The sequence below is a fragment of the Rhipicephalus microplus genome, chromosome 6, assembly GCF_043290135.1.
Source record: "Rhipicephalus microplus isolate Deutch F79 chromosome 6, USDA_Rmic, whole genome shotgun sequence".
Taxonomy (NCBI): Eukaryota; Metazoa; Arthropoda; class Arachnida; order Ixodida; family Ixodidae; genus Rhipicephalus; species Rhipicephalus microplus.
The window spans coordinates 107,263,607-107,335,695 of NC_134705.1; the positions used below are offsets into that span (position 1 = coordinate 107,263,607).

A 72,089-nucleotide genomic window follows, 5' to 3' on the forward strand; every position below is an offset into this window, starting at 1 on the left:
AACCTCGCCGGTGAATTACATCATCGATCCCCTAACACAATCGTGCCGTCGAGGACGTGAGACCGTACACGTCGACCGTCTCAAGCCTTAGTACGACCCCCTCATTGTGCCTACTCCCTGAGTCGCCAGGATGACTACTCTTCAACCCGGGGGGTATTGTAGTAGAGCATACGCACTAACGTGTATGCGCCTTCCAAAGAGAAGGCAAAACCCCGTGCTCTGATTGCACGAGAACCTCGGCCGCCTTTGCGAGACTTGTCGTACGGCCATTTTTTGTTGCGACATTGTTGCGACTTCTCCGGTTCAATAAACGTCATCACATTCTGAATATTGATTGAGCACCAGTGTAATGCGTTCTCGCCTTAGCGTACGGTATTTCTTGTATAAAACCTATTAGTATGCTTGAGCTTCAAGCCTTCTGATTTGAGCCGTAGAACAAATCAGAACAATCCACAATTGACAGACAGCAACCACGTTTTCGTCCCGCCAAGGCTGCCTACCTACTAAAGAATAAATGATAATTTCACAAGTGCTTCGATGTTAAAACTTTTTCACGTTTCTAGCATGCTATCAATCATTTTTTTTGAAGGTGGGGGTTTTCGTTTCCCCAGTGGCAGCCAACGTTAATTTCGCCCTCTACTTTCGCCCCCTACTTTCTTTCTCCAATCCTCACGTTGTCATTTGCGTCGTCCTTTAATGTCCTATTTTTCAAGAACGCCAACCGCGTCAGTAATTCAATGAAAAACAAATATCACATCCACGAATGACGAAGTGCCTTCAGTAAGTATGTCTTACGAATCATACTACGCCCAGTCTGTCTGAAACATTTATTGATGCTCATATAGTTTATTTAGTTCATTTTGTTTCTTTGTATGCAACGGCTCCTTTTCTTAAAAAAAACATCGCATAGTAATGCGAAAAGTCCCTGACTGTTTGCTTACAAAATATTGACAAAATGAACAATGAATATGTTAATTTTGTGTTCTATTTTTAAATTATTTTACTGATAATTCACGATGCAATAAGACTTAAACTTCTGATCACTTCCGTTCTTGAGCGTGCTTTGAGATACGTGGGTTAACATGGCCTCAGCATAAAAATTTACCGCAATCCCAAAACCTTTCCAGCGGTATTTAACGGGGCATAAGGTAACTGTCAAAACATTTCTATTTTCAAGACAATATATTCTTCAAACATGTGATTGATGAGAACATATGTGTAGAACCCACGAGAATCAGAACATACGCGCAGCTTTGAGCCACTATTCAATAAAGGGCAAATAACATTTAAGCACTAGTTAGGGATCGCACACTATCAACGTTTACGTCATCACCGATTCATATCGGTAACAAGAATGCTAATGGTTACGTATCACTTAGAGAGAGAGAGAGAGGTAACTTATTGGAAGGCAGAAAGTTAGGCCTGATCTAGTGTGCTCTAGCTAGCTACTGTACAGGCCAAATATTGCCTCAGTGACGCATCCTAGCTGCTGTTTGCTAACTTAATTTAGTGAGTGTCGCAAACAGCTTTTTAATTGGCCGCGCTCAGCGGACCCTTGGTACCCAGTTATGAGCATTCAACTTCAATTTTTCGCACTTTACTCCACCGCTTTATTGCTGACAATGTTAGTGGAAAAGTCTACATGCCCAAATGGAAAAGTAAGTATGCTTATATGAGTTCAGAAATATAAAGCTTTGTAATTTTTTACCTACACATAGGCAACCAATTTGGCAGATAATTCACTTCTTTCCAAACAATTTACGGAAACTGTATCGCCGAAGGCAACTTATATATTCTTTGGAGCTCAGCACCGCTATACCACGTGGAGTGGGATACAAGAGTAGTTCCGATGCGAACTTAGTAAGAACATTTATTTGCGTATGTTTTATACACAGCTGACGCGTGTTAGTTTGGTAAGACTGACTGTTCAGTACACTAAGAGCTTCATTTACCACTCGTGAGAAATTCGGGCATTCACAGCCCGTACTTAGCAGTTTACAGAAGTTTAATCATCATCATCATCATCATCATCATAATCATCATCATCATCATCAGCCTGACTAATTCCACTGCAGGAAAAAGGCCTCTCCCATGTTCCGCCTGTTAACCCGCTCCTGTGCTTGCTGCTGCCAATTTATACCCGCAAACTTCTTAATCTCATCTGCCCACCTAACCTTCTGTCTCCCCCTAACCCGCTTGCCTTCTCTTGAAATCCAGTTAGTTACCCTCAATGTCCAGCAGTTATCCTGTCTACGCGCTACATGCCCGGCCCATGTACATTTCTTCTTCTTGATTTCAGCCATGATATCCTTGACCCCGGTTTGTTCTCTAATCCACTCTTCTCTCTTCTTGTCTCTTAAGGTTACACCTACAATTTTTTTCATTGATTGTTGCGACGTCCTCAATTTAAGCTGAACCTTCTTTGTAAGTCTCCAGGTTTCTGCTTCGTAGCTAAGTACCGGCAAGATACAGCTGTTATATATCTTCCTCTTGAGGGATAGTGGCAATCTACCTGTGATAATATGAGAGTGCTTGCCAAATGTCCTCCAGCCCCTTCTTATTCTTCTAGTTACTTCAATCTCGTGGTTCGGCTCCGCGGTTATTACCTGCCCTAAGTAGACATAGCCTTTTACAACTTCAAGTGCACTATTACCTATCTCGAAGCGCTGCTCTTTTCCGTGGTTTTTGTACATTACTTTCCTTTTCTGCAGATTAATAGTAAGACCCACCTTTCTACTTTCCTTGTCTAACTCCGTAATCATGAGTTGCAATTCGTCCCCTGAGTTACTCAGCAATGCAATGTCATCGGCGAAGCGCAGATTACTAAGGTTCTCTCCACTCTTATCCGTAACTGTTCCCATTCTAGGCTTCTAAAAACCTCCTGTAAGCACGCGGTAAATAACATTGGGGAGATTGTGTCCTCCTGCCTTAAAGCCTTCTTGATTGGTATTCTGTTGCTTTCTTTATGAAGCACTATGGTAGCAGTTGATTCCTTGTAGATTTCTTCCAGGATGTTTATATATACTTCATCGACGTCCTGATTTCGCAGTGTCTGAATGACGGCTGATATTTCTACTCAATCAAACGCCTTCTCGTAATCTATGAAGGCTATGTATAGTGGTTGGTTATATTATGAACATTTCTGTACTACCTGATTGATAGTATGAATGTGGTCGATTGTTGAGTAGCCTGTTCGAAATCCTGCTTGTTCCTTTGGTTGAGTGAATTCTAATGTTTTCTTTACTCTGTTAGCAATTACTTTTGTAAATAGCTTCTATACTACAGAGAGCAAGCTGATCGGCCTGTAATTCTTCAAGTCCTTGTCATCTCCTTTCTTATGTATTAAGATGATGTTAGCGTTTTTGCAAGACTCTGGTACTCTTCTCGTCAGGAGACACCTCGTATACGGGGTGGCTAGTTTTTCTAACACAATCTGTCCTCCATCTTTCAGCAGATCTGATGTTACCTGATCCTCACTAGCAGCTTTGCCTCTTTGCATGCTCTCCAAAGCTTTTCTCACTTTTTCTGTTATTACTGGTTGGGTGTCATCTGGGTTACTACTAGTTCTTATAGTATTAAAGTCGTGGTTGTCCTGGCTACTGTACCGATCTCTGTAAAACTCCTCCGCATTTTTACCTATTCTATCCATATTGGTAGTTATTTTGCCTTCTTTGCCCCTTGGTACATATATCCGATTTTTGCCTATCCCAAGTTTTCTCTTCACTGCTTTGACGCTTCCTCCGTTTTCCAGAGCGTGTTCAATTTTCTCCATGTTATACTTTCTTACATCGAATACCTTACGCCTATTAATTAACTTCGATAGCTCTGCCAGTTCTATTTTGTCTGTTTACATGAGACTTTCATGATTTGACGCTTCCTAATGAGATTCTCTGTTTCTTGGGAAAGCTTGCCAGTGTCATGTCTAACTACCTTGCCTTCAACTTCCACTGCAAACTCCGTAATGATACTCGTCAGATTATCATTCATTGTATCTACGCTAAGGTTGGTTTCCTCACTAAGAGCCGAGTACCTGTTCTGAAGCGAGACTCTGAATTCCTGTACTTTCCCTCTCAGTGCTAGCTCACTGATTGGCTTCTTGCGTATCAGTTTCTGTCGTTCCTTCCTCAAGTCTAGGTGAATTGGAGACCGTACCATTCTATGGTCACTGCTTCGTACCTTGCCAACCACTTCCACATTCTGCACGATGCCTGGGTGTGCACTATTTATAAGGTCTATATCGTTCTTATTTTCATCATTAGGGCTCCTCCGTGTCCACTTGTATTTTCCGCGTTTTCGGTTGAAGGTATTCAAAATTCGTAAATTATTGCGTTCAGCGAATTCTACTAGTACCTCTCCTCTGGCGTTTCTAGTACCGATGCTATAAACTCCTATTGCCTGGTCTCCTGCCTGCTTCTTCCCTACCTTTGCAATAAAGTCTCTCATCAGTATAGTATACTGTGTTTTTACTTTACTCATTGCCGATACAACGTCTTCATAGAAGCTTTCCAACTGAAGGGTCATCATGGCTGGATGTAGGCGCATAAGCGTGTACCACCTTCATCTTGTATCTTTTATTCAGTTTAATTAAGATACCTACTACCCTTTCATTAATGCTATAGTATTCCTCCATGCTACCAGCTATGTTTTTGTGAATTAAGAACCGCCCTCTCAGTTCTCTTCTGTCAGCTAAGCTCCAATAGCAAAGGACGTGCCAATTCTGTAGCACCGTATAGGCCTCATCTGTCCTCCTAACCTCACTGAGCCCTATTATATTCCATTAAACACCCTCTAGCTCATCGAATAGTCCAGCTAGACTTCCCTCACTAGATAAGGTTCTAGCGTTAAACGTTGCCAAGTTCAGGTTCCAATGGCGGCCTGTCCGGATCCAGAGATTCTTAGTACCCTCTGCTGCGTTGCAGATCTGACCGCCGCCGTGGTCAGTTGCTTCGCAGGTGCTAGAGACTGAGGGCCGTGAGTTATTTGACGTATGCATGTGGAAGGTAGTGGCCACACACTCCACCAGGGTGGCCAATCCCTCTCTGGTGAGGGAGTGTGTTTCCGGTGGCGGTTACCGGTGAGGCCGCACCCCAGGCCTCTTAATGCAGTTTCATCACCACGCGGATTTTATTTTTTTATCTGGTTGGGAACTGCGTGGCACCGGGATTTGAACCGTGGACTTTTTGCATGCGAGGCGGATGCTCTAACCACTACGCCATCGCTGATTGCGATGGCGTAGTGGGTACAAGTAAACTCTACAACTCTACAAGTAAAGGACATTAAATATGAGCCCATGATCAAGTTTACAATTTCATTGCCACATGCACTAATGCAAGCACCCTGATAAGGCCAGTTCCCACTGATATTGTTATGTGTTCTCAGGCAATGCACAGAAATTGTAAGAGAAGCATGAAAGTGGGTTTACCCCTGTTCCTTTTATTTTATTTATTTGAAATGAAGCTGAATTTAATAAATTGCATTTATTTGCTTATTTAGAATAGCATCTTCAAGTATAAACATATTGAAGGAACTGATTGCAATATAATTTTAGCAACTACTTCACAGTTACAGGTAATAAAAATTAGCTTTACAGGTTTTTAGGAACCTAGCTCTCCAATATACATGAAATTCACTTCTGCAAGCATAAGTACTACAGCTAAAGAGACACACAGTATTCTAGTGGCTGAATAAATGGTGCAAATGAAAGCTGTTTAGTTTTGATTTTAAAATATTATTTACAGTCATTTATGCACCTGACTTGAACCTTGGAATGTGTGATCAATCAGTCACTTACAAAATCAATATATGCTTTGCAATCAAACAGCAGTCATTTACCAAAAACTATATGAATAATGGCTTTGTATGAATGTTTATCATTTGAAAGACTTCATTAGGTTTTTCAGTCTGTAGGCAAAGAAATTTTTAGCCTATTTGCAGGCTACCATTTAGCAATCTGCTGTGCCTTCACAGCAGATGCCAAGGAATTCATGCCGAAAAGACAAGTTATATAGCAATTATTGTTGTCTAAATAAGTTGAGTCTGTGAGCTTAATGTGAGGCTTATCTATAAGCAGAAGTAAGTTCAGGCAATAATACTATGCCAGTAATAACTGCTTGTCTTTTCCCCCAAGTATTTAATAATAAATAATGTATAAAACAACACACGCTTCATAAAGCAGTTGCTTTATTCTCAGCTATGAATCATTTTGCAAACAATAACCTCTTAGAAAGAAAAGAAGAAAATCATAGAGAAGTTTATTCATTAAAAAAACTAGGATTGCTCCGAGTTGATCGGCCAATTCATTGTGATGGCTTCCGCAGCTAAAAAAGACTACTAGAATTCATGCGCAGAAAACTGAAAGGCCATCGTAGAAGTAAGCAGATCACAATCATGCTCAGCAGGGTGCTGATAGATTTGTGAACGTTCTGGAATGTAGCAAGGAATGGCTGCTTGAACAGTGAGTTGTTAATACAGCCTCAACGTGAGAGCAAGTGAAGTAGTGAGTGCATGACGAGCCGTCGCCACATGAGCGACGACGACGAAGTTGCGCTTCAGCTGCTGCGCACGTTCAAGCCGAATACGAGAGAACAAAGTTGCGCCATTTATAGTCAATTGTTTGCAAACGACTCCAAAGTACTATACGTTGGGTTGCAAACGCATTATGTCGCTCCCCTACTGGCAACCCAGAAATCTTACGTCAATGTTGAACCTTCTCGTACTTCTGTTAATCCGCGGAGTTTTATGACCACCATCAACTATTCGTTGAACGTGGCAGCCGTTAACTCCAGCTGACCGAGAACACCACGCCCAGCAGCAAGGATTGGCAGTATAGAGACACAACGACATCACGACGCCGAGTTAGATGTACTTCTGAGTATTTGTTTTTCTACATCAGAATACATTGGCAAAAAGTATTTATATAACTAGCTAAATATATTACGATGTATCGGCTATACCACAATACAGTGCCATACGCGGGTATCGTTAATGTTTTTTTCGGAAATTAGCTGATTTGTTTCATGGGGTCAACAAGACATTTCCGATCTAAGTAAAGATGTTCTACTGGTCGGAGACACAGTGACCTTAGTGATGGATTCTCCACATACACAAATTGGCGCATCTTGCAAACAATAGTCGCTACTGGTGGCAGAATTGCGGAAATAATATTTCCGTCTTCTGAGAAAGGTATAGCCCTTCAAGGCAAAAGTCACGCCCTTAAAGGTTTTCGGGTGGAAACCCCTTTTCGTGAGCTAATGAATCATGTGTTAACGCTGAACCAAGGCTGGCTGAACTGCAGTCAACTGAGGAGCTCTTCTGGCTTTAGAGAATTTAGCGCTACGATCTTTTATAAGGTCGGACTTAGCTTCTATAAGCTACAAATTTAGCGCTGCGGCCTTCACATGAGCGAGGCCATCCAAGCCTACCACTAAGGGCGTCACCACAGACATGCCTGTGTAGGGAAGATGGACATCAGACTGTCTCATTCTCTCGTGGCGAAACAGTCTGCCCTGTCCAATCGGAAAGAGCAGCGCCTCAATTGCAGGCTGTGCAAAAGTCTTACCGATGTCAACAAAAGTGCGGAGAAATGCTCCATGCTCCTCTCTAACTAGCGATGGGACAAGATTTGCATTTGGTCCGACAAACAGATGTGGAGGGCAGGTCCTTAAAAGCGCCTAAAGCCCATGTTGCGTGACACCGCTAAATCAAACAAAATGCGTAGACTGACTGACATAGTTCATGCAACTACTCAAAAATCTTCGGACAATTATGTAGTGGCAGTGCTTATTGGGAAAGACTTGATTTCGCCTCCGGCCCACCATTTCCTGCCTCCGTATACGAATCGCGTGCAAATCAGAATTGGACGCAGAACTTGGAAGCGAGGAGAGCATTGAGCAGGCAATGCATGACTTAAACACCAGGACAGCCCCGGTGCAGATAAGATCACGAACAAGGCTTTGTGAAACTTTGATACCAGTTCAGTGGAGTACCTGACGGATGTCGTGAAGCAGGCGTGGCAGAGTGGTCGTGTCGTGGAGACGTGGAAGTCGGCCAACACCTTTCTCATTCCCAAACCGGGAAAACCTGCTAGCCATCAGTGATTTCTGGCCCATCTCCCTCACCTAATGCATGCGTAAGGTGGCCGAACATGCCCTATATATCAGGAGAACCGACTAGCTCGAGGAGACGTTTATCCCGTTAACGTTACACGCTTCAGGGTGGGTCTTCGACGCAAGCCCAAGAAGCTGATAAAAGGTAATTTAGAGACACCAACACAAAGAACTTAAGAGGCATACCGGGGATGACTTGAAGGGGGCATTCGACAACGTTCTTCATCACTTCTTGCTTAATGAGACCTAGAGCTCTGGGCTTGGCAAGCGCTAACATGACTAAATGATTTCATTCCTGACTGATATAAATGCCCTTTTCAAGATGTGTTATCTTGCTTTGGACGCCATAAAGCTTGTATTCAAAGAGACGCCACAAGGTTGAGTGTTATCAGTGGCCATGTTTATTCTCGCTGTGGTTGGATTGCCTCAAAAATTCTTCCAAGTCGATGACAGTGGTAATACTATCTGTGCCGACGATATCGCAATATGATGTACTAGGGACAGCGATAGTCAAGTAATGGCCGTGCTACAGGAAACTATTGCATTCATGGAGGTCACTCAAAACCAACAAGACTTTAGTGCTCTCCACGAAAACCAGAACTGCTTCTGCACAGACCCACGTGCAGGTGCTCCAAACAGAAAGGGTACCAACTATCGGAGGACGTCAACACGACTCTTGGGATAGGTGAGGGTAGCTTGATCCCCAGAGTAGACTGCCTTCGTGTTCTGGGTTTCATATCCCATCAAAGGGCTCCGATAACCTTACGGATGAAAATTCGCCAGGAAAACTGACAATGCCATGAGACTGATACGAGGGGTTGCCAACAGGGACAGAATCTTGCAGAACACAACTTCGTAAAGGTAGTGCATGTTTTTGTGATGTGTCAGTTCACCTATCTTGCAGCCTTGCACAACTGGCAGAGGTTGGAGCGTGACAAGCTCCACACGTTATTCAGAAAGGCCGTCAAGAGAGTCCTCAGGCTTCTCATACACACAAGCTCGAAGAGACGGCATGCACGACACGCTGGAAGAAATAGCAGAAGCACAGGAGAGGTGCAATTCGCCAAGCTGCTCACTGCGCGTTCTTGTAGAAACTTCCTGCAGGAGCTGAGAATTACACTAAATAAATCAAGTCTCACTTCCCTAGAATTACTCGCGAACACTGAGAACAAATCACCGTGGTCCCCATCCCGCGAAATGTCCACCCCAAGCATAAGGAGGTTAGAAGACAGGCCAGGGTGAATTCTCTGCTACAAAGGGCTCAGGAACACTCTAAATACTGTTGCTTCGTTGGTGATGCCCAATAAGGCGTGTGCAGCAGTGCGCATTAACCACGAGGACGCTCACAAACTCGGCAGAGGTCAGGACTATGGTGGCATAAATAGCATAGCAAGCGGTAATTGCATTGGCCTTGCTAGGCAACAGGAGGTGGACAATTTACAGTCACTCGTGATCGGTGGTCACAGGACTTGCCAAGGCCACAATATTGGAACCAGCATTGTGGATTTTTCAGGGCAAAGAGATCAAACTTAACACACTCGTTTGGTTCCCGGCTAATATGGGATCCATTGGGGGAGTCCCACCGAAATTCAGCGAGTCAGTCCGTGAAGCTCCACGAGGACTGTAAACCGCGTGGCTATGACGGAGGGGGGCGTTTATGTTTTGAGGAACCGGGACCCTCCAATCTTGTAAAATCAACCCACAAAATATATTTTACCTGGAGCCGAGACAATCGAGTACCACGCAAAAAACCAAGCAGACCTCAAGCTCTAGCACTCAGACTTCCTTAAGTCAGCGTGTACCCTGACCTCACTATTATACTCAAGATTTATGCTGGAATATACCCAACCTATACAATTTTTCTACGATGGTATATCCAACCTTCAACACATACTATGAGGGTGCCTCACGTTACGCTGTGGTGAAGTCATCGCGCCGTCGAAATAGGAGGCTGCTATTTCAAGCTTCAGAGTACAACAACAGTTACACAGTAATGGACAGTCGAAAGGGCCCGCAACGCAGTATAGAAACTTGGTCTTTCTCTTCAGGAGTGGGAGTGGCCCGCAACGCACTAGTGGACGTTCCGAAAGGCCTTATAAGTTATCCCATGCGTTACATAAAGGTTACAGCTTGAATATAGTTTGTAAAATAGTGTGAATAGAACTGTTCGGGGTTGCCTTATGAGCGAAGATTGGAACATTGGTGAAGGGTTTGCGAATTCTAGGTGCATAAAGAATTTTCTTTAAACACAAAGCTTTCTTGACTTGCAGCTTTTAGGGAGAAAAGAGCAGCAGAAATGTTGCTTAGGAAATATCGTAGGAAGCATAAATTATACTATTGTTATCTTTAACATTGCAAGACGCTCGGTACGAGTGCTAGATATATGCCAGCTTTTCAAGCTTGCCCCTAAATGGTAAACTGTCTTATCATATGCAAGTACATCGCCAAAAATACTGCTCGCACACAGTGGCTTCTAAGATAATATTTTTAAAGCTTCAGTCAACAGTGTGCTGGTGTGCATTATTTATTGCTTCTGTTCATGCTATCTTACTTTCTGAGTTCGCCTCTTCCCGGTCTAGAAAGTACGTATCTAATGTCTACATCGCAGAAGTGTGTCCTCTTTGTGCATTCTATAGTATACCAAGCACTAAGTTTGGGGGTTTAGCGTCCCAAAACCACTTTATAATTATGAGAGAACCTGCAGTGGACGGCTCTGGAAGCTCTGATATCCCTTGGTTTGTTTATAGTGCACCATCTAAGCACTCAGGCATCTCTCAATTTTGCCTCGAATGAAAATGCGGCTGTTGCGGCCCGTTTTCGAGCCCATGACGGACCTCCTTGTCAGCAGCCTAGTTCCTTCGCCTCTAGACCAACGTGGTGGGCTGTTTGATACTACTCGATTGTCAAAAATGCCGTTTAACTTGGGTAAGTGCCGAATCACAAATGTTATTTTGAACCCATCTCGGAGACGCAACGATAACCTTGGTACAATAAATAGCCAGCAAGTGTATAACATCAGGAAGCTTAATAGTTAGAGTCTTCGCATTGATACTCAGTGTTCATATGCAGTGCCATGCACATACATGTGGGCATCACGTAAGATTAGATGAAAAACAAGACTGATTGGAAATTTGTTTAAATGACTTCCGTCTCTAATGAAATGGAAAGACAGCAGAGTGATACCGACAATCGTCTACGTAAACATGTATATACCTTAACGGCACAGTGGAACCATCGTCATAATAGGCTGCAGTGGCGCCCCGTAACTTTTGACGAATAATACGAACATTACCAGTTATTATACGCAAATTCAAACCCATTAGCCTAAACCAATTTATTGAATCAAGCATAGGAATTATGGGAGGGCGTATCCTTTGTAGTATTGTTACGAGAAATATCTAGAGCAGATGATAGCTGGATAAATAGTCTGCACCTTCATGAAAAATATCTTACGGAAAATGTTGAGGTAGTTCACACCAGTCACGTTAACATTGCGCCCCGTGTACAAGAATGCTTGATTGCATGCTTGCTTACTTGTTTGTGCCTATGCTTTGGCTCGTGCCCACTACAGGTGATTGGTCGTTAAACCAGTGGTAGATATGATGCGCATAAAAATTTTGAAATTCAACGACTTAAAATAAAGTATTCAGGTATTTAGAGAATATGAATTTTTATAGGCTTAACAACACGCACTAATAAAAGAGGTACATAAAATTTTTTGGAAATGGATGAATAAATTGAACACAACGAACTAAGACTTCATTCAGGAATAAGCCCACGAGAAATCCTTCTTGTTCGAAAAATCCTAGGGAAAATTGAAAAACATCCTATGCAGACGTCCCTCTTGCTGTGTCCGAGAGAATATGCTGCAAATAAAACAATGCTTTCAGAATTAGGAATAATGCTTCGAGTTCTGAATAACATTTCAAAATGCTCTTTTGTTTCCAAAAGCTTGTGCAACGTAGGCAAGAAAGAAAAAATTAGCAATGTTTTCAGGCTCCTGACAGTAAAAGCAAAGGAGAGATGGCAATTGAACAGACTTGTGTTGAGAAGAATTCAATTAGGGAATCCAGAAACAAAACTTTGTGAAGCACACTTTAAATTTTGGGTGGGGCATCAAATGATTATTACCTCAAGCACAAGAAAAATGACCATATTCTTGAACTAATAACATGCTTTTCATGAAATCCGGATGTAAAAACGATGTACAGAAGGGCCTCCGTAAAAAAGACGGCATTAGTTACTATGAATATAACAAGACAATATAGAGACCTCCGCGCGAGGGCTTCAGCCACTTCATCTATAAGTATGCCTCGATGACCTGGTACACATACCCACTGCACTGTACTCAAGTATTTAGAGAATAAAGGAGCCGAAACTTTCTTATGGATCTCGATACGAAGAGCCAATCAGTAACTATACCAACTGCCTAATCAGTTACAAATATAGCGGTAAACCGGGAGTTCATTTCCAGGCCCACGACAATGAAGTTGGCGCATTAATTCATTCACTGCCATTTTGACCCCCGTACATGTGGTATCTTTTATTAGCTGTGACGAGTTATAGCAATCACGTGAAACCATTAGATCTGAGGAAATCCTGCCTTATGTGGGTCTATAAAACTCTATCAGGCTGGCCTATAAAGAATTGTCATTTTCTGCTTCCTAATCCTTGAGGCGGAATTTGTAAATCTCTTCGTGATCGATTTTATAAAACGCTTCTTTCATAATAGAACTTGATGACTAATAAAGTGATGTTCTGAATAGGGCAGCGCAGCTTTTCGTGTAGGGCAGCATTATCCCAAGTTTGTGCTTGCTCGAGAACGGGCAAGCAAGATTCAATAGCTTCAGGCTGGGAGTTGACAGGATTACTGAAATCCTTTAAGTCATCTATTTTATTTCTAGCCAGCAAGAATTTGCGTCAACATTTGTGAAACAAAAAACTGATTGTTTGAATTGGTAGTTTATTAGCTTTCCGTTGGTAGAAATCAGGATAGTTTGTTCTCAATGGAAGACCGGAATGTTTCTAGTCAGCGCGAGTTCATCATCAGAAGGCCCCGGACACAACTCAAAAGACCTTCTTAACAAAGAGATAAACAGACAATGCACTATATAATAAGAAGTGATCAAAATGAAAGCAAAGTTGGGGCAAGTTAACAGCAGAAAAACCTCGACCATCAAAACTGAACAAGTATGCGTTTTGAGATAGCATAGCACCTGTGCAAGGAAAAGTCAGCTGTTATGTATTGTCTAGTGCTGTTGGTTTGATTGACATGTGGGGTTTGACGTCCCAAAACCACCATATAATTATGAAAGACGCCATAGTGGAGGACTCCTGCAATTTCGACTTCCAAGGGTTCTTTGACGTGCACACGAATCTGAGCACATGGACCTACAGTATCTTCGCCTTCATCAAAATGAAGCCGCCGCAGCTCGGATTCAATACCACGAGCTGTGGGTCTGCAAACGAGTACCTTAGCTCCTAAACCACTAGATCAGGGTGGTCTAGTGCTGTTTCAACTTTCCCTATTGAGCAGGTAGGTTGAAACATCGGCAGGTGGGTTGAAACGTTCACAATCATTCGTTGCGAACAAGCGTCAATGTTAATTGTACCTTTTTTATCATCGTTCTGTGATTTCAGGAGTGAGTTCACGGACACTGCGCGTGCATGTTTTTTTTGTTTTCCAGCACGGGCCAGCGAGAGATCGTTCACCTCACAGTCCTAGCAGATATCCGGTAAGTTGTATTCAAAGTATTCTATCCTTGAGGACCAAACAAAGCGTTTTTTTCGCACTATAAGCCAGACACGAAACACAAAAAGAAGAAAAGCCTAAAGGGTGAGCCAATAGGCTACAACTTTTTTGTGGAGCCTAAACTGGCCCGATAATTCTTGGAGAAAGTCACAGCGATCATACATGGCGAATATTGAAGCACTACAGGCTATTTCATAATGGAAATAATTTTTAGCGCCCCTGTCTACCGCATGTGCAATGGTTCTCGTACGCGAAGTGATGTAACCCTGCCCAAATCTGGCTAGACCAAGTGAACATGCTGGTCAGATTACGCATGACAATTAGGTGGCACGCTGAGGAGGATCAACCGTTTTGTAGGCAGATGTACAGATAGGACTGGTGGACGTACCGCCCGTACCTCTTTCAAGAGGTGAATTCTTAAGACGCACTGAGGTCTATATGATACCAATATACACAGCGACACCATATAGGCTCGCCACCTAATTATTGGCGTTGAAGTCAAAAAATATACTTCAGCTCGTTAACCGTCCATGAATGGTGCTCTGCGAAATCCTGGTTCTGCTACAAAAAGTTGCATTCAGTTCATTGACGGATAAACAAAACTGCACTCCGACATATGTATGAAGCCAGTTTCGTGGGTTTGCCGCTAGCCAGTAGGACCATCGGTGTAGCGCGTTTCGGAATGTTTCTGGAGGTGATTGTTTGCAAACGTAACACGCCATCATTATTTATGCTGTCAGGACTACAGAGTGGCTTCTGCAAGGAAGCAGAATCATATAACACGCCATTCAGTATCGTTTGTGTCACAGCCATGCCTAAACTCTTGCAGGGCCAACGCAATTCATGGCACTCTGATGTTGCAGGTTCGATCAGAAGGATGAAAAAATCAATATCGACAAGAATGAACACTATAATTTCCAGTGGTGAAGAATTGCACGTTTCAGAATTTTTCTTGAAAAACAACGCTGTTCAAAAGTAGCCGCTTAAGCAGAAGGGAAGTTAGCAGAGAGGTGGAATTTATGGCAGTAATTGGTTGTTTCATCGCTCGAACAGTTGCGCTTCACTGACCAACCGCAAGCGAGTTGGCGGCAAGCGTTGCTGCATAATGTCCACAGTATTTCATGACAATCTTGTAGAATCAATACACAAGAAACCTAGAATTTTATAGTCCTCTTGGTTAGGCATATAGGTCATTCAATCTAGGGTTATTTATGAGGGATAAATAATATTCGGAATTGACGGGACGTGATGTACAACACCCAGCAGTTGTGATAGCAGGTGTTAGTTCACCGTTACTGTCATATTCGCTGTTTTCACTGGGGCCTACGTTCAGTGAAAATGCTTTCTCGTAAGCAAAAGTTTTGTTAATATTAGTGGTGAAAACAATCTCCTGAACTTCCTCCATTGAACAACTTTGACCCCTTCTCTCCACCACGCTGTCTGGACGCGAAGATTTCTCTCACACTTTTACGAGAGAATATTTCTCCTCGCAGACACCAGTTTTTTGTCGCAGCATGTATCTTGTGCTTGCACTGTATCCTATCAAGTTCTCATGTAAGGTACACCTAATTGCATAACGTCCATGAAAAAGCTCAGAGATCTCACGTACAGTGGGAATCGATGATGCGCGAAGCACAAATGAGAAATGTTGATGTGTCACTTTAAAATCAGAACAACGTTACGAGGTGGAGGTAAATGATGCAGTACATGACTTCGGTGTCATGATTATACTGTTTGGATGTGTCATTTACCTTCATCTATTCACGTCACGTGATACCAAATTTCGTATATGTGGAGCTAGCAAAACAGCCGCGAGCCCGCTATAAGCGTGGTGTGTTGTCATGTTCTCACATGACACGCGTGTCAGGGTTATCATGTTTGCACCAGTCATATATTTCGCCAATACTTGACGTCACGTAACACTAAATTTGGTATATATGGAGCTAGCGAAACGGCCGCGAGCGCATCATGAAGGGCCCATGATGCTCCAATGTAGAGTTGACGCGCACCTACGCTGGGCACACGAATAAATGTGAATGAATACTGGAAACGCGAATGATTGGAAAACCTTATTACAAATATTTTTTTTTGGTGAAGGTGGCACCCCAAGTCTGACGCCAGACGCGACCAGCGTCCGTCACGCGGCCTGATGGCAACCAGGGTGAAATGTGACATACTGCTAGAGTTCTAGTACACTTAATACTGCCCTTAGCGCCGATGTGTTACGCAGACAACGCTGTGTCTCCCTATTTTCGTGACGGAGGGACGCCAGACGCGCTGAAACACACATGCGTCGAAGCAATGCAGCCTGGCTGCGCCATGAGTATAAGGTAGCACAGGCACCTGGCGTGGGAACGCTAATGTGACGCGACTAAATAAACGCCGGCGAGTATGCGCACCGCCTCACGTCGAAATGTATTGGCGCCTTGACTGTGGCATGTAGCCATGTTCTCACATGACACGAATCTTTTGATTATCAACTTTGCACCAGACACATACCTTCGTCATTAATTCGCGTCACGTAATACCAATTTCGGCATATGAGAAGCTAGCGAAACGCCCACGAGCGCATTATCAGTGTGGCAAGTAGTCATGTTGTTACAGGACACGCATGTCGTAATTATCATGTTTGGATGTGTCACTTACCTTTGCCGTCCGTTTGCGTCACGTAATACCGAGTTTAGTACATGTGAAACTTGCGAAACGGCCGCGAGCGTATCATAAGCGTAGCATGTATGACGATAGGTATAGCGCGAGAACGAAACGACGACACAGAGACAAGAAGAACACGAAAGACACTTCTTGTCTCTGTGTCGTCGTTTTGCTCTCGCGCTATAAGTATCGTCATGCCATACCAACTAGCCCAAGCTGCCACACTTCTAGGTAGCATGTAGTCTCGTCGTTTCATGACAAGCGTCTCATGTTTGTAATGTGTGCACTAGTATCGTACCTTCGCCATCCATTCACGTAACGTCATACCAAGTTTGGCATAAGTGAAGCTAGCGAAACGGCCGCAACTTATCATGAGCGTGGCATGTTGTCATATTGTTACTTGACACGCATCTCATGATTATCATGTTTGCACCAGTCATAAACCTTCGTCATTCATTCTCGTTCTGTAATACCAAATGTGTGTTATAAGGGACACTAGCGAAACAACCGCGAGTGCATCATGAGCGTGGCATGTAGTCATATTGTTACATGACACGCATGTCATGATTATCATATTAGGGTCAGTCACTTGTGTTCGCCATGCAATCATCCCATACCATACCGGTTTTGCAACATGCGATGTAAACGAAACCACCGCAAGATTTGTAGGACTACGAAATGTCAATGAAGACATTCATGACACACATGTCATGGTTTTCATTTTATGAATATTCAGATATGTTCAACATACAGTCATGTTAAGCCATACCAAGTTTAGTACTGATACCATTTTCTAAACGGTCATGAGAGGCAAAAGTAGTAGGTGGCTAGATAGATAGATAGATAGATAGATAGAAAGAAACGCTCAAAGTCACCAAAGTTCGCTAAAGAATGCTTCGCATTAGAAATTTGCCAAACAGACAATGGCTAGCTTTGTCGGTGGGCAGTTAGCTCCACCGTGTTCGCCACCTGGCTCCATCGTATGGCACTGACTAACAGAAAAGCAATCGCCCGCGCACGCAACTAAGAGACATTGGCGCAACTGATACCTCCATTCCCTGAACAGAAAAACTTGATATTTTAGTCATTTGTTTTTCTTTGTTAACTAGAAGTAAATTTTGAACAAAATATGTATTTCTTAGCGAACTTCGTCGAATTTGAGCGTATCTATCTATCTATCTATCTATCTATCTATCTATCTATCTATCTATCTATCTATCTATCTATCTATCTATCTATCTATCTATCTATCTATCTATCTATCTATCTATCTATCTATCTATCTATCTATCTATCTATCTATCTATCTATCTATCTATCTAGCCGCCTACGACTTTTAGCTCTAAATGCTGCTTGGATAATGGTGTTCATACTGGAATCAATATGGCATAACATGACTGTATGGCGAGCATGAGTGACTAGTCATAACAAGAAAATCATGGCATGTATGTCTTAAAAGTTATAATTTACATTTCATGGTCTTGCTGCTCTAGTGGTGTTTACCTTCACATGAGAAGTTTCAAGACAGGTATGATATGACATTGCAGCCTGGTGAACACAAGTGACAGATCGAAACATGATAATAATAACATGCGTGTCATGTAACAACAAGACTACATACCACGCTCATTATACGCTCGCGGCCGTATCGATAGCTCCACCTATATGAAATTTAGTATTACGGAATGTGAACGAATGACGAATGTATGTGACTGGTGGAAACAATAATCTTGAGATGCGGGTGATGTAAGAACATGACTACATGCCAAACTCAATGCGCCAGTACACTTCAATGTGATGTGACCCGGCGCCCGTGTACGCCAGCGTTAGTGTCGTCACGCCGGCGATGCCACGCCAGGCGCCGTTCTGCCTGCCATGTACACGCAGGCGCGTGCCGGGCCGCGTTGCTTTGACGCATTCGCGTTTGTGCACGCGCGGCCTCTATTCGTCACGAAGAGAGGCTGACGTAGTACTGTCTGGGTAAAGTCTTCGGCGCGAAATGCAGCGTGCCGCATTTCATGTCAGTTGCCGCCGGACCACGCCGACGGACGCTGGTCGGGCTGGTCGCACCTGGAATCAGACTATAGACGAGAGTACGTCCCAGCCGCCTTCCCTCACTCGCAGAGACGGCATAAATTTTTGGAACTGCCAAGGCGCGCCCCGCTATTATGGCATGCAGTTTCTCTGGGACTTTAAACTGCGAAAAAACGCCTGTTCATGCTGCGCCCGCTTATAAACTGGGATCTTGGTACAACTGGGATGTTGCGCTGTTATCGGTTGTGAACTAGCGTAAGAGCCCTGCCGTGGTGGTCTAGTGGCTAGGTACTCCAACCCACTGGTCGCGCGATCAAATGCCGGCTGCGGCAGCTGCATTTCCGATAGAGGCGGAAATGTTCTAGGCCCGTGTGCGCAAATTTGGGTGCAGGTAAAAACTTCGGGTGGTCGAAATTACCGGAGCCCTCTACACGCCTGCTCTCGTAATCATATGGGGGTTTCGGGACTTTAAACACCACATATCAATCGACATTCAACGCAAGAGAAAGAGATTGCTGAGGACTTTCTTTGAAGTTTACAGCCCATCGCGCGAGTTGTGAGGGGGCGGCGTTTTGCGATTGCACATCTACAACGAAAAACGCTGAGCTTGGTCGTGCTATAAGATGTAATCACAATCAGCAAGGAAAACTACGAGCCAAGTGAAGTGTGCGAGTGAGTATACTTATTCCGCTAATAGAAACGTGACTCCAGCTGTCCACTTTACAGCAGCGATTAGTGTGCAGTATGCCTGTAGTATGCGGCACAGAACTGCTGCCGGTACCCTTTCACAGGCCGCATGCCAATAACAGGATACGTATTACGACTCACGCGTGAATGCACGCACCGCGCATGTTTAGTACAACTGTATCGGCCTACTATCATCAAGAGATGTGAACGGCGCGGAAAGTATTGCTTTCGACTCGGTCGAACTGCGACATGCCTTGACTGTCGCTAGGCAAATCCACGTGGGCTTTCGGCTGGCCTAAACGTAGCATTATAAAATCTTGTTCTGGCTGGCACTTTTGCACTTCTTGTGTGATTCGAGTGCCCGGCAGGACTGGCAACTGCTACACATGTGGTGCATTATCGTAAGCCGTATTCTAGCGGTACGTACACTGCGGCTTACAGCACAAGCTCTACCTTGTCAGAACCAAGGGACGCCGCAGATAACGCTGTTCGAGTTTCTTTCAGTCGGATAATACGTACCTGATGATGTTGCTTCCGCAGTCTGCAATGCACGTGCTGAAGACTTCCCGGCCTGTCGAGAGAGGTCTTCCCGACGTTTCACACAAAATCAGCGTAAAATTCCAGCCCAAGAACAGCGCGAAACATGATTACAGCCGCACTCGGGTTGTGAAGTTTTGTGTTTCATTTGCAGAGCATCTGCTCGTGTACCAGTTGAGGGTGTTGCTTCGCCGCGCTTGCAACAGATGGCGCCACGCACTTTTCCATGTGGCAGCAAGCACTGACTTCGCTGTGTTCTGGTGTAAAGAGGGTCGCGTTTTCTAGCGTTGCGTCGCGGCGGCCAGCGTGCACGCGCGTCAACATTAAGTCGGTGTATATTGGACCCTTAAAGATTCACTCGGGGCCGTTTTGCTATAGCTCCACTAATACCATATTTGGTGTTAGGTAACGTGAAAGGATGACGAGGGTATACGACTGATGAGAACATGATAATAATGACACGCGTGTTATATAAAAACATGACAACATACCACGCTTATGATGCGCTCACGACTGTTTCAATAGCTCCAAATATACAAAATTTGTTGTCACGAGACGTGAATAACCAAGAAAGTAAATGACACGTTAAATCACAATACTTATTACATGCGTGCTCGCGGCCATTTCGCTAGTTACACTTATGCCAAATTTGGTATACCGAGACGGGATTGGACGACATATGAAAATGACAGGTCGAACTATGATAATCGTGAATTGCGTGTCTTGTTAAACATGACTGCATGCTGCGCTCATAGCGTGCTCGTGGCTGCGTCGCTAGCTAAATACATACCAAGTTTTGTATCAGATACGTGAATAGATGACGAAGGTAAACGACACGTCCACTCTTGATAATCATGACAATGAACTCTTGTATAGCATAATTTTCCTCCGCCTCGTAACGTTGTGCTGATTTTAAAAAGGCATATCTACCTTCCTCATTCGTGTTTTGCATATCATCGATTCCCACATTACGAGGGATCTCCCAATTTTTTTAATTAACCAATATTGTATTATAACAAAATTAGTTTTGCATTAATATTCAGAAATTTATTTTGATATGGTAGACGTGCTGAGAGCAAATTGAATTTACGAATACAAGAGCGCACGCGTGAACGTCTCTTAATACAACCAAAAAAGAAGGAAAGATGGCAAACGGTAAAGGGTAGAGGTAACAATTACGTGTATCAAAGACCAGGTCGGTAAGACAAAGGTGGTCACGCTTTCTAAAAAATCTCTGCACAGTACAAACACACCACCAAAAACCTGATAAAACTCCACAGAACAATAAATAAAAATTGTTTTCATTGTTTTCCCCTGAATGGTAAATGCACTTTAGTGACACGTGCTTTCCGAAAGTGCATGTAAGGCATTTATGAAATCTATACCGGAAAGATGGCAACTGCACAATAACTCATGCGCCTTTAAGAATCACCATTTACATAACAATATAGTTTGTAATATTTACTTTTCTGTTATATAGATACCTAATGTATTACTAACTCATTTCCAGACTGACCCCACCCGAGGTCCTGGAGATGTCAGTCACCGAGGGGTCCAGGTGAGTTTTTTCTTCTAATGAAAATTTTTTAATAAGTTATGCTGACCGAAACTTGTAAGTGACTGCGCCGGAAATAAGGTTCATAACCAAGGCATGATACGAGAAGAGACCAAACGAGTGCAGATAACAGTGTATGACTTTTTTCGTATGTGTGAATTTTGCATATATACTGGTACACACACACAAAAATGATGCCGAAAACGAAAACAAACGATACATTGCAGCAATGTTAATTATCACTTCAACGTACAGTAAGAAAAACAGGCTTTGCTTGTTTAAGAATGAAATGAATCGATAGCCTACTATACTGTTACTGTTTTATTTCAACTGGTCAAAACAATTTCTAACATCAACTGTCGAACGTTTTTGGATAGAATATGTCTAGATTGAAAGAAATATCTACGATCAGTATCTCCCTTTCGCCGTATATATATATATATATATATATATATATATATATATATATATATATATATATATATATATATATATATATATAATAAGGGAAAGAAGTGTATACCTTAGGGATCGTTTTTCCATGTTTTAACACATTAGTTATGAGATCTAACAGACAGTAATGCCAAGGAAAGTACAGGGGAAGTTATTAGAACCAATGGAATGTAACTAAGAAGAAAGAAAAGTGGATGAAAAAATAACCAGCTCACGGCTGGTAATTTTTTTTCCACTTTTCTTTCTTCTTATTTACAATCCATTCATTCTAATAACTTCCCCTGTACGTTCCTTGGCATTACTGTCTGTTAGATCTCATATATTTATGTATATATATATATATAAATATATATATAAATATATGAATATATATATATATATATATATATATATAGAGAGAGAGAGAGAGAGAGAGTTCGATCACGTGTGCGACGGGGCGTCAATTCTTGAAGAAACTTTTACACCGATAATAAGTCTCTCTCTCTCTCACTCTCTCTCTCTCTCTCTCTCTCTCTATATATATATATATATATATATATATATATATATATATATATATATATATATATATATATATATATATATAAACAAGTAGATCCTTCATGAGCAGTGACAACGTGGTTTATTTTCACGCTTCAGCGCAGAGTCTGCGTTTCGGCCTAGAGTGTGGCCTTCATCAATCCTGATGAAGGCCACACTCTAGGCTGAAACGTCGAAATAAACCACGTTGTGACAGCTCACGGAGGATCTACTTAACATGACTTTATGCATCGCTATGGCAACTCAACCACCATGCCTATATATATATATATATATATATATATATATATATATATATATATATATATATATATATATATATATATATATATATATATATATATATATGTGTGTGTGTGTGTCAGGGAAAGTAGTGTATACCTAAGGGCTCGTTTTTCTATGTTTAGACACAGTATTAATGAGATATTACAGACAAAACCACCAAGGAATGTATAACGGAAGTTACTAGAACTAATGTAATCTAAATAAGAAGAACAAAAAATGGCTCTCGAAATAACCTGCCGAGAGCAGGAATCCGACCTACAACCTCCAAATAACCCGTTCGTTGCTCTACCACTGAGCTATTATGGCAGCCATCCCCCAAGCCACCTCATTTGATTTATATGTGAATTTAAACGTGGGAGTTTCAGTGGGCGCCACCTGTAGTCATGGCGACGAGTGTGGTACACTCTTTTATGAGCCTCTATGGCGTCACGTAGCACGTAAACTTATTACGAGCTGGCAGCTGACCAATAGTCCCTCGTCTACAACCTAACGGCAAGAAGTCTACCAGTACGAGACCCTTGTTATCGAATGGTGGAAAAAGGTGTATAACTAAGGGCTTCATTTTCCGTTTTTTGACACAATAATAATGAGATCTCACAGACAATAATGCCAAGAAGTGTACACGGAAAGTTATTAGAACTGATGTATTTCAAATAAGAAGAAAGAAAAGTGGCTGAAAAAATAACTTGCCGTTAGCAGGAATCCAACCTACGACCTCCGAATAATGCGTTCGATACTCTACCACTGAGCTAGTACGGCGGCAATCCCCCCCAGCCACTTTATTGGGTATATGTGAATTTAAATGTGGGAGTGTCACTCAGAGCCACCTGTAGCCATGGCAACGAGTTTGTCGCACGCTTTTATGAGCCTGTAAGGGGTCACGTAGGACGTGAACTTATTACGAGCTGGCAGCTGACCAATAGTCTCTTGTATACAACTTAACGGCACCAAGTCTGCCAGTACGAAACCCTCATTAATGAATGAGGCAAAGAAGTGTATACTTAGCTGGTCGATTTTCCGTACTTTGACCCAATATAATGGGATCTAACAGACAATAATACCAAGGAATGTATAGAGGAATTCATTACAACCATTGTGATGAAAATAATAAGAAAGAGAAGTGGCTGAAAAAATGCGTTGCTGTGAGCAGGGATCAAACAAACGACCCTTGAATAACGCGTTCGATTTTCTACCACTGAGCTATCACGGCGGCCATCCCCCCAGCCACTTTATTGGGTTTATATGTGAATTTAAACGTGGTAGTGTCAGTCATAGCCACCTGAAGCCATGGCGGCGAGTTTGTTACACTCTTTTATGAGCCTGTAAGAAGTCACGTAGGACGTGAACTTATTACGAGCTGGCAGCTGACCAATAGTCTCTTGTATACAAGCTAACGGCATCAAATCTGCCAGTACGAGACCCTCGTTAATGATTGAGGGAAAGAGGTGTATACCTAAGGGCTCATTTTTCCATGTTTTGACTCAATAATAATGAGATCTAACAGGCAATAATACCAAGGAATGTATAGAGGAAGTTATTAGAACCAATGTGATGTAAACAGAAAGAAAGAAAAGCGGCTGAAAAAATAACTTGCCATGAGCAGGAATCCAACCTACGACTTCCGAATAACGCGTTCGATTCTCTACCACTGAGCTATCATGGCGGCCATCCCCCTAGCCACTTTATTGCATTTATACGTGAATTTAAACATAAGAGTGTCAGTCAGAGCCACCTGTAGCCATGGCGGCGAGGGTGGTACACTCTTTTATGATCCTGTATGGCATCACATAGCATGTGAACGTATTACGAGCTGGCAGCACCGAACGCGTTATTCGGAGGTTGTAGGTTCGATTAGTTCTCACGGCAAGTTACTTTTTCCGCCACTTTTCTTTCTCTCTCTTACATCACATTGTTTCTAATAACTTCCGCTATAAATTCTTTGGTATTATCATCTCTTTCATCACAGACACACACACACACATATATATATATATATACATATATCTATAAATATATTTATATATATATATATATATATAATTATTGTCTCAACTATTCATTCAGCCCAGGTGTGCAAAGGTTGAAGTGATTGTGCAGTAACGGTAGGAGCACATTCATAAGAGTAATAAAGATACTTTTTCGTTTGTCTAACTATTGTGTTCCTGAAATAAACAATGATATGTAAAAAGTGATTTTTGTGTGTATTTCATTCTCTACTTTCCTGCTATCTCATTTCACAGAGGCTTGCTGGCGGTATGATTGAACTTCCGGCTACTGCTGCTGATCAGGCAAGTGTTTTCAAAGCATACAAAAGCACATCGTTTTTAGAAGTACCAGTGTTACTAGAAAAAAAGGGCACACTCTAAAGTTGCTGAACTGTTCGGCCGTCTCATAACGACAAAATACAGAATATTAGTGCTGATAATAGACAAATCCTAATATGAGCCATGTTTATAGTTTTGCAACTTGCGTAAAATCGTAATGTTACCCTTGTAACAGTGTATGTCACAAAAACACTCACAGTGGTCACTAGACGCCCTCTAAGCGTGCTTTTTAATTATTCGTGCTTGAAGAACATAACTTAGAGTTATCAAATGTCATATAACAACGAGTCAGAGTAGACAGAGGGTAGAAGGAGGAGAGGTGTCTTGCTCAGTAGAAGAAAAAGAGAGCGAGGAAAGAGAGTTCAGGGAAAAAGAAATTTGTAGAGACATAATAGACAAGAAGAATGAAGAAGCGTATGGCTAATAGACAGAGGGTTAGACAAAGGTATGAAAAAAAGAGAAAATATAGTAACCAACATACGCAAGCAAGGGGGAAAACCGAATAAAGAGAAAAGAAAAGACAAAGATGGAAATACCAAACAAACAAGACACAAAGAAGGCCACCGATGTTTTGTGTGTACCTCAACCCCTTCATGCACAGAATACTATATTTTGTGGGAAAGAAAGCCATATTTGGAGGGAAAGTTTTATTAAAAAATTGGCGAAATAATTGCAGAAAATAATTTTTCCCTAAGAAATAAAACTTGATATTTTCAGTTCAAAAGATATGAAGCAATCACCTGAGGTGACCAATTTGCAGTTAGATTGTGCTGGTCCCTTTCTGTGAAAGTACAGCTGTTCAGTTATTCATTCCTCAGCTTTAGTTACTCATAGAACATGCTCACCTTCTCCTTTAACTGCATAGTAAGCATACGTTACACCACAGAGCCACGTCACTGCTGCACATTGAACTAATAAGAACAGCAGGTATACTTTTTTATCTATGAGAAAACCACTGGTGTATAGCGCTCATCACGGCTCGAGTATGACGGCGGTCCGAAGAAAGCAGTTGTGATCTGTCGCATGGAAGCCCCGACGATGCAGCGTCATCTCTGTCAGATTGCGTAAAGCTTTAAAAAAACTTGGGGACCCTAACGCTTTGCCTTTAGGAGTTGAATGCGATAATAACATTCTGTTCCTAATGCTTACTTCAAACACTTGGTGCATGAAACCTTTTGAAATTTTCTACGCACCCACTACGTCCTCTTAAGGAAGTAGGCGCATTAGGGTGTGTGCCTTTTTAAGTGAGGTACCGGCCTTCAGCCATGAAGCCAATACTATATTCACATATTCTGACGCCCATTGGCAATGAAAGCTTGTACCACGCATTATTACTGCAATGTTTTATGTTGCATTGTGAAGCATGTATACAGGACGCATGTGTTTGTGAAGCGCGAAACCTACTGTCATTGCATTTCTAATTAGAGGAAGCTTTTTTTTAATATTTTCTTTAGCAGAGGCAGTGCCATGTGGTTGAAAGAGCCGGGTTCGATTCCCGCTTGGACGTAAACAACCCTGGTTCAGTCCGCACTCCACTTCAGAAGTTTTGTACATTCATTTATTTTATTTGCATCGTTTTAGATTTTTCGTTCATGCATAGGATGATTATTCACTGACAACCAACGATGCCAACGATGCCAGCACGGGTACTGACGCCGACGACGCAAAGTTTGTGAACCGAGTTCTTTAACGTTATTGCATTGTTATGCGTTATTGAAAATGCGACATGCCGGGCTGACTTTTTTTACGAAAAAAACACAAAGAAAAGGTTGTTACCTAGCTGACCTTCGTGAAGAAATTATAAATGACTTGGCTGGTTAGCGGTGACTTGCTTATTCTCTTTTGCGCGAACCTTTGCAGAACGTACTGAAAAGCTCCCACAATTCCATCTGCCTTGCTATAACCTTTATTGCACGCTTTGACAGAGAAACCGACAGTCCGGTGAAGGTCATCTTTATAGGCTCATGAACGTAGCGGAAGTGAGGTCAGCGTGAATCTTGCGCGCCTGCAGCGATTGTGGTGGTGGTATTTTGCTATTATTTACCTCATTTGTCCGATAAATACATGGCCGTTTTCCACGCAGACATATTCACAAGGACTTCAACTTATTCGCCTCAGTAAAAAGTTTATTATATTTAAATATATTAGACAATGTACCTGATTAACCTTTATTGTTAGCTATGCGCTTTCCAGCCTGGCTGTCCCCAAGCAGGCAGAAGTCCCACAATTAGTCCTCAAAGCAGTTTACCGTAAACGTAATTAGGCACTAATTGGTATAAGACAATACTACCACAAGATATGTATTGTTTCCACGTAAGCAGAAGGGAGGGGGTGCAGACATCGCCACTGCCTATATTGTTTATAAGCAGTCGTATATGCGCACCAATATCGAAAAAAAAACCAGGTTCACGAACATCATCGAGATAAAGGTAAGGTAGTAGCAAACTGTTAATTCAGAGCCTTCTGGAGCTTTTTATATCAGAGAAACACGATAGCTCTTTGTGAGAGTGAACACTCAAACCTGCGGCCTGCGCTCTGCTGCTGTGGCCTAGCGCACTATCCAGGGGGAGCTAAAGAAAGCATGTTCACTTCTAGGGACATCGCTCATTGAGATACCGGGGCATAATCTAGCAGCGCTTGTCTTTTTACTCTGTTCGCCAATAGATGGCACCCAAAGCAGACGTGTTTGCCTTAGCTGTCGTTTTATGGGGCTGTAGACAGCCGCCACAGAGCGCAGACCATGCGCTCGGGTGTTCTCTTGCCCTGAGCTTTTGAGCATTGCCCACCAAGCCAATTAGCCGCTTTTAACGCAACACAACGGCAAAAAATGAAAATACTTCAAGGAGAGAGAGAGATGTAGACTTTATTAATTTTCGGTAGATGGCTGAGATCGGCTCCCACTTAGGGTCAACGGAGAGCCTGTGTCTCCCGGCAGCTTGCTTGGCCTGCGGGATCGCCCAAATTTGCTAGTCCAGGCACGAACTGAGCAACGCAAGGAGGTTTAAAAATGCTAGAGTGGGAGCTTCCCCAATGCTTTACAAGCAGTAGTGAAGCCAGCTTTTTCCCTCCAAAGATATGAGAAACATGCTATTTTATTTCGAAAACTTAATTCGAGCGTGAAAACTTGTCTTGATCTCTCACACATGCACACACCCATGCATAAAACGCTGTGTGTGTTTGATGCAGGTGTGTGCGTGTGTGAGTGTTCGTGTCAAGTTTTCGCGCTCGAATTAGCTTTTCCAAATGCTCTACCAAGTAGCCCAACAAGTTCTTTTAAACTGCTATTTTCTGGTGTGCCCACTCAGATATCTCGTGGCTTTGATATGTTGGTATATCGGCTACGTTAATTAAAAATTAAAAGATACCTGTTCCAAAAAAAAATATTCCGCAGAGACCAGTATCGGTGTCGTAATTTCCAATGAAATTTGCCTTTATTTCAAGGCTTACTAAAGAAAACTAGTAACACAAGACGCACTTTGAGCACTATGTGTCCCTAAAAGGTTGCCACGTTAAACTCATTTGGCGTGCGAGTAAAAACGCTCCTTCTGAATCGCTGACCGTCAACAGCTCATCATGCCCCTACAGGATGGTTGCCGCTGCCGCCAATTACGATTGGCACGGCTTCACTTGTGGGCAAGAATTTTCACTCCAGCAGTTTTATGGACGGAACTCCTTATAGCGGCACCCGTTCGTCCCTCGTAGCCGTTTTTGTATGTAACTAATATAACATTTTGACCTCCAAGGTGGTGCCGGAGAGAGATTTCTTCTGTGCGTTGTTGAACAATAAAAAATGTGCTCTATGTACATGCCAATGGCTGCTAATGAGGAATGAGAGACAGGAGCATTTGGCTTTTAGTTAACACGCACGCTGCGATCCCCGTTAGCAGCCATTGGCATGCAGATTTAGCACTATCTGATAAGAAAGTGTTGCTACGTTATACTCGCTGGGTGTGACCTCCTTAGTGTTAGAAAGGTTTAGCGAGCGTTGAGCAACAGTGACATGAATACAATGAACTAGTATATACCATGAACTTGAGGTGGGTAAAGACGGGAAGCAGATATGAAGCGCAAGCCATAAGAAAGTAAAAGCCGAATTCTCCTGTCTCTCATTTTCCATTACCAGCCATTGGCATGTACAGTGAGCACTATCTGACAGGAAAAGGTTGCTACGTTATACTTCCTAGGCGTAACCTCCTTGGTTTTAAAAAGGTATAGCGAGCGTTGGGCCGCAGTGCCATGAATACGGTGAGCTAGTTTATACCATGAACTCAAAGTGGTTAAAGGTGGGAAGTAAACCCGAAGCGCAAGCCGTGAGAAAGTGTGCGTGTGCCACCTCTCGTTTGGTCCCCGGAATGTCCGCTGGATGGCAGTGCTTCTGTATATATATAGATGGACGAGAGGACACATGGACAGATGCATGGATGGACGCATGAACGGACGCAGGAACGGATGCATGGACGAACGCAGGGACGGACACACGAACAGACGCACGCATAGACGGGCGGATGGGCGCATGGACGGTCACACAGACGAACGCATGAACAGACGGAAGCAAGAACGAATGAACGGACAAATGCTCCGCCCCACTCTCCATCATTCACTCCGTGGATATGCATTTTTTTATAACCTCCTTGGAATACGTGTTTGTGCGCTATGAACCGTTCTGTGGATCTTTCTTCTGCTAATATGTTGTGGAAAACAGGCATCAGGGCACCAAGAATTGGCATTTTAAACTTGACGGCTGATGCGCGCCCATTCCGGTATTTAAAAATTATCACCCTTCCGCAAAGTAGGTTGAGACGCACAAGTGGTCACCGCTATCAGGTAAAACTGCATCACCGTGCCGTCTGAAGATGGCATATCGTAGCGTGCCTGCGCGTCCTTTCATTTTCACAGACATGTTTTTGTGGTCAGTTGCAGTGCTCTGTCTGATTCCATCTGGCATTATACCGCAAGGGTACTTACTCGGTTTGCATCTGACGCGCTCTGTTTGATGGGTGCCAGGTTGGCTTGAAATGCACGAAGCCTATGCTGCCCGAATACTGAGATCACATTTGTTGTCATCTGTGCATGTTAACTCAAATAAAGAAACAATTATGTGTTCTGAGAAACGATCGAGAGAACTAAAAACGGGGAGGCGCTCATTTGAAAATTTGCTTCAGTTTAAAAATTGGCAGATACCACGTACCGTGGGAATCGATGCTATGCGAAGCACGAATGAAAAATGTTGATATTTAACTCTAAAATCAGCACAACTTTAAGAGGTTGAGGTAAATGATGCCGTACATGACTTTTGTGTCATAATTATGATGTTTGGATGTGTCGTTTACCTTCATCACCCATTCACGTTTCGTAATATCAAATTTTGTACATGGGGAGCTAGCGAAATGGCTGTGAGCACGCTACAAGCATGGTATGTTGTCATGTTCATACGCGACACGCGTGTCAGGATTATCATGTTTGAATCAGTCGTATATTTCGTCATCATTTAACATCACGTAACACCAAATTTGATATATCTAAAGCTAGCAAAGCGGCTGCGAGTGCAATATGAAGGCCCATTATACTCTAAAGTAGCGTTGATGCGCGCGCACACAGGGCACAGCGACGCTACACTAGCAAAACCTGAGCACTCTATAGTTTGACGCCATGCGCCACCAGTGTCCATCGGTGTGGATTGGCGGCAACCGGCGCGAAATGCGACATGCTGCATTTCTGGCCTATGCGTTAACCAGAGAACACTGCGTCTCCCTCTTTTTGTGACGGAAGGACTCCGGACGGGCTTAAACGCGCATGCATCAAAGCAACGCAGTGCGGTGCGTGCCTGCGAGTATATGGCAGGACTGGCGCCTGGCGCGGCAACGTCCAACATTTATAGAAAAATATCTATAAACATTGGCAACGCCAGCGTGATGCGACGAAATAAACACGTGCGAGCACGCGCACCACGTCAAGTAGAAATACATTGGCGCCTTGACAGTGGCAAGTAGTCAGGTTATCACATGACTCGCATCTCATGATTATCATGTTTGCACCAATCACAAAGCTTTTTCATCCATTGGCGTCACGTAATACCAGATTTGGCATATGTGAAGCAAGCGAAACGGCCAAGAGCGCATCATGATCGTAGCATGTAGTCGTGCTGGTACATGACGCACATATGATTTGCAAATTAGGGTATGTCGCTTGTGTTCGCCATGCAATCATGTCATATCATACCAGTTTTGCAGTATGCCATGTGAGCGAAAACACCGCAGGAGATGCAGGACCATGAAACATAAATCATGAAGTTCAATACATGTCATTATTTTGATGTTATGACTAGTCAGCAATGCTCCTAATACAGTCATGTTATGCCGTACTAAGTTTATTATCAATATCATTATTGAACCGGCCAGGAGAGCTAAAGGTCGTAGATGGCTAGATAGATAGATAGATAGATAGATAGATAGATAGATAGATAGATAGATAGATAGATAGATAGATAGATAGATAGATAGATACGCTCAAAGTCACCGCAGTTTGGTAAGAAATGCTTCGCATATAAAAAAACGCCACAAGAGGAGCTCCGACTGGACTTGTTATCTGTTTATAAGCGCAAAGGAAGCGGCGTATACCTTCATTTGCTCTGATAGAATTTCTTGAAATAAACATTCAGCTGAGAATATCTGCCTGTCTTTGTCAATTTCTTGAATATTGTGCTATTCTGCTTTCAACCTTCCAGACACCAACGTCTGGAGAGCGCAGTCCCTTGCGGATCTGCGGCAAGTGTTTTCGCCAACCCAAAATATAAGGTCTGCTGTGTAGCACTAAAGTGTTGCGCAAGGTCTGAGTGGAATGAATCAAACAGACGTCCCATGGCATTACAAGATCGCGAATATCTGAGTGTTACCGATGTCAGATCTAGTGGTAATTGAGATGTAGATTCAATAGACTTTACGAAGGAGGTCAAACTGATTTTGTTATTTTCTTCAGGAAAATTATGTAGCTTTTGATGCTGCATCGCATCTCATTCTACTTAGTAAACATAAAATGTGGAATAAAATTCAAGTGTGCTAGTATAGAATGAAAAGTATGCGGAGCCTCGTCATCAATGTGCTGTTTTGAAAGGCGGGGACACCCAATACCCTGAACTGATTGCAGCGGAGCCTCGTCATCAATGTGCTGTTTTGAAAGGCGGGGACACCCAGTACCCTGAACTGATTTCAGGGTTTATCTTGAGGCGCGTTCGCACTTGGCCTCGAAGGGAGGAAAAACAACAAAACTCAACCAGAAATGCACTCGATTCACTGCCTAAGTGGCCGAAAAAACCACGCAGCGTCCGACGCCAAAAGATTGGCAGGTCTCATATAAAGTGGGAATCCCACATACAGTAGATGTAAGTGAGTAGTCGAATGTTTCTTAAAGTATTATACAACATACCTGAGTCTGTGCTAAACGAACTCTAATTTGATATAACGTGCACCTATTTCATTAGCCAAACCAAAGTAAGTTCTTAAAATGAAGAATTAGTAACAGCAGTTCACAAAAATTGACGCAGCACATGTGTGAATTCACCCAGATATATTTGCATGCATAAATCTAGTGAGGCAGCATATGTTTCATAAACCTATAAACTAAAGACTAGCTCCACTCATGCATTCTTTCCCGCAGCCCCGCGGCGGTGATCTAGTGGCTAAGGTACTCGGCTGCCTACCCGCAGGTCGCGGGATCAAATCGGCGCTGCGGCGGCTGCGTTTCGGATGGAGGTGGAAATGTTGTAGGCCCGTGTGTTCAGATTTGGGTGCAGGTTAAAGAACGCCAGGTGGTCAAAACTTCCGGAGACCTCAACTGCGGCATATATATTAATCATAGCGTGGTTTTCGGACGTTAAACCTCACCATTTAAACAATAGTTCTTTTTCCTTATTAGAACATTCTACTTACAGTGCAGCAAAGTCACTTGAGTGTCGCTAACTAAATTTAAAAAGCTACTGTATTGCTTCTATTCCTTAAACTGGAAGACTATGCTGTTCTCAGTCATGAATTGCAGAGCTAGGTACATACAACTTGCCGAAAAATTGTCTTCGGTAAAATATGGGTCACTATACAATCAGTACTGTAACTATGTAAATAGCGTTGTCAAAATTATGCATACAACAATGCTTTTGTGCTTACAGCCGTTGCTAACTCTTCAATACCATGGTATACTCTTTTCAGTCTACAACACCATTAAGCCCAATGCCTGGTCCTAGTGTGGTAAGTGTTTCACTCCAAGAAAATTTTGTAATTATTTAGGGTATTACAATATTCCCTATATTGTATATTACTGATGCAAACCGGGATCACATTACTAAAGTGGTTTTTCACACTTATACTTATTGTGCGTGACTCCTGCCACCTGGAAAATAACCTAAAACTACTTTAGGCAAGAAGATTGAAACAACACTAAAAAACAGGACCGTTGACTTTACAAAATATTATGGCCTATCCGCCCAGCGAATGATGATGAGTTGGCGAATTAGTGGGATCGTTTTGTAGTATCGTCCGTCACTCGTTGCCTAGACCACTGACGCGTGGGAAGGAGTTTCAAGTGGTCTAAAATAGTATGCAATGTTTATTGGTCAGAACTTGTGTGCTGTATGCAGTTGTCCATTTCGTTTTGCCTTCAATATTGTCGCTTTTTGGTACCGGATATAATCTGTACTCGACAAAGGCGAGGTCTTCGCACGTTTCACTAGTAGTTGTTGGTTGTCTCCAGTCTTACGAAACAAGATGCGGGCGGCTCTTTTTGACAGCTTTGGAATGAAGTAATGAAGAAGCTCAAGTGGAAAAAACTGTAAACTGGCGTTGTGGCTTGACTTCTTGGCAAATGTGGCAGCACTGCACACACTTTGTAGGGCATATTCAAATCGATGAGGCTCTGCCAGTTGGACAAGGCAACGTGAAATAATGTGCACTTTCGCCAAATAGTAGTCAACAAGGCGGTCGTTGTATGAGTGGGTGCACCTCCTGACTATGTCCTGCCATTACAAGAGTGCAACATTGTCTCCAATTTGGTTCTCGAAGTCTGTCGGGAAACTTTATGACATCAAACGGACTGGAACTGCAAGCTATGCAGAAACCACCGGCTGTTGTGAAAACTGCTCTACTAAGTCACAAAGCACTTGCGTACTTGAAGTAATAACTGACTGCTAAGTGTTCACGTTGGGTACGCCAGACGGTAGAATGTGGTTAGCGTTGTCATGAAGAAAGCGTTCAGCCAATTCAACCTTCGCACCAGTCGTGTCCAGTTTACGGCACGAACGTTCTGTGCATATAAACTGTGTTTAAAACCCGTGAAAGTCTCCTACAGTGGTCTTCCACCAGTTTGCGAGCGGCAGTGTGGTCGATGGGCTCAATGCAGGCGAATGCAGCTAGGCTGGCACATGATACCAAACATCAACCCTCACGAAATGAACTAGTGGCTCTCGTTTTCGTTGCATGGTTCGTATTTGACTGCATCAATTGTGAGGAAACGTGATGGGGATACGGTTATTATATATTGAATACTACTTCAAACGGCAGGGGCTATGGCATCAATACAGTCATGGTATACGTTCATGCCTGGTAACAACTACGAAAAAGCATCAGACTAGCTCAAAATGTAAAACAGGTCTGCCAGAATAAGCGCAGCCTTATTGCATACAAGGTGTGTTGCTTCTGTCTGACATTGGTTTGCGGCTGCTTGTTGAGCGAAATGAACAATTTCATTCTGCATATGTTGAATGCCGTGGTCCTCACCATCATGACCACGTCACTAGCTTAAATCATATTTCCCACTGCCATGCTCAGTGGAAATTCCAAAAAGGCATTGCCCCACGGATTGTTGCAAGGTGTAGCAAATATCCAAATACAAAGGCGTAACCACCGGAACAGACGCTCCTTGAGGTACAGTTCGAGCGACTATTTTAGGCAGATGTACGTCTAAAATAGTGAAATGATTTTCACAAATGGCATACTAGAGTCCTATCAAAGTTTTTAACACGTGGGAATATTTAAGAGGCACACAGCTTCAAGCATACGGGCTCACTTCATCGAAAACATAGCCCAGTTGAATGGCCGCGATACTGTCTATAAATATTAGGCTAAGCAGTACAGCATCTTCAATGCTGCGCTGCCAGAGAAGCAGGAGTCGATTTTGAATAGCTAAAGCGGGATGAATTTGCAAACGATAGTGAAAGACTGCAAACAATAGTGAAAGACAATATTGTTTTATCGAAAGGTGCTGCTGCCAACGTAGACACCATCTGGCAAATATGTAGAGAAAAACAAGATTATGTGGAACAAACAGCCGTTGGTAGGGGGTAGCCCTTATTCATCATGCGTCAAAAGGTTCAGCGCAGCATAAGGAAGTGTAGCGTTTATTTTCCAAAATACGAACCAATAATTTTCTAATAAACAATCCCCACACAATATGCTTATGTTGTCGCACTTCTGATATGCCCAATGTTTGCTTTTCAACCGACAATGTCTGCAAGTTTCCAGTTAAGGATGACAATGTCTACAGATGAAGATGGCTAGGTGTTAAGCAACTGCCTAAACTTTCGCCGTGTGGCTGAAGCATTTGGGAAACAAAGAGAAATACAAACAGCCCGAAATTTCTTTGTTGATGTACCCCAAAAAGTACTATATTCCTCCGTAGCTTTTAAAGTTCTATATTAGGTATTAGAAACGTATTTGCATTGACAAATAAAGCGAATAGTCGCATGCTTTCTCTTAGAACAAGGCCATATTTTTTATCCAACTCAGTGCTCAGTAATGCAGGTACAATTCAAGTCACTGTGTATAGGTCGCTGCTTTAGCACACGAAGACTACGTGCTTCGAATATAGTTGACGTCATGATAAGCTAATTGTTACTGCGACGCAACCCCAACATTTCTCTGGCAGTTCGTTAGGTAAGCACAACGCATGTGTACCATAGAGTTTTCTAAACATGGTTATACATCTCTACTAGTTTGGTCATTAGAGGAAAGCCAGGTGGTCTGTTTTCTGAAAATTATCTTCCCAGCTTTATGCGAGCGTCTTCATAATTTCTTTTAAGTTAAGGAAGAATTATTTATCATGCGTGCAGTAGTCTAGTTTATGAGTACGTTGGTAGCAATTGATCAGTCAGCTGCACTTCTCCACGTCAGGAAAACCTACCAGAGTGTGATAGAAAGCTTCTTTATCCTGATATCACATGCACCTATGCAATCAGCCAAACTAAATTGTGTTCTCGTCACAAAGATGTAGTACCTGCCGTTTAAGACCTATTGTGAAAGCAATGCAAGTCTGAAATCACGAAGTTAAAAAAATGGCCCCGTATCAGCATGTCATCTGCAAATGTCGTAAAAAGACGATAGTCTTGTGTGTGCAGAGAGGGAAGAAAACATTTATTTGATGTTCTTCGCAAGAAAATCGGTGAATGGTACTCCAGAAACGCTGCGTTAGAGTGCCTCGAGCGTGCAGTGGAGGCGAACGAGCGCATCAAGTCACGTCACACGTGAGACTTGAACGCCATCTAGTAGTTTCTTTTGGAAAACAAAGCGCGTGACCGTGCGCGCCCGTCTCAGAGGTGATAAGGTGTAGAACGCGAAGAGACGGGTAGGTGCCACCACCATCTCGTCTTAGCAAAGCGTTGAAAACCCTCCCCGTTCCGTGCAAGCGTTGCAGGGTAAGCGCAGCGTGATAAGCGCTACTGTCCTTCAAATTACTTATTGACGCGTTTGATAGTAAGAGATGCATATGCAGAATATATGCGTGTTGTTATGGTGCCACAGACATGCCCAATAATTCCTTTTATTGACAATTGCACAAGCATGAACGCTCGACCTTGAGCAACATTGGTGGTCGCTGCGAATGGGGTCGCCGTTTTAAGTACCCGATGCCAGTAAGAACAGACAAACAGACAAACGTTCAGACAGACAGACAGAAAGACACACAAAATTTTTTTGCGTCGAAGGTCCCCAAGAAACACTATCGTCTTTAATACAGCCAGAAGGGCTGTATTAAATAATACCTTGGAAAGGCTACTGCAACACTTCAAGCCTGTCCTCTTCTGAGACACGTTGTGTTGAATTGCAGGCAACCTTTCAAGAAAAGATTTATTCAGTAAAATATAGGTTACTCCACAAGAAAAAACACTACCCTACATGACCGTAGACACTAAAAACGAATCATGGTTAAAGGTCTTCTATGACCTATGGTCAATCTTTCCGTGTTTCCATATTACTCCGATATTCTCGCTAACTCTGGCCCCTCCTTGCGGCAAGGTTAATTTTTACTGATGGCATAGTGAGGACCTATAGCCCTGCATCAGTGAGTCTAAATGTTCTAGTTTGGAGAAGCGCCTAGTCTCATAGCACACTGTCAGCCTACCGCGATAAGTCAGTACTGATGCGAAATCTGTGTGTCATCATACAAAAACATTGCTAAACCTCTTGGTTTGTTTATTTTACATGGCCATGGGCACAGCACTTCTGCACCCCTTAATCTGCACCCTCTTAGTTTTGGCTGCGCAGACATGCAACTATGTTGCAAGCTGAATCCAAAGTACGAGGGCGTTCCGATAAGTACTCAGCCTTCAAAAAAAAATAAAGCCATTGGCCTTTGGATTGACATTCATTTATTTATTAACATAGTTCCCTTTTACCTCTATACACTTTCCCTTCCGATATTCCAACTTCTTGATCTGGCTAGAAAAATGTATTTTCGGCTGAACTGCATAGTAGGCTTCTGTGGCGGCGAGCCAGAGGTGACCACGTCTACATTCAACTAAAATTTTAATGCGGTGAGTGATATTTTTAATTTGATAACCAAGAAAAGCGCTCTTCTTGTTTTCCTGCTTGCAAAAGTATCTCCGGGCGAAAACAGAAAAAAACGCTGGTTTAAGCACCACTTTTTTATTTCAGGGCCCAGTTTGTTCAGTTTGGGCGTGGCAACGGTTCAGCTGTGAGCTAGCACGTTGTAATGGTAGAAAAGCACCTCTTTTTCACAAAGTGTGAACGGTTTTCGCAATACGTCGCTAAATCCGCCCAGTAATTTGGATTAAAAGGACCCTGTCACCCTTTTGTCTTTCTGAAGGTCGTCGACAAAGTTCACACCTATAGAATGTATTAAAACGGTGGCCATCACCTTTGTGCCCGATGCTACAGTTTCCACCTTCTTCGGAGCCGGTTCCCCGAGTGCACCCGAACGTTTTGACTATCATTTTTCTATGGTGTGTACCAGTCCGTCCATTTTTGTCAACAGTCACAAAACAACGCTGGAACGCCTTCGAATTACGCTTAAAAAAAATTAAACACTGCTTTAAAGTGCTCTCGAGGACGCACTTTTTGTCTGAAGAGAGCAAACGCGGCTCGTATCGCGTTCCCAGCTTTCTCATGCGCGAAATATCTGCAAGATTTGATCGACGCGGTCTTTTATGATTCTGTGTCAGCTCACTAGCCCACATTCAAATGGCGGGCTCCCAGTGCGAGGTCGTGAATGTTTGCCACGCTATTGGTCATTATAGCCTTTTGTGTGGTCCCAAGCACATAGTCACATGCTTTCTCTGAGAACAAGTTAATCATTTTTCCCCAATTAAGTGCTCAGTAATGCAGAAAAATTGAAGTCCCTATGCCTAAGCGGCTGCTTCCTGACACCCAGGCTACGTGCTGTTAGTTTTGTAGACTTCATAATAAGCTAGTATGAAAGAACATTTCACCATCAGTTCTTTAGGTAAGCCTAACAGAGAGGTATCATAAAACTTTCTATTCATGGTTACATTTATAATTGTTTGATGTGTGAAGAAAAACCAGGTGGTGTTATTTCTGAAAGTTGTCTTTGTGGCCTAATGCGAACACGTTGATGTTTTAGTAGAGTTAAAAAAATCAATTTACCATGCAGTCAGTAATCTAGTCTTTAAGCAATTGAGCAGTTGATTGCATTTCTCAACATCTCAAAAACATACCAGAGTGTGGCATAGACCATCTGTATTTTGATATTACATGCATCTATTCATTTACTGAAATTGAACGGCAAAGGTAAAATAACGTACGCAAAGCTACATAGACAGCATGCGTTGCGCAATTCAAAAACTAAAACGCTGCGCCAGTCAGTGAGCCTAACACCAGTTTTGGAATACTTCAATTGGAGCGCAGCAATGCAGTCTGAGGATACTAATTTTCAACGGCTCTAGTTACACTTCGAAGCTTATCTGTTCTCAAACGCTTTGTGGAAGTTCATGCAACCTTTCCAGAAAACAAGTATTCGGTAAATATACGCCACCCTGCAATTTTTGCTGTAGAGTTGTAATTATGGCTGTATTGAAGATATGCACAATCTTGTCTCTTTTCATACAGGTCAATGATTTCACATTGCATTTTTTTGTTTTTTTATTATACTCGGCGATTAAGCCCCATTTTTGGTCTTAGTGGGGTAAGTGTTTTATTCCAAGATAAACTACGCTGAAATTGAGGCTCCAAGATGTTCTTCATGAAGTTTTAGCATGGTAGTTGTGCAAGCTTGGCTTACAACATGAAGCGTTTAGGCGGACTAGTGCAAATTGTGCGTGACTCTCCCTGAGAAAAAGTTTAACTATACCTACTTTAACATGCAGGGTTAGGTTACGCGCTGGCTTGAAATAGTCTAACGGTAACTGTCTGCGCCCTGCGGAAGACCGTGTGTGGGAAGGGGAGTACCCATCTTCAGAGATGTAAACCTTATGTTATTGCTTTAAATGTGAGCGAGCGTTCCCCGCGAGGCAGAGGGACTGCGAAGGTGGCGCGATCAGCGAGTCTTTGTGCGCCATCGTGTGCGCCCTCGTTAGAGTTACAGGTAGAGCCCTCAACTGACCCGAGGGGAGCGGAAAGCCAAATGAAAAAATGGGGCGTGGTACTCTTGACGCTTCCGAGAATGCGGAAGGACTAATGGGCTACCATCCTGGTTTCGTAGGCCTCTATAGCTGCCTCGCAGTCACTTTATATTGACTCTCTGCGACTATTTAGCATAGCCAGCGCAATTCCACCTTGTTCGGCTATAATGGGCTTCGATGTTGCGTACCGTTGCGGAGCAAGTAAGCCGGGAATTCGAGTCAAATAAGGAAACAGCAAATGCTTTTTGTAGGACATATCTCGTAATATCCACAAAGTTTGTGTAAAGGAAAACTACCGATCGGTGAAGAAACCAGACCGAACGCCGTTTCTGATAACGAAGGCGCGAAACGTTACTTCACTGTGATTCACTTCACGTTACTTCACGTTACTTCAATGTGATATACTTCACTGTGATTTGTTGTGTCCCCGCTCAGTGAATCCTTCTCACACAGCATAAATGATTGTGACGACACAATTCCTACTGTGCTGCCGGTGGAGTCAACTGGACGAGAAGGTGTCGCTGTTTGGTTCGATGCATAATCTATAGTGCGGGTCGCACATAGTTGATGCGTGCCTCCCGTGGCAACTCGAGCAGGTGAGTTTGACGCGGCAAGAACGTGCCTGATGTCCTCGGGACTTGCATCAATAGCAGTGGTTGTCTTTCGCAAGCATTCCTTTCTTCGAATCGATGGCAAGGTTCGCGTCACAAGCGCGGGTGCTATGTTTCTTCGACTTGCAGAAAAAACACTCACCCCAGATGTTCGATGTGCTGTGTAGAACGGAAGCCGTGCTGGTGCTGCCGCGTCGAGTCCTCTGTGCGCGGTCATCCAGCAGTCAGTCATTGAAGGGCTTGCACTGCTCCCGACTTTCTAGCTCTATACGTGTATAGGTGAGCAGCTACTTTAACTCCGCATCAGATGTAGCAGCTGCCACGCTTGGCTCAAACACATTGGCAGCAGACCCGTTTTCTCTTAGTGCCTGACTGCGCTTTGCACGTGTGTAGGCCAAAATGATGTCGTACGGTAGGGCTTTCTGTAAAATGTCAATCAGTATAGCGGAAAAGCTAAGTGTAGGAACACTTAGTGCCGTTAGAAAACGGATATTCAGCTGCACAGCATCGTAAAGTCGCCTAAGGCCGCGGACGTCGCTTCCCGACTTGATGTGAGGTAGATTGCGAAGCGCTGATAGGTGGTGTTGCTCGATGCGTTTTCGATCTCCGAAGCGTTCCTTCAATAACTCGATGGCGTCTGCATAACAGGCTTCGCAAGTCGGAAAACCACATATCGCAGCTGCCGCTTTAACCGCAAGATAATGACGTAGCTAGAACTTTGTCGTTGTTGACAAAGCGTTGTTCAGGTAGACAGCTTGCTCAAACTGCTCCCAGAAAGCCGGCCATTCATGTATATCACCTCTAAATGTTTGCATGCCAAGGTTTGGCAGCCTTGGGCCGATTGCGGTCGGCACGTCAGATGGTGATGTGTTTGCGTTCTGAGGAGCAGCCGCTGCTGTACTGTCTCCATGCCGCAAACCGTCTATCTTGCAGAGAATCTCAGCGAGCATGCTTATAGCTTCGTCGTTATACTCTGCTGCCGCGATATACTTAGCTTCGAGCTCCTCGTCCGCTACGTGCTCCTCGAGCACATCATTGATCTTCCAGAGCTCGTTGTTGCTCGCTGACAAACGGTCATAAATACCTGTGAGTTTGGGCTTGTCCGCGGTAGGGTCACTTAGCAGTGACCTTGCTTCTTGCAGCAGCTTGGTGTTCTGGGCTCCTCGAGCGGAGCGCTTGGTCTTGAGGCAATCCATCGGATCCGGTGTTGGAGTCTAGTCCGGTCTACGCCGATCAGGAACGATTCGTTGCAGTCCTCGCCGCTCGCAAAATGGCGCGGTTGAGTAGAAGGTCCCCTCGAGTCGTGCGTTGAAGGAGACGTGTCCGCACGAGGGGTTTCGGCACCACAATGTAAAGGAAAACTACTGATCGGCGAAGAAAGCAGACCGAACGCCGTTTCTCGTTTTCAACTACTTCTTCTTCTTTCTTGCAGTACTAGTCTGCACACGTTTATTCCTTTTCTTTTCCAACAGTTTGCATCAGTGGGTTTGCTATGGACGTGCTCGAGAAGAGCTCTACCCCTGGCTCTACGTCATCCGACGTTGTGTGCAGGGTGCAGATTGCGGTAAATGGGTGTGATCTGCCGTTGAGACCTGATATCTCTGAGAATCCGCATGGAATTTGAACACTGGTCAATAGAATTGAGGCCCAAACCGGCGAATACGTTGCGGCCCAGTTTCGTTCCGGAAAGCCGGAGCAGCTTTTAGCGCTCTTGCACCTCGATTATCTCTTTGATTGTATTTTGAACACAAAGCTTGAACAGGTTTTCAGTGCGAGTGCTTACAGGCAAGCTGAGCTCGAGCTTAAAGACCTTTCTTATAAGAAAATAGAACTTACTCTTCTGAGCAACATGGCATATATGCATGGCTGCCGAGTACGAAAGGTGGCAGAGCACAAACGCTTGTTTAGTACAGGTGATATTGTCTTCCTTGATTCGCCAGTGTATGTTGATGATCCTCCGGATGATGCCAAAATCTCTTGCGGTCTTGGTATTCTTCTGTCTGAGTGTGGCTCCGTTAGCGCCGTTAGACTCGATATACATCCTCAATATTCGAACGTGTACCTTTAGGGCTCTGGGGACCCGCCATCATTAAAAACCATATTTCACTTTGAGACGCAGGTATCTGGTCATTGAGCCCGCCGCCTTAGGCTCTTTTCTTGTAGAGCAGGAGTTTCGCATTTGATAGGGAGCACGTGAGTCCGTTAGGACGGAGGAAACGTTTGGTCTAAGCGATTGTTCGCTGTATGGCTTTCCCAACTTGGTCACGGCTCCCGCCGGTGCACCAGATGAATATATAATCGGCTTAGACGGTATGATTGATTCTTTGGACCTTCGAGAGCTCCGTATAGAGGCCGCTGACCACGATGTTAAATAATGTCGGTGAAATAACTAAGCTGTAAGGCATGGCGCGTAAACCGAGGGTAAGCTCTTGCGAGAAGTATCTTTCTATCTGCAGCTTGGTTGTTCTCTGGCTAACCAGGGATCCCACAAAGTCATCGACTCTTTCCTAGCCCTAGGCTGGCAATCAACTGAAAAATGAATTTGTGCGAAATGTCGAAAATCTTCTGCAGTTCTAATCGAAAGATGGCTCTGGTATGTCCCGTGTTCGGGTCGATGATCTGATGCTTTATTAGCTTGATGGCGCCCTGTGTGGTGAGTCCAGCTGAGAAACCAATCACACTGTAGGTGTACTTGTCATTAGTCTCGAGGTGCACCTTGAGGCAGTTCAGCAGGGCATACTCTGTGACCTTACCGACAGAATAGGTTAAGGAAATTGGTCTTAAAGTATCTATTCTCGGTGCTTTACCAGGTTTCGGGATTATCAATTATTAATAAATCAATCGATCATTCAACCAAATTTTTTGTTTTCACTATTTTGCGCACAAGGCGAAAAAGAGAGAACTAGAGAAAAAGCCGAACTTCTTCGGCTTTATTACCGTGTAGGCCGTCTTCCACTGTGCAGGGATCTCTCAATCGCACCACACCCGGTTTTTAATCTTTTCCATGAAAAAGTTGATATAGTCTTCATAAAAATTTTTTGGCATCTTATTATGTACTTCATGAAGGCCTGGAGGGATTTGCCATTTAGGAAGAAGACAGCCTGTCGATTCTCGGCCATAGTAAAGTCCTGCTTGAACTCCGGCACGCCTTACTCGGGATATGAATGTAGTCAACAACGATCGCACTTAGAGGATCTCAAAAAATGGTGCCAATCACATTTTAAGCTGATGCGAAAGTTTTTACTATCTTCAGAGCAAGTTCTGTAGGTGCAGCCTACTGTTTCGACTGTTCTTTTGTCAAGTATCTTTCAGTAGATCTATGTTTCATCGACGGTCTCAAATCAAAGCTGGAACACCGGCGGATTCAAACACTGACATCACTTTGGAGCTTCAAACAAGGCTCTGAAGTGATGTCACGGACGCGCTAGTTGCCCAGAGTTAGAAAACACTGCTTGCATGGTGCCGAAAGCTTTCTTATGCCGAAAATTTTATGCAGGGTAATATACATGAGGCCATTTTAGATCCTATCTGAGCTGACTCGCGCACATTCAGTCGGCGGTTTGTGAGTAAGAGGTCGTGGATTTCTGCTACGTTATCGCCCATCATAGTTTTTTGCGGGGTTCCTGGGCGAGGCTCATCAAGAACCAACGTGTGATCGCGTTTAAAACTGTTGAACCAATTGTGACAGTCGCTATAAAAGGAGAAAACTTACCATAGACACCATTTAGTTACTCTGATTTTTGGGGAGTTTAGTTTTATGAACCAAGAATTGATTTACCACCTCATCTCTTTTTTTTCATTTTAACAAACGAACAAAAATTACCTGCTTCCTCAAGCTGGCAAAACAAAACCGTGTGCCACATTGGACTAGTTTCTTGCAGGTGCCTATCTAACAAGCCTAACCAACGTCGGTATATGTCTCATTGAGTGTGTCGAGCTTTGGCAGTGAGGCTAAATACTTATCGGTCCACCCTCGTAAGAAGTGCTTGGTGCAAGCAGATTCGAATCTTAGGTGACCTATGAGAGAGTCGATATTTCTTGGAAGCTGGTGATCTAATTGGCTACAAGATTAGAATAAACAACATATCGGATGAATTCATTTTTTTATCTTAGGACCAATTGATCTTTTCGAACAACCTGCTTGTGAGTAATGCACTAGTGATTTCAGTCGTTTTCTCAAACGGCTGATTCCTCATACCAAGCCTACGTGCTGTGAATTTTCTTGGTGTCATGATAAGCTTACTGCTACCTTGACGCCGCCCTAAGTTTTCAGTGTCAATTCATTCAGTAAGCAGAACAGAGATGTACCATAAGAATTTTTAACTATATTATATCTATATTAGTTAGCCGAATAGAGGAAAGCAAGAAGGTGTGTGTTCTGAAGCTTGCCATTCAAGCTCAATGCGAACATTTTTATAGGTTCTATAAAGTTAAAAGTGGCTATTTCGCCCGGCGTGCAGTGATGCAGTGCTGAAGCAAGTTAGAAGTAACTGGGCAGTCGCTTTCTTTTCCTAACATTGTAAAAGCATACCAGTGTGGCATAGCTAGACAGGCTGCATTTCGATATGAAACGAACCTACTTGATGAGACGAAAATAAACAGGTTCTTATGACCAAGAAGTAGCCCCTGAGGGTGAAAAATATTGTAACAGTATCACATGTATAAAAGTTGTAAGGTACTATCTGACTGTAAAATTCACTGTAATGGTTCATTTGCATCAACTTGAAGACTGCAGTGTTCTTAGACAGACTTTGTGGAAGTACATTCAACCTGGCCAGACAACATGTGTATACTGAAATCGAATAACTAGACGATTCTTACAATAACTTTGTAAATTATGCAGGGAAAATGATGTATACAATAGCGCGCTTTGTGCATACATGCGTTACTTATTCTAAATTGCCAAAATCTACTCTTTTCTGGTTCTTGTGCCATTAAGCCCCACTACTTGTCCAAGTGGCATGAGTGTTTCATCCCGAGAAAAATTGCATTAATACTGAGATTGAGAGAATGTTCCGCATAATGTCTATTTCGTATGAGCGCATACCAGACTGGATACATGCGGACAGTTACACTGGTACAAATTTGGCATGATTCACAATATGTCAAGAATTACGTATTCTTAGTTTTGAGAACAAGAGTTAAACTCACCTGTACGATACCCAGAATTTTGCCCCCTTGTCTTAATCGAATTCATTAGGAAGGGCGGATCTTTATAGCACACCAAGAAGCCACGGCTCCTCAACGTAATCTTTTTCTGATTTGCTCTCCGTTATGATATAGCGTTCTAACATCTAGCAATGAAATAACAAGGATGGAATGACATTTAGACCGAGAAACTTATAGAAAAAAGGAAGACATAGAAAAGAACAGAGGCAAGCAATAGATTGGAGAAAACAAAGAATAAGACCACATTCCTTCGAAATCGAAGTTATTCGATGCACTTCCAGGGAATGTGACTGTTATTTAAACGTTTTATTCAGTGAAACCTTGCCAAATACTCGAAAAGTATGTACAAATGTGTTCTAGTATTTATGTCGCCATCTTTTCAAGATGGGTTGGCGTTCAGGAAGAGGTGAAAATTATTATATTAGCAAACAAAAATTACTTCGTTTAAATATTTAGAGATTATGTCTTCTCTAAAATCAGCAGAAATATGGAAGGCCATTGAGCAGCACTTTCCATGGTTTGTTTTCAGTTTTTTGTGATTTTGTCAACCGATAGGCCGGCTTTTGCCCTAGCAATCTTTCTCATGTCGTATTCAAAGTGGCAGGCTAACAATAAGCTGAGAGCAAGTATGTTTTCATTCCTTGTTGCTTATTTTCGCCTTATTCTCGTTTCAGCAAAGAAGCCCGTCAGTCGCCGGAGGTGCCTTGATTACTCGTGTATGTCTTTCATCTTTTTGTAACTAGGTACTTCTTTGTGTTCTAAGAACACATAGAATAAATAATAAATGGTACACGTCCCATAAAACAAAAAAGCTGGCGGAATGAAACCGCTTGTGCCAGTGTAATAATATTGTTGATGGCCAATCGCATATACCCAGTATTATTGATTGATTGATTGATTCGGTAGGTTTAACGTCCCAAAACGAACATATGAATATGAAAGATGCCGTAGTGCAGGGCTACGGAAATCTTGACCTCCTGGGGTTTTTTAACGTGCCCCCACATATGAGCACACGGGCCTACCACATTTTTGCCTCTACCGAAAATGCAGCCAGCTTGTACACAATATTATGCAACACAAACAGAAAAATATACAATTGGAAATATAGGAGACAAGTGCTAATTCAAGGGCATCAACTAGTCTTTTGTGAAAAGGAGATATTGTGCAGCAGTAAGCAGTGCACGAGGAAAACCACATGACAATCCACCAATTGGCAACGATCGTTAAAAATAACTTGAGACACTTGAGCTGCCAAGACAACAAATTGTATGTGCTAACAATACATTGAAATATTACACAAAGTAATGCTACAAGTCAACGTCTTTATTGCCTGGTGTGGTGTAAATATATGAATTTTCGGTATGAGGAAACGCAGTCGCTTTCGCGAGTGCAGTATGCTGGGTTGGTTGTTTCCTGAGACTTTTCTGAACCATTGGTGCATGCTTTTTACCAATCTTGTAAGAAAAGAAAAAAAAGGCGGAGTAAAAGAAGTCCTCAGAACTTCTCATGGCTTCAGGAAGGGCGCTCGTAATAGCGAACAGTCCAGAGTGTGCACATTTATTAACAATATTACAAGTGCACTAGGGGTATTTATTTGGTAAGGCGAAGGCTACTGCGATTCATAAAAATGAATTCGTAACATTTGTCGCTCAAGCGAATAATTCCTCCTTTAGTGAGATGAATTAGGTACCAGTTAAGCTGTTCAAGCTGATGTACGTTGCAGTCTTTTTATGTGTTTAAGAAGCTTTGAAACATGAAATGTCCCCGGAAACAGAGTGCCGATGGCAGCTATTTGGATAAGGCTACCATTCGTATGTCGCAGCATGGAAGAAGGCATGTCGGCTTGAAGAGAATTACCCTAAATAGGCACCCAATTTTCTAAATATTTTTCATCGTTTTCAATGTACTTCCTTCCCCGACTTCTCCTTTGATGTCACGTCTACGTGTGACGTATAAGTAGATTATGAGCGAACATGTTGAACTGGTCTCAAATTTATTAATCAGGTAAATATCAGTGAATCATCGTGATTGGCTTGGAAAGTTGCTCGGTGACACCGAAACTTTGTACTATTTGCGTGAGTTGACATGAAAAAAGAAAAAGAGCACTTTATGAAAAACACACGCATTTCTTTTTTCTCATGACACTTTAACATATATCAGTTGTCTAGTCATAAATTCAACTATATTAGTGGTGTTAATAGAGAATTTTTGACCTCCTGGAAAGCAAAACATGATTTCATCAAGAATACGCAGTTTTGAAGAAAATTTGTATATCATTCCGTAAGTTCTAAATAGGTTGAGCCAGCGTTTTGCATACGTTAATAAAAAGCAGAAATGGAAACCTTCGATAACCATTTTTTCTCTCAATAGACTTACAAATTCTGTTAGTACTGCAGAGAAAGGCCTCCCTGAAATTACTTCATGTTCGTTTTTACCAATTCCAAATATCTTTAAGCATCGTGAAAGATGTACACGAAGGAGATTTATAACCAGAAGAAGGTGCAAGACTCTTAAGCACGAAACAAGTTTTTTTCAAGCATGTAAACACTTTCTGATATTACGTTCAAACAATGTGCTTAAGACGGCCAAAATTGTTCATGTAGGAGCTTAAAAAGTAGTAGCTCCAATAAACAGATAACTATTTACTGGCATGATAATGCATTACTTATTGACAACTACAACGAGTGAACCTAATAAATTATGAGAAAGTAATGCAAACTAAACTGGAAAGAGAGAAATGCGAATAAAGAATAAACACAAATAGGAGAAAAATGCACAGGTTTGCAGGCTACGCAGCAGTCATGAATAGATGGACAAGAACAACGACACGAACTCAGGGCTGCATGACCAAAACTACGTGGCAGTACAAAGATATCATCTAACTAAAATTATGAAAACAATTATTGGTAATATAGATACACTTATTGACACTATCATTGCAGTAGACACTCACTCTAAGCTTTGCATGTTACAGCAGCATACATTTTACCTAGGCCATGAAAAGATAAATTTCAGGCGTTTTTGTAATAAAACTATAACTTACTAAGGCCTAGGCAAAACTACTGCTTAGATTTTAATACTATTTTGCATATTTATGTAACTGTGACACAAAAAGTGAGCTTTTCATTGAGTTGGAAAAATTTTTTAGATGTTTTATGACTGTACTTTGCAAGCAGCTGTTCATTCAACATAGCAAATGCTAAGCTAGAATAAAGCTGGAATTAACTGTACAATAGGCACTTGCCAAGCGAATAACATTGAACTAGTAGGAAGTGCGAAAGTACAAGAATTCAGAGTAAATCCTCAAAATTGATTCCAACCTCTAAACTAGGCAACCGGCCTTACCATTGACACATTGAACGGTCATCTCATTAGTATCACGAAAGAGTGTGCAATCAAACTTTGAGGTAGAGTCACTAGACAACACACTGGCAAACTGGCTCAGGCGACGAAAAATCTCACTAAAAGAAAACAAATTATGAAAGCCTCAATACAAGCCGCCAAAATAAAGCAAGTAGACCAGTAGAGCTTGTGAAGGTAATCTTTAGGGTTAACATAGCCCACATAAGAAAGTATAACATGAAGAGAATTGAGCACGTAAAAGTTGGATGTATGCGTTGAGGGACAAAGAAGAAATTGTTATAACCAATACGGATGAGATAGTTGAGGTGACGGAGGAGTTCGACGGAGAACTGTGCAGATGCTGAAAGGATGAGCACGATATCATAAGAAGCGATATCATGATACTGGTAGGGTGTCGATATCATTCGACACCCAGTATCAACAGTTGAAGTAAGGAAAGACCCAGAAGCAATGCAAAGTGACAAGCTGCAGGAGAGGTCAAGGTAATATTAGACCTGTGGAATAATAGATACATTGTGTTAGCAGAACTTGCCACGTGAAATCCGAAGTGTCTTTCGACGGGAAAGGTACCAGAATCTTGGACGAATGCCAGCATCATTTTGATCCATAAGAAATAAGACGTAAGGCTTTAAAACCTACAGCCAATAAGCTCTAAAAAATTTACTGTGTATCCACAGCCGCTTTAGTTTTTCATCAACAAATGACAGAAACAACATAAGCCAAGGAACAATGATCTCTCCAATGTTATTCGCCATGTGTTTAGAGGAGGTGTCCAGTACCTATATTGGGAAGCGTTTGGGTTAAGTGTTATTAAAAGTGTCTTAGAAAGCTGCGATTCACTGGTGACATCGCATTGATGAGTAACTCAAGGGATGAGTCAAAGTGGGTGATTACTGAATAAGTGAAGCAGAACATTAGGCCTGAAAAGTTTTATGCGCAAAACTAAAGTAATGTGCAACAGTATCGGCATAGAACAGCACTTTCTTATAGATTGAGAAATGCTGCAAGTTGTAGAGGAATATGTTTTCTTAGCACAGGTAGTAACCGCTGAGCCAAACGTAAAATTTAAATACCTGGATGAGTATGGATGGGGTGGATTTGATTCGGCAAGCATTCTCAAATTTTACACGGAATTATGCTACTAGCTCTGAAGAGAAAGGTTTAAAACAGCTGCATCTTGCCAGTAAGTAACTGCGGAGAAAAATCTCAACGATTACAAAGAGGGTTGCGTAAAATAAAGACAACCAAGCAAGCGATGAAAAGGCAAACAATAGGCGTGACCTCAAGAGACAAGAAGAGAGCAGGGTAGGTCAGAGAACAAACCGGGGTGAAGGTTGCCGTAGATGAAATCTAGATCAAATAGACTTGAGCCAGGCACGTACCACATAGCAGCAAAACCGCTAGTCGTTAGGGGAGCTGATGGTTTCCCAAAGAAAACATATGCTCGAGGGAGACACAGGAGGTTAGTTGGACTGATTGGATTGACAATTTTGCAATTGTAACGAGGCAGCACAAAGCACAATACAAGGATGTTTGGCGGATTATCGGAGAGAATTCGATCCTACTGTGACTGATATCAGGCTGATCATGCTGTTTTTCTTCAGAGGGTCCACTTTTCATTCTTATCTTACCATGGTTCGGTAGCTTTGAGGAGACGTGAGTCTCTACAAAACGAAGTTTGTAACACGTTGTGCGCGCAATGAGGTGCGACAACTTCATGTTTGTATTCAGTTGTTTATTGTTTTTCGTAGTCGACACGTCAGCTTTTGATCTTGAATGGCTTCTCATGACGTTTTTGCCTTACTGAGAACATGCATAGTAGCTGAGAGCAATGCACATGCTTTCGATCTTCATTAGTCATTACCGGTTTATTCCTTTTTGAGCCTGATAGCCCCCTAAGAACCACTGGTATCAGATTAGTTCCGGCAAGTCATTTGTCCTAAATGTGCTTACGTGCTCATCAATGTATGATGCCCCTGGTGGACAATGACTACAAGATAACACAATGTGTACTACAAAAAGAGCACTGGGGAAACAACAGAGCTGTTTTGGGGGTATTATTCATTGTTTATGAAAACTTTTGTGTAGCCATCAATATAAAAAGGGACCAAATGCCAAAAGAGAGAAAGCATAACTTCCTTTTTTTTAATCACTCTACAACGTTTCTCAGATACCGGGTAGCAGTATGTTGTTTCAGATAGCGTATAGCACATAGCGTGTAGCAGCTTGGTATGTTACATGGATTAGGTTTATTGGTGAGCTGCTTCTCTGTGACAGTGTGCGACTCAGTCAATTGCTCCAATCAGGAAATGCATTCACTCCTGTCAGCTTAGTAAAGTAATGAGGTCTTTTCAATGCGCTCTCTTTTGAGGTGGTAGAGCTTTTATAATTGTCCTTATATAAGCCGCCTGCTGGCTTAAGTCAACAAGAAGAAAATTCTAACGATAGCCATGTCTTCACAAAACGATTTTGTAAATTCAAAGTGCACAGAACAAAAACGATTATTTATAACTACTTCTTTATCCATCTATTTTTTGATAAATGTACAAGTTATGCCTATCTATAGAAAGGTACTCACAAGATGCCTATGTCAAACGATGAAATTCTCATGTTTTCCGTCATTAGATGGACACTAAAAACAAATATAGAGTGGACGTTGCTTCCTAGAAAAGCGGTGCCAAAACCTGTAGTACTACTTAATTGTGGTTCAAGGAAGTGCTTAGTTCAAGAAAAAGTGACGTTTTAATGGTTTTTAATCACGTAAGCGCACCTAAAACTACCCGCATGAAAGCGGTATTTCTGAAACCACTGTTTCCCGTGACAACATTGCCCGTCTTTACTGCATGATGACTGACACCAGTTGCAGCAGAGTGAAGTAGTGGGCGCTACAGTAGCAACAGCGGTCACTGAACATATGTCAAGACGTTTATTTCTTAAGAAACAAGAAACAAAATGACCTCGTATCTGCGTGTAACACTGCCAATATCATCGAAAGACGATAGCCTTGTACCTGGAGAAAGGGAAAGAACATTTATTTAAAGTTTAGCGCAAGAAAAGCAGCGAATAGTATTCTGTAGGCGCTGCGTTAGAGTGACTTGAGCGTGCAGCGGAGGCGAACGAGCACATCAAGTCACGTCATAGATGGTTCGATGGATGGATGTGGTTGTACCCTTTAGATCAGGCGGCGCCTAACGCCACCTAGCCGTAATACTTAGTGTACTAACCACTAGATTTATTTTTTTCCTTTCAATAGTACACTTGGACGGGTACTTTGCAGTGAAGGGTTTAATTTTCACTCGTGCCTTGACCTTAGTCACCAATAAGATAATCTCCTTATAGTGAAGACTACCCGCTTAAAGTCTATTTTGCCCTCCCTGTCCCTAAACCCCAGTGCTTTGAAAAACTCTGCGCCATCATCCTGAACTATAGGGTGAAGCCTATTACAGAACATTATCCAGTGTTCGGCAGTTTCTTCTTCCTCTCCACACGCACTGCACACTGTGTCTACCCTTTCGTGTTTGGCCCGATATGTCTCGGTTCGCAATACTCCCGTTCTGGCCTCAAACTGTAGAGAACTGTCCCGAGTGTTATCATAGATCTTTTCTTTGGCAATTTCCAGCTTAAAAGTTCGATCGATCTCTAGTGCGGACTTCTTAATCATGCCAATTCTCCACATTTCAGTCTCCATTTCGTTCACTTTCTTCTTAACAAATAGTTCTTTTTGGTTTGGCCACCTGCTGTTTTCTAAGTATTTACCAGTCAATTTCCGGATTCGCTTCCTTCATTTTGTATCGACATTCTTCATGTACAAGTAGCTGAAAACCTTCCTAGCCCAACGCTCCTCCCCCATTTCTCTCAATCGCTTCTCAAAATTTATCTTGCTGCTAGTTTCCTTGCCCTCAAATGATGTCCATCCCATATCACCATGTACTCCATGATTTGGTGTATTTCCGTGAGCTCCTACAGCAAGCCCACCTATTCCACGTTGCTTAATTTCTAATCTTGCTTGAACTTCTGACCTCATGCAAAGACCGCAATGCCGAACGTCAGTCCAGGAACCATAACCCCTTTCCATATTCCTCTCACAACATCATATCTATTGTAATTCCACAGTGCCCTATTTTTCACCACTGCTGCATTCCTGTTACCCTTGGTCGTCACGAATATTTCGTGTTGCCTTAGGTACTCGGTCCAATTGCTTATCCATACGCCCAGATATTTGTATTTATCTGTTATCTCTAGCGTGTCTTCCTGTATTCTGAGATTAGTACCTTCATTGTCATTAAAAATCATGTCTGCTGATTTTTCTTACTGAATCTAAATTCTAACCTATCTCCCTCATTACCGCAGATATCCATCAATCTCTGCAAATCTTCCTTGTTGTCGGCCATTAGCACTATATCATCTGTGTACATCAATGCTGGTAGTGCCTGATCACTGAGGTTTTCTTGTTTGACTAAAGAGATGTTGAAGCCAGGTCCACTTCTTTCTAATTTGGCCTCTAATCCTTCTTGGTAAGTCGTGAATAACAATGGTGACAGTGGACACCCCTGCCTAAGTCCCCGTTTCAACTCTGCGGGCTTGGATACCTGTTTTTCCTACTTTATAATTACCTTGTTACCTTTATAGATTTCCTTTAAAAGATAAGTGACTCCATCTTCCACACCCAGTGTGTCTAGTATATTCCAAAAGTCCTCTTGAACCACGCTATCGTACGCTCCCTTGATATCCAAAAATGCTAGCCACTGGGGCCTGAGTTCTTTTTCTGCTATTTCGATGCACTGATTCAGTGAGAACAGATTGTCTTCCAACCTCCTGCGTTTCCGAAAGCCATTCTGCAGTTCCCCCAGCACGCCCTCATTCTCTATTCGTGCCTGCAGTCTTTCTTTTATAATCTGCATCGCCAGCCTGTAGACCACTGTTGTCACTGTTATGGGACGGTAGTTGTTTAGGTCATCTTTATCCTTATTTCCTTTATAAATTATGCTCATCCTGCTAAGTTTCCATCCATCAGGGACTTCACTATCGATTATAGTTCTGCTCACTGCTTCTCTGAAAGTCTGTTTAGACTTCGGACCCAATGTCTTTATCAGCATACTTGGAATGCAATCTGGGCATGTTGATGTACTACTTGGAACCATCTTCTCAGCCCTTTGCCACTCTCGTTGTGAAAATGGAGCCATTGTGCCACTTGATCCATCCCGGTCTATTGTGGTGCATAAGGCACTTCTTTGCTGAAATTTTTCTGTCACCCTAGTTCTTGTATATTCAATGGCTTTGTCCCCTTCTAGCCTAGCACCTTGAGCTGTAGTTATAAATCTCGGCTCTAGATTTGTTTCATTTCTTAGGGAGTTTAGATGGTTCTGAAATTTTGCAGCTGCATTTCTGTACTTTTTATGTACTTGTGGCCGCCACTGAGCACACTTTATTCTAATCTTTTCATTGATCAGGAGGCATGCTTCCCTTCTAGAGCTTAGAAAGATTTCCCATTTTCTTTCCAAATCATCTGGCGGTTCACCCCGTTGCTTAGCATGTCTGTGTTCCCTAGAGGCTTCCGGAAGCTTCGCTATGGCTCTCTTAACTTTCTCATCCCACGAACTCTTGGGCTTGTGTCTTCTTTTCCGGAGTGACTTGTCACGTGCCTTAGCAAGCTCTAGCCCAAATAGTCTAATTAGATTTGTGTATGTCCACACATTTTTATTATCCTAAGTTATTACTTTCTCTATTTGTTTAGTAGCAATGTCTCTTTGCCTTTCTGAATGAAAAATTTCCCTGTAGTTGCTCATCTTGTCTCCTTCCCACTTTCGCTGCTCTTCCAAAACTTAGCTTGATACGTATGTGATCACTACCGAGACTTCTGGAGCCACCTTCATCAATGTGCATTCCCCTGAGCTTATCATACATCCTATGACATTAGTGCGTAATCTATCGTTGACTGCAGCTTTCCTACCTCCCATGTTATTTGCCCTTCACACTTCTCGGTACTGTTGCAAATGATCAAATCATGCCTTTCACAGATATCCATGATCATTTTGCCTGTTGAGTCAGTATAGCCATCTATATCTTCTATGTGTGCATTCACATCTCGTATAATTATCTCGCACTCTCCTCCTAACTCCTGAATGTCATTTGATATACACTCTACCATTGCCTGGTTTTCCTCTCTGGCCTTTGCTCCCGTTCACAAGTACACGAAACCAAGGAGTGTCATTTGCCCTGCCACTTTCCCTTTTAGCCATAAATGCTCCTTGCGATTCTGCTTGACCCTTTGCCAACCCATGCCCTTATGTATATATGCACCAATTCCAGCCCTCTTTTTGCGGCCTTCTGTTCTATTGCAATATTCCCATACGTAGTCTGGATTGCAGGATGGTTGCTTCAAGTCCCGAAGATGTGTCTCCACAACCCCATATACCATCAGCTCCTCCTGCCTTAACTGGTCGTCTATCTCTTCCCACTTTAACCTATTTCTGCCACCCTGCATGTTAATATAGCCTACATCTGACTTAGCTCGGCCCTTGTGCTTACGTCAATTTCTTTTCTCACGGACTTCGTGTGGCTTGACTATTTGTGCCCCTTTAGGTCCGCCTTTTGCTACACTGTTGGCCTCAGGGCTCTGGGTCCCCCTAATAAAGCTATGGCTTGGCGACCCATTCTGTTACCGACCCTTCTGCCCGTCGCACCACTGTAGTGAATGCCATCCTGTGCAAAGGGGCGAGTGCCGGGCTCGTACACGTTTTGGTTAACTTCCATTACGCTGTATCCGAGTTGTCGGCTCAAACCCTTGATCACACAATTGGCCTCCACTACCTTCCTTTCAATCCCACGAGGCTGCCCCCAGACCTCCGGGACTGTGCATATGATCACATGCACACTCCCAGACGCTTTTCGGAGCTTATGCATCCCATCCTCTATCTTTCTCTGAAGATTCTGATCCTTGCCCTTCAACACATTATTGAGCCCAGCATGAATAATGACTAGATTTTCGCCCTCCATGCTGTTTTCTACAACCTCCTGAGCTTTAGCCAGTGCATCCACCATGCTCTTCCCTGACTGTGCCTCCCCCCTGTCTCTCCCATCTTCCTTCACTGTTTCGAAGACACCATCCCTAGCCCTGGCCACGTTAGAGTCCCCCACCACTAGAACCCTTCTACGCTCCAATCGCTGGCTTTCTGTTTGTGATGGCGCCTCTGTTTGCTTCACCTGTTTCTCTCTCTCCTGTCGGTCCTGTGTTTCTGTCCTGCTTGAAGAATGCTCTGTCACCGAGCTGTATGTTCTTGGAGCCTCCGTGCTGTGGCCAGACACAGCGGCCCCCTGACCTACCTTCTCGCTTGTTCTTTCCCGCCTGTAGCCTTCTCCGCTACCCACGCCTTCCGTCTCACACCGCTCAGGGCCGGGGCAAAGCGCCATTAGTTCCTTTACCCGCTGCTCTAGCTCGGTCCGCCCTTCCCGTTCTTTTCGAAGGTCGCCTCTCATTTGCTCTGATAGGCTGGCGGTAGTCTTCTCCTGCTCACGCGACGCTCCGAGCTCATTTTGGAGTTCTATCCTCTGCTACCGTTCCGCCCTAAGCTCCTCTGAAGCCGCTTGATGCTAGCCTCAATGCGCTGCATTGCCGCCTTCAGTGCCTCGCACAGCCTGCACACGAAGCTCGCCTTCTGCGCGTCGGCCAAACTCGTGAATGCTGTCTCAGCTAAGTAGCTCCAGCGCTTGCATTCTTCGCACTGCACCAGCTCACTCTCGCTCGTGGTTTTCCTAGCCTCCTTAGCCATCGCCCGCCAGACCATCAGATCGAGTGCCCGACAGGCCTACGTTCAACCCTAATCCCCCTATCCAGCCACCTCCGTTAACTCTCCTTCCTCAACAACTGTTTGAAGCTGCCGTCTACACCACACACATACGTGTTCAATTTCGCTAGTAGCATCTTACTAGGTCCCCTTCGTGTTCGGCTCTAGCTCTTAAACAACTAACCGGGCGGCCCGACCTTCTTCAAAACAGCTGCCTAGCCCGTTCACGTGGTCAACGTCACTACAACGTTGCCCGTGTCCCACATCTACTGTACTTGCAACGCTAATTATTGATTAGGAGCGAAAAAAATAATAATGGTGCTCACAAACACAAAGAAATGAAGAGAAACTTATTTCTCGTTGCGCGCTGCTTCTGCACCAACCGACCGTGCACAACCTTGCACACGTGAGGCATGAGCGCCATATGGTAGTTATTTTGGAAAATGAAGCACGCAGCGTGTGCATCCATCTCAGATGCGATAAGGTGTAGAACGAGGGGCGACGGGTAGGTGCCACCACTATGTCGTCTGAACAAAGCCCTGGAAATACTTGCCTTTTTGTGCAAGCGTTGCATCGTCCGCGCAGTGTGATAAGCGCTACGGTCCCTAGAATTATGTATGCCTTTTCTAGTAAAAAGATACACATATAGGACAATGACGTATTATGGTGCCTCAGATGTTTGCAATAATAGTTTATAATTGACAATCGCACAAGTATGAACGCTAAACTTTGAACAATATTGGTGGACACTGCGGATAGGTTCGGCCGTTCGAAGTATCGTTTGGTGCCGTTCCGGCCTTAGAGTTGCGTTAAGAGTAGACCAAAAGACAAAAATACAGACAGACAGACCGAAGTTTTTGCGTCGAAGGTCCCCAAGAAAGACTATCGTCTTTAAAAAGTGTGAGGAGCATGTGGGTGGGGCCTGTATTCCAGGGCTCTACTGGCTTTAGCGGCCCGCTGCGCCTGGTCGAGGAGTGCTAGTTGCACCCGCAGATTCTCACGGGCGAGCGAATTCTCCCACTGCTCCCTTGCGGAAATTTCGCGGCCTATTTGCGGCGAGTTAATTTCGGTTGGTCGGTTCTGACAATCCAAAGTTATGCGGCGAGAGTGGGCCGGCCTCCGCACCACGGACAAAGATCGCTGTACATGGCAGGGTGAATGCCATGCTGGAACGAAAGATTTGTAAATGTATTTGTATACCGGCGCCAGTCATAAGAGTTCCGCCTGGTTAGAGCTGCGTGTGGTACACTGTGCTTTCGTGGCTCAAGCCGTTGGTTTTCAAGGATATCTCGCAGTAAAAAGAGGCTGTCATCGGAGTGGTAGGCGGCTCGGTTGCTTAAAGCATGAACTTTGCCGTCTGCTCTCTCATCGCCATCGAGTCCTGCGTGACCCGGTGTCAGATAATAGCATAGACCTGCGTTAGGTCTGGTCGTAATAGGCGAATGGTTTTGTGCGGTAGTCTTCCAGTGAGAAAGAGTCCACATGGAACTATGGAACCAGTGAGAATAAGGAACAATCATCTTAGAATATTCTTAGCTTTAATAGCAAGCACAATAGCTATAGCCTCAGTGTTGTTCGTGGACGCGGCTCGAGGCGTGGCGCAAGTGAGAAGGTCTTGACCAGGGGCCGGTTCAACGACTGCGAGTGCGTACTTTTTCGTGGGGCATAGGGTGACATCTGTGTAGACCGTGTCCAGATTGTCCCCAAATCGCCACTGTAACTTGCCAGCTCGTGCACCCCTATGACCTTTGTGACATCATGGGCTCATGCTTTTCGGGATGGGGGATTCTAAAATCCTTTCACGTAGCCATTTAGCCATGGACTCCAGTTCCTCTCCCGCATACTGAGGACAAGCTGGCTAAACTACACGGCATAGCAATTCGCTCCAGTAGTGGTTAAGGTACGCATTTACCGTTGAGAAATGAGCACTAATGATTGTGTATACCGAGGGCTTCGAGACATTTTGTGGACGCTTCGAATGGTAGGTCGAGAGCCGCCTTGCACAATGCTCGTACCAACGCAACTAGGGCCTTAAATCAGTTTTATCGATCTCCTGCAAAGGAAGGATGTATGTTAGGCGACTGAGGAGAAAAGCCTTAACCAGCTGGAGCATCTCAGCTTCCTTGAAACCTTGTCGGTGATAGGTGACTCTATATATCATACGGGAGATCTGCTTCACCGTTGTTCTGAAAGTTTTGATTGTGTGGTCCACTAGCTTGTTGCTTTGTAGCCACAGTCCGAGGAGTCGCATTTTCTGTACCTCTTTTATCCTGTGGTCTCGTAAAAAGGTTGACCGGCTCGTGAATGTGGCAGCCTCGGCCTCGAATTCTAATAAATTTATATTTATTGGGTGCACAGCTCATGCCCCTGCGATAGGCGAGGTCGTCAACAGCGGTCACTGCGGCTTGTAAGATTTGCACTTTTTGTCCCAAAAAGAGCCACTGTTTGCCCATAAAGTAATATCAACCGCCTAGAACGCGTACCGTAGCCCTGAAACGCCGTGTAGACTTTTTTCGAAGCGTCTCATGCCGATGCTGAAGAAAAGAGGGCATAGTATCGCCCCTTGTGATGTGCCTTTATTGGGCATAGGAAGCGGATCTGAGATGGTATTGCCTAGTCCTATTATAGCAGTGTGAGACGTTAGAAAAGAGTGAACGTAGCCATATATGATTTGCCCACAATCGATACCAGTTAGCTTAGATGAGATGAGCTCGTGGGACATAGTGTGAAATGCGCTTTCCAATCGAGAGCTACGACGAGATGTTCTGCATAAACTGTGGTATTGCGGAGTACCTCTTCCGGAAGTAGAGGGAAAATGCCCTGCCTTGAGAAATGTTTGCGAAATCCAAGCATGCTAGTTAGAAAAAGGTTCCGATCTTCACTGCAAGTCGTGAGACGTGTGTGGATCCCTTTTTCGATCAATTTGTCAAGACAAGAAGTGATGATATTTGTCTTATATTTTGTTTTTGAGGTGTTTTTCCTGGCTTCAGAATAAGAATAATTTTGTCTTCCTTTCTATGTTGCGGAACCACGCCCTTGTTCCATACCCATTCATATAAATACCGGGTAAGCTCTTTCAGGTGTTCGTCACTCAGATTACGAATCATCGCGTTTGCTAGCTGGTCAGGTCCAGGGGCAGTGTTGCGCTTTGCTGCTTGCGTGGCCGCTAATAGTTCTGCCTTTGTGATTGGTGCGTCGACCACTCCATTTTTTGTCCTTGGAATGCTGAAGTGCATGGCGTAGTGGTAACTGCAGCTATGTACTTGTCTCGGAACTTATTGAGGAGGGCGTCACCTGGTCCTGCAAATTTCCTGGCGAGCTTGTTATGATTTCGGTTTGCAGCCTATTTGGTTTTACCTGGTTCCCATATGCTGCACAGTATTACCGCTGTATTGGAGGTGTGTAAGGTTTCTCGATGTCAGTTGCGAAGATTCGCCCTGTTCGCCATCTCCAACGGCTGCGCGTAAGCGTTTGCCCGCTGAGATATTTCAGCAAATCAATGGCGCAATATTTTATTACGTCACTGTTGTTTCCGTCGCTTGGTCAACCCTCTCCTGGCTTCCCACATGTGTAGCAGAAGCTATCGATTACTGGGGTTTTCCTTGTGAGCGCAACCTGCTTATAAGTTGCCTTGTGAGCCTCTAGTATGTGCATTGCCCAATCTTCAGCGCTATCCAGTAGAATTTCTGGCAGTAGGATTTTACGTTAAGTTACCTAATCTTTTAATACAACATAGCCAAGAAATTGCAAAATTTTGGGGGATGCAACCAACACGCTCATGATATGAATGTTACAATAACAACTACCTTATCGTAGAATAAACATATAAATATTATTTCCTCCTCTGCATTCAGAAAGCCTTGCTTTCTAAAACATAAGCTTCATAATGCCCCAAGCAATGTTGAATTACTGGCCTATTATTCCTTATTAAGACCTAACTTAGAATACGCGAGTGCATTATAGCACCCATAACCCCAAACTAACATCAACTGCCTGGAAAGAACACAAAGGAAAGCCGTCCAGTTCATTTTTAACAAGTTCTCACGAGTCGACTCTCCTTCTGAATAATGAAGGCCAATGGCATTTCCCTTAGCACACGTCAAAAACAGTTAGAAATTGACCTTATTTCTCTTCTTCTGAAACACAAACTTGCGATTGACCCATCGCCGTACCTGAGATCGTTATCAACCAGACCCACAAGGCACCATCACGCCAAATTTTTAGCAGCCTACTTCTGCAGGACAAACGCTTATAAGTACTCATATTTTCCACGCACGGTCTCAGATTGGCACGGAACGACTCGGGCATCCTCATAGATTCTATTTCTCCTTCGCTCTAAATAGCACTGTCCAGAAAATTCAGGTTTCCAATCTTTTATTACAGCGTTTTTCTTTTCGTTTCGTTTTCTTGTTCATCTTATATGTGCTTTACTTATTGTATACTTATGTATTCATTACTTTAATGGCTTGAATGGTGAAAATTATTGTGTTAATTGTTTTGCATTTATTATGTATTTATTATTACTTTAATCGCACAACATATGAAGTAAAAATTTGTGGTGTTTTTTCTCTCTTTTGTCCGGTACATGCGTTATTATGAAATAACTTGCTATGCCGCTCCTTGTGTTGAATATGAGCGTATGAAACACTCATCTCAAACAATATTTATGTCACTTATTGTTTCAAATATGTTCCCTTGTAACTGCCCACCTGCTTGTACCTGAGGGTCTGCAGTATGTGATAAAAAAATAAATAAAAATAAATAAATAAATAAATATAGTTGTCACTGCCGAGATTACCTTGTAGGTTTCTCCAGAACACCCCGCCAAAATCTTTTATGAATGCAAGATCAGGAAATGTGTCTGTACTGACGCTGTTACCCAATTTTGTCGGGTGTTGCGGAGTAGGAGAAGATGGAGCCCATGCGCATCAACAACTCGCTAGAGTTCCCGACCTTTCGGGTAACTGAAAGCCGAATGCTCTTGTCTCTCATTCCCCATTAGCACCCATTGGCATGTACATTGAGCATTATTATTTATCGTTCAACAACGCACAGAGGAAATATCTCACCGGCACCGTCTTTGAGGTCAAAGTGTTATACTTGTTACATACTACAACGGCCACGGGGGACGAACGGGTGCCGCTAAGAAGAGCTTCGCCCCTAAAATGTTATAACGGTCGTCGTGATGTTTTTGAACAGACGTGCTTGCAGAACTTCGACCCCTTGTGTGCAAATGCGGGGATTGGCTTGAGCACTTCAGGCGTGGCGTGGGGCTCTTAGCCGTGAATGACATCCTATTAGTTCCTTCGCTTGTCGCTACGTAGGCATTGACTGAGTGGAGCCGGCAATTAATCTGCAGGGTGGTAATATGCCTCACGTAGTCCGCCACTGTCTGGTGCGGCATCGAAACAATGATGTTAGAACCTCACTTGTCCTGAGCAAAAATGGTTCGCCGAATTCTCTGCTGTGACCTACTATCACGGCTTCTGCCAGCAGTAGACTAGTCAGCCTCTTGACCGGTAGCCCTCGATGTGGTCGCACTACTATCTTGAAGTTGTCTGTTGGCAAGGGGGTAGCCGCCGGTAGGCTCGCCTGCATTTAGATTTTCCTGTTGCTTCGGCAGTGGATATTTGTTGGTGGCTCAAGGTTGCGCGAAATTTATGCATTTGGCCTTCTTCTCTTTTGCAACGGCTTTTTTCTGCCGCAGAGTGGGCACCCTTCGTCAAGCTCTATTCACTTGTTTTGACTGTCAGTACCGGCGTTCTGTTCACTGGGTTAATTTGGTGATGAGGGCTGTTAGCTGTACAGTCTTGAAAATCCGTAATTCAAGGTCTTGGCGTCGCGTGTCCGTCACCCGCGAGGGTCCGGGACGCGCAAGAGCGCCTGAGAGTTCATTCGCGATAGCCATCGAGCACGCGCGCAATGCAACCAGTAGCGTTCTTGCAGCCGCCAACATTGCGGCAATGGCTTTGTCGAGCTCGCATGATAGGCAGTTGCGTTTGAGCTTCTAAAATAAAAAAGTTCCGGTCACTTATAACTGTGGTTGGTGTCAGTTGATGTGAAACTTCAGGATTCTATGGCAATAGTCAAAATTGGCCGCACACACAAACGTGCACAATAGAGCCGGAACATTTGCGGAGCACATGCAGACACGACACTTCTTGTCGGTGCCATCAAGTGTCTGCCACTATTGAACAATTTTCGGCAATCTTGGAAGCAGGCCATGGTGGACTTTTCTTTGTGCAACACTGCCCCGACTGATGGCACCACGTATTCAGCCTAACCAGCCTAAAATGATTCTTAGAACCACTCTCGCCATTGCCCTTGATCTTGCAAGTCGGATTTTGTTTTCTATATCTCGAACCGAAACTCACAAGCAGCGTTTCATTACATCTCTTGAGGCACGGAAGGCTTTTTTTGTTATTGCAGCTAGTTTAACTACTAGTGTATAGTTATAATGAAGCGCTCTCACGCAACGGGTTATTTTGCGAATGTCGCATTCGGAGTGCACAACGTGTGATGCATTTCGCTTGATTTCTTGACTTGAAATGCATTGCTATTAATACTAATGCTGTTTGACGTTATCATACATTAGCTGACCTTTCACTCATAGAAATATTGTACTGTCTTTAGGGAGAATGCCCTCCCAGTTTGCTTTTATACGCTTGTTTGTATACTGCAGTGGTTTTTATAGCAATTTAAAATCTTTATTATACCGAGTGTCAATTCTTCAACATCGGCGCTGCTAGAAAACATTTTGATATGATGGATTCATCAGGCCAATTGTTTACTCATAAAAAGCAGCCCCGCCGCGGTTGTGTACTCTCCTATGTATTTGGGCGCTGACTCGCTGGCCGTGCGAACGAATGCCGGCTGCGGTGGCTGCGTTTCAGATGGAGGCGAAAATGCTGCAGGCCGGTTTGCTCAGATTTGGGTGCACGTTAAAATTCCAGGTGGTGGAAATTTCCGCAGCCCTCTACTACTATGTGTTTCTTATTAAAATGGTTGTTATCGGGACGTTATGAACTTCACATGTCACTGAATAAACCCAACAAAAGCACTTGCGAGAAATTTTCTATATTTTTCAAAAACTTCAATCCGGTATATAGCAACAATCATTCGAAAACAGATTGTTTTATAACCAAAAATAAAAAAAAAGACTTGGTCGAGTGTTTTTCTTTTTTCCATTTGAGAATACAAAGCATGTTCGTATTCTCAAACGAACCCGCAAACATATTATATCCTTTCTCTGGTACAGTGGAACTCAACCGTCTTCACAAACGCGCGCCTGCATAACTTGGATCCTGATCTGCAGCTTCATCTTCCGTCAAGGATATCTGGAGCTGAGGAGACTCTTCAATGCCGCCTGTGGCTTCGAGTGGCCTTCACGAACGCATACTCTTATCTCATTGAGATGGCCAGCTTTCCTACATGCACTTACTGCAGTTGCGAAGAAACCATCGTGCACCTTCTGTGTGAGTGCACCCACTTTAACGCGCAAAGACAAGAACTGACTGCAGCTCCGGACAGACTAGACGATCGGCCCTTGTCAGAACAAAGGATTCTGGGTCATTGGCCGAGCCCATCCTCAGCCCAGAAGGCTTTGAAAGCTTTGCTGCGCTTTTTGCGTACAATTGGCCTCAGAGACAGACTTTAGTGTCTTATACTCTTTGATGTTGCCTTTCCTCTGTCGCATTTTTTTTTGTAATTTCTCTCTCGCTTCGCAACATTTCTTTTTAACATCTTTCATTCCCCTCACCCCTTTCCCCAGCACAGGGTAGCCAGCCGGTCTAAGAACTGGCTAACCTCCCTGTCTTTTCGCTTAAACTTTCTTCCTTCTCTGAAATATATTCAGCAAAGGCTCTCATCAATATCATGAAGTCCACGGATAACTTCATTATTCACACTACGCTGCAAGTTCTGAAACGCTGTTGGGAAGCGCGTGCATCAGCACGCTGCTGCATATATACAGATCTGATTACGTAACTGACAAGGCGGTGGTGAGTTTATGCAACATTTATGCGCAGTCGTAACATAGGCGCTGTGAATTCGGCACTAGGGTAAACAGCTTGAGGAGCTGGGACGATGAGAAAGGACGATAAATCAGGATTTCATTAGTAACTTTCTTTCTCTCTTCTCACTGCCTGCTTTTTCAAAGGCCGCGGGGACCTTTGTATTAGGCAGTGGTTCCAAGCTTTCAATCGGAAACCGCTGCTGGTCGCTGGCTGGAATTAGAACCGCGGGTGAGGAGGCTTGCCACGCATTGAATAAGAAGCACCGCAAGAACGAGGATATCTCGAGTGCACTCAACGACACGAATGTATTCGTAGAGATGAGTGCTTTCAACTGACAACTCTTGAGGTTTCGAAGAGCCCCAGCAGGGCCGTATGGCCAACACACCAAGCCACGTCGTGCTAATGCATTGCTAGGCTTTCCGACGTGCCGCGCTGCAGCCTACCTACCTGAGCCGAGTAAGAAGGTTCAAGTTCAAAGTACGGCGATTGATCTATACCAGTTTGACCCACGGGACTGGATCCAAGACCTCAGAGCCCATGAACCCCAACGGGAAACACAAAAAAGACCCACGGTACGAACGCCGATCCTTCTTTGTGAGAGATGCCGAGTCTGTCGCGGGAGACGCCGGAGTCCACACAAGCTCCCACGCTACAGAGCTCAACGCCGCAGCTGCGCATCCTCTATACTACTGCACAAAAGATCAAGCAACGATCACCCTTTCCACCCGACAGATATAAATTGGTATTCCACTCCCAGTGAGGCCTTGACCTTACGACGACGCAGCCACGCCACCTCCTCGCCGCTCTCATGCAGGCCGCTGATCTGACTGACCCGTCTACGCCAACCCTTCAGATTCACCCCGTCAACAACACTTGCACAGTGACTTCGGTGAATCAAGCGAACGCGCTCAAGCTTGGGCAGCTCCACCAAATAACATAAGAACAGCATAGGTATACTATGACGGCTTACATCACACCCCCCGATTGCTCAGTCCGGGGAGTTATTACAAACGCCTAGTGGAAAGAATCGCCACAAGAATTACTCGCCAACTTGATCGCCAGCAACCCTCATGAAACCATACTAGACATTCGACGAATGAGGCTCGCACGTTCAGTTCTCATTACCTTTGGTCCAGCCACAGTCCCCCGGAGAATCGTTTATGATGGACGACTGCATCTGTGCCCGCACTAAACACCAAGTGTCGTCACGTGCATAACTCACGAACCATAAGCAACCGCACAAGTGTATATATATATATAACCTAGGTCCCACAAATGCCCCCTATGTGGTGAGTTACATCCGAAGGAAGCAAACCCTAAATATACTCCAGTCGGTAGTATCTGCGAAGGCCCACATCTGCCGGGAAGCCGGGAGTGCAAGCACCGGCACCTACCTAAAATAACCAGGCCTACTTTACAGGGTGAAGCATGATCCCAGCGACGAGTAGACCACAGAATACCAGATTCATGCACCCAACGCCATGAGGAACCTGCTTGCCTACGAGGCCGACACTCCTAGAGCTGCAACCGGCCTACATAGACCGACTGGCTGAAGACGCCCAAGGGGACCTGCATACCAGTCGCCAACGCAACACCTGTTCCGGACCGCCGTGTTCTCCGGGCCTTGCATGGGGAAAAAAGCCATCCTACTACCCTCATAACCCAAAACCTTGCTTCCTCGTCATCTTCTTCGAAACAACTGCCCCATACCCACCCACTCAGCCCCAGCCCACCACCAGGTATTCAACAACTCCGGCACACACTCCTCGCCCCCTCATAAAAGGAAGCGCTGTTCGGACTGACGATGATTACCAGGCCGAGTTCAGAAACTTCGAGGCCGAATTCAATGTCAAGTTAGTAGCTCTGGGAGGCTTGTCTTGAAGTTGAATTGTCAATACTAGCCGAGCAGCTATCTAATCATTTCGAGCAACTGTTAAATGCATTATTCTCACGCCTAACCTAAACCCTAGAAAGTAAGTTCACGCAGTTTGATACCCGCCTGCAGAGGCTTGAGACCACTTGCAGCTCATCAGATGAGGGGTCTTCTACCTTCATTACACACACAGATACCCTCCCCCTACCTCACTTCCACTACAGCCACAGCAGTAATCCTTGCTCTGCTCACGCTTCAACATGGCAGATCGCGATACGTCTAACCACCTATCTCTACTACAGTGGAACTGCCGCAGCTTTCGGGGTAAGCGCGTGACTATCCAGCTTTTAGTGTTTGAACTTTATTGTTACAGGACACACAACAACAAGCTGAACTTCCAAGTTAAATTGCGGCACACTCATGCTCCACTGACGTTCCCCGGGTGTCCGCATACATTTACGCCACCGTTACTTACCAATAACACATTATCACCTCTCCTGCCCCATGCGTCCTCATAGAGATCATCCCCACAAAACTCGGCACACCTTCAATATTTATAGCCATTATCTAACACACCGCACGCAAGGCAATGGCCACTTTCGACGCTGTACTGGAAAGAATTCATCACGTCATGGGCCAAAACGCCCTCTTGAAATGCGTGCTTTCAACTGTCAACATACCGACAGGGGTCAACGGTACACCACAGTAAAAAGTCACTGGCCTTGGACTACCGTCCAAGACCTGCGCCTGAATACACATAACAACTTTCACACACCAGCCCGAATCGGCAATAGCGCAACCATGGACACTAGCCTAGACCTTACACTAAGCCACTCACTCAAAGACATCTCGTGAACACCTACGCAAAACGCACTTTAAAGCGACCATTGAATTATCGCCATAAAAATACCTTACACACACCAAAGACCTCGGCTACTCATCCACGATCGTATTCAATGGCACGCTATACGATCCGCTCATCGAGAGCTCGCCAATACCCCAATACAAGACATTGACCAATGGGTAACATCTCTCCTCACTGACGCCACCGCACACACACAACACATTATCACACCGCCCAACACGTCTACATTGGACACATGCCTAGCCCACCTCTGGGAGGCGCACCACAGCATTCAGGGGAGGTGGGAGCGGCAGAAACAGAACAGAACGCCAAAACGCGACTGAGCACGCTACAGAGACGACTGTGCACTCTGAGGAGCTGTGCTATTTCAACTTCAGCCAGGTGTGCAACAGCATAGCTGTCAACCATTCCACAAAACATGCATGGTACCTCCTATGGCACCTTATCGGCCCCACACACTCACACACAACGTTCCATCACATCGCACGCCTACTTCACAACTAGACACTTTCCCCTGAGAGTCTTCTGGGCCAACTACGCAATGCACAGACAGTACCCGGCTCCTCCTCTCCCACTGTACACATGAGCTGCGATTTAGACTCTCGAAAAGAAAATTTTGGAGCAAAAAGTTCCTATCGCCTTCCAAAACATCCGTGCAAACTTTGCACCAGGAAGAGACATTATTAGTGCCTGTATGCTCCGTAATCTGGATGATCAATTGATTGCCCAGATTACAGAATACTTTAATAAATGTTGGAAGGAAGGCACCCTGTCATAAGTCTGGCGTCATGCCGAGATTTTCTTTGCCCCTAAACCTAACAAACTACTTACCATATCACACCTTTGAGCTATTTCTTTCACATCGTGTCTCGGGAAGCTTCTCGAACACGTTGCCCTAAACAGACTAACTCAACACAAGCAAGACCAAAAGCTATACCCATACACTATCATGAGCGTCCGACCATGTCTTTCCGCCTAAGATGCCATGCTTGAACTGACGCACGATATCCTTGATGCTCCAACTCCACTCATACTAAAGCCTTCTTGGCCCTGGACTTAACCAAGGCATTTGATCGCGTAGAACACCGAGCGATCGTGGTGGCTCTCTCCCACCTCAATTTGGGCGTTTGCATGTATGGCTACATACAATTCTTCTTCTTGGTACGCAGGGCCGATGTTAATATGGGCCCCCATGCGTCCCGTTCGTACACCCAGATGAAGTAGGCACTCCGCAAGGTTCTGTCCTTTGCCCTTTTCTCATCAATACCACACTCATTCCCTTAGCCCGTGCTCTTGACAATATCTCTCACCTTCACCACACCCTCTTCGCCGATGACATCACTCTGTGGACTACCCACGGTATTCATAGAGAATTATACTAAACCTTACAAACCGCTGCCAACATCACACAGCAACACGCGGAAAGCATTGGTCTCTCGTGCTCCCGGGAACTTAGCTTTTTGTCATACGTCCTTCACCACGTGCTCTTCCCACCATCCGCCTCTGTATTACTCTGATCAGCCGTGCTATTCCGGAGGTCAACACACTCGGAATCTTGGGCCTTCACATTCAAAACAATGGCCGTATCACTTTCACCATCATGAAACTGAAGCGGATGACAGAGGAATTCTCGCACCACGTCCACCGAGTTTCTGCAAACTTTATGACATGAATGAACATGATTTCTGTCGACTGATTCATGCCTTCATACTGAGCCGCTTTCGCGATACAGTCCCGTATCTCCGACTTCGACAAGAAGAAGTAGCCACTCTGGATGCCATGCTACTAAAGGCTTACAAGGTGGCTTTTGCATCTCCCTCCTAGCACCCAAACTACAAAACTTTTTGAACTTAGCCTTCATAACACTACACAGGAACTGATAAGGGCACACACAGAAGCCCAATATGCTCGTCTAGCTACGACTTTCACCAGACACCACATACTGGACACCTTAAACATTCACATTCGAACTGCCGACCCCTTACTTCAACCAGTTCCTCCGCACATACAAACTCAGCTCACTATAATGCTTCTCCTTAAAACATTCACATTGCATACCGTTCGGCCCGCTGCAGGGCCCGTGGCATAGATTTACACAATTAATATAGTTCTGAGGAGGATGCCGTATGGCTGATTGCAGCTGGCACGGGCGATGACGCGGCAGTTGCAGTTGTTGATCGCACACTCCAGCTTATCGCAACTCTCTGCCTAACTCCTGCATCCAACCCGGCTGCCTTGGAAAAAACGGCGATCGCACTTGCCCTTACTTGAACTGATGGCCAGTACGTTCTTTCCTACTTAAAAGCCGTTTTCTAAATTATGCATGAAGCAGAGTTTACGAGACTGCTTTCGGCATACACAGCTCGCCTTCCAAACATCTTGCTCGCTATGTGAAGCTGATCTGGGTACCTGCTCACTCTAGAAATCCCTGCAACAAAGCCGCCAATCACCAACCTCGAGGTCTCATCAACCGCGTAGCGGCGGACTCCGAGTCCGGCTTTTCTAGGGAGCGCATGCATTCCTTCAGCGAGATGACTGACGCAACCGCGCAGAACGCCAGCTATAACATCCACCCCATTGATCCCTAGGCAATTTTGATCAGATATTATGGCGTCGCTTTTAGACCCGCACACTTCCCTGCCCCCTTTTTTTCCCATATCTACCCAGGAGCATACTCCCCGTCCTGTGCTCGATGCGCTCACCCCCACGCATCCTTTCTCTACATCCTCCTCGAATGCCCGGCATACCCTACCCCGTAGGGCCCGCAGCCACTGACCACATGGAAGGAATGGGAGACCCTGTGGGCTCGGCGGACCCACCCAAACAGAAGACCGCCACTGAACGGGCCGCCCATGTTATGCAACTACATGAATTCATGAACACATAGTGCTGTTGGGGTCGTGCGGGAATCCTGGGCCATACTTGCCCGAATTCCTTTGTAAAATATTGTTTTACCCCCAATCGCCACAAGAACGAGCTTCCGTTGATTTCATCAGCTTAGCCGCTCGCCTGTGTTTAACACTGGCTGCTTCAGACATTATATTGATGTCCACGACACTTGCATCCGATGTTACCAGCTTGAATATTTTGCAGAAGCAATGAAGTTTCGTTTGGACTGCCAGGCATAATAGCACACCGCTTCCATACAATGCACCGGAAAGACGAGCTGCTTATACGGGGCTCTAATGCCGGGTGCACTCGTTTGCCAAGTCCCTCAAGGAACTCCTCCAGTGCCACGTGGAAGATGTGGCTCTAGGCTCAGTTCCGTGAACAGATCCAAATACCGAATAAGGATCCCATCTCCACTGGTTTTTCGCCAAAACTTGTCGACCAGCTTTGCTCGTCTCGTCTGGCGAGATTTTCATTTCAGGACGTTTTTATGGCTTTAAAACTTGTCACAAATTGTTCGACAAAAGACAACACACGACACAAGAAAGTGCCCTCGGTCATTGGACAGAGCACCAAACAGAATGTAGCACAATATATTCTTAGCTTTTTAATTCTGGAGCATCACAAATTGGGCCCAGCGCAAACGGAGGAACACGCAGCGAGAGATGGAAAAAAATGATACGTGTAACCTTGAGAAAAATGTAGAGGGAAGCGTGGGTTGGTTAACAAACCAGTGTTAGGTGTATCATAATTTAAATAAAGAAGAAATAAACATGGGCTGGGCAAGTGGCATGTTGGCAGAATCACCGCTGATTAATAGGCTTGACTGATGGGATTCCAGGAGAAGGCAAACGCACGAGAGGTTGACAGAAAGTTAGGTGGGTCGATGAGAATAAAAAGCTTACAAATATAAAATGGCAACAAAAAAGACCAGACTAAGTTGATTGGCAGATTATGTGAGAGGCCTTTTTTGTGCAGGATGACCCAGTCAGGCTGTTGATGATGCTGTGGGATGCTTTGAATAAAACGTTCTCCTTTAGTGGGCGCAGTTTTTATTATTTCGTTGCCACTGTTCGACATGCTTGTGAAGGCGTGTGTGTACAAAACAAAGTGCCAAGACGTAGTGCACCTCGTGCATAATTACGTTTTATGAAGGAAGTTATTATATTTATGTATTTCCATGATTGACACGTCGGCTTCTCACCACGAGATGCTTCTCTTGACGCATGAATTGTTTTTTGTCTCACCGATAACATGTACAGTAGCTGAGGGCAATGCATGTGCTTCGAATATTCAATGCTGATTGCAGTTATATTCCTTTTTCAGCCTGGAAGCCCTCTAAGGTTTGGAGGCATGAGAATCAGTCCGGCAAGTAATTTATCCCTTTTTGAACTACCTACTCATTGATGTTCGAAGCGCGTTGTGCATAATGACTGCATATTGATATCTTATATACCGCACGAACAAACCCGGGGCTTAAGCAGAGCAGTTTTTTGGATGTAAGGTTCATTGTCAATGAGAAATTTTTATAGCCATCACTATGAAATTGGACCAAATAGCACAAAAGAAGATGTGTCATATTCTTTTTTTTTCATTCAAAGTGGTGCACAGTTTCATTTATTATATAATTGTAGCATGTCACACACGTACGATGACAACCACAGGACAATTTTCCAAGAAAGAAGTAAAATGAGAAAAAAAACAATTGACACTCTAGAAATAACGAAGTAGTTACGATAACA

The 72,089-nt window shown here is 43.8% G+C and overlaps 2 protein-coding genes and 1 long non-coding RNA gene across 3 annotated transcripts; 2 read left to right on the forward strand and 1 right to left on the reverse strand.

The window, feature by feature from the left end:
* The first annotated feature begins 1,447 nt into the window (after window positions 1-1,447).
* On the forward strand, window positions 1,448-26,892 carry LOC142765974 (uncharacterized). The gene is made up of 5 exons (XM_075867782.1): window positions 1,448-1,658; window positions 13,793-13,840; window positions 21,278-21,325; window positions 24,841-24,888; window positions 26,785-26,892. The coding sequence occupies exons 1-5, from the start codon at window positions 1,569-1,571 to the stop codon at window positions 26,890-26,892; spliced, it is 342 nt and encodes a 113-aa protein (XP_075723897.1). The 5' UTR covers window positions 1,448-1,568.
* Window positions 26,893-33,118: 6,226 nt separating this feature from the next.
* LOC142765416 (uncharacterized) lies at window positions 33,119-71,715 on the forward strand. The gene is made up of 3 exons (XR_012884241.1): window positions 33,119-33,161; window positions 46,233-46,274; window positions 71,674-71,715. It is a non-coding gene; the product is annotated as an uncharacterized LOC142765416 (long non-coding RNA).
* LOC142765136 (uncharacterized) lies at window positions 55,516-57,129 on the reverse strand. The gene is made up of 2 exons (XM_075865707.1): window positions 57,089-57,129; window positions 55,516-56,212 (listed from the first exon to the last, which is right to left on the reverse strand). The coding sequence occupies exons 1-2, from the start codon at window positions 57,127-57,129 to the stop codon at window positions 55,516-55,518; spliced, it is 738 nt and encodes a 245-aa protein (XP_075721822.1).
* Window positions 71,716-72,089: the final 374 nt, after the last annotated feature.

What these genes read in the sequence shown, in the direction of transcription:
- LOC142765974 (XM_075867782.1), top strand. Translation starts at nt 1,569, where the DNA reads ATGAGCATTCAACTTCAATTTTTCGCACTTTACTCCACCGCTTTATTG. An exon ending in CTACATGCCCAAATGGAAAA is followed by an intron (nt 1,659 to 13,792) that starts GTAAGTATGCTT and finishes TTTGTTTTCCAG; the next exon opens with CACGGGCCAGCGAGAGATCG. An exon ending in CGGCTACTGCTGCTGATCAG is followed by an intron (nt 24,889 to 26,784) that starts GCAAGTGTTTTC and finishes GAACCTTTGCAG; the next exon opens with AACGTACTGAAAAGCTCCCA.
- LOC142765136 (XM_075865707.1), bottom strand. Translation starts at nt 57,129, where the DNA reads ATGGCGCTCATGCCTCACGTGTGCAAGGTTGTGCACGGTCG. An exon ending in TGCAAGGTTGTGCACGGTCG is followed by an intron (nt 56,213 to 57,088) that starts GTTGGTGCAGAA and finishes GTCTGGCCACAG; the next exon opens with CACGGAGGCTCCAAGAACAT.